At 36.1% G+C, this 72,089-nt stretch overlaps 2 long non-coding RNA genes across 3 annotated transcripts; one reads left to right on the top strand and one right to left on the bottom strand.

Moving 5' to 3' along the window:
* Positions 1-17,184: 17,184 nt before the first annotated feature.
* On the top strand, positions 17,185-55,906 carry LOC145524557 (uncharacterized). 2 transcript variants are annotated; one of them, XR_014067668.1, is made up of 5 exons: positions 17,185-17,362; positions 19,846-19,978; positions 41,839-41,976; positions 43,851-45,431; positions 55,745-55,906. It is a non-coding gene; the product is annotated as an uncharacterized LOC145524557 (long non-coding RNA). The 2 variants fall into 2 exon arrangements; XR_014067667.1 differs by lacking the exons at positions 17,185-17,362; positions 41,839-41,976; positions 43,851-45,431; positions 55,745-55,906 and adding exons at positions 17,872-18,011; positions 20,828-23,089.
* LOC145523805 (uncharacterized) lies at positions 29,409-35,255 on the bottom strand. The gene is made up of 2 exons (XR_014066894.1): positions 34,034-35,255; positions 29,409-30,624 (listed from the first exon to the last, which is right to left on the bottom strand). It is a non-coding gene; the product is annotated as an uncharacterized LOC145523805 (long non-coding RNA).
* Positions 55,907-72,089: the final 16,183 nt, after the last annotated feature.

Genomic DNA, 72,089 nt, shown 5'->3' with positions numbered 1-72,089 from the left:
ATTTTCTTTTTGACCCAATAGCTATACAGTTGTATGTTGTTTAATTTCCACTTATTTGTGAGTTTTCCCATTGTCCTTTTGTTTTGATTTCTACAGGATTTTACAACACATTTGTCAGTGTATTATAGGTGGGAAAGAGACAGAAGAATTAAACATTTATTTGTGATTTTTGCTTTAGGCATTAGAATGATACTAAGTAAAATGCAGAAATCAATTTGGGAATACGAAGTGATGGGTTGAATGGAAGATTTATAGTCAAATTAATTTTAGGGTGAATGAAGTTTGCTAGAGGGATACAATATTCAAATGGATATGACAATTTGAATGGAAATAACACATAAAGACATAACTGCTTCTGGAGAAAGTGTTTATGAAAATTGTATTTAGGTAAAAGATATTGCATCTCTCAATGTAAGGAAGTCTATGAATCTGGATTGATTCTAGAGAGGATCATGAAGAGTTTTGGTGTGTGTTTTTGTCCTCACTGAAATATTTTGTCCTCATTGAAATATAAAGATGGTACATTCTACATTGTAAGTAGTAGCTAAAATAGTATTAGTGTCTGAATTATTTCTCAACTCAAGAATCTAGTCATCAATTTTATTCATAAACACTGCATCCACCCTACTCTCAACTTTGAAAGTAATATCACAGAATGAGAAGATTATGTCAGGATTATACCTTGTATTATGAGCTGATTATGGATTTCTATCTTAACCTAGCAGGAGTAACTAAAATGTACTAAAACTTTATTTTGTTGATGTTGTTGTTTTCATTTAGTCACTAAGTTGTGTCTGACTATTCAAGACCCCACAGGCTGTAGCCCACCAAGGTGTTCTGTCCATGGGATTTTTCAGCAAAAATACTGGAGTGGGTTGCCATTTCCTTCTCCAAGGGATCTTTCTGACCCATGGATTAAAACCACATCTCCTGCTTGGCAGGCAGATTCTTTACCACTGAACCACCTGGGAAGCCCACACTTTATTTTAGCCACCTCCAAAATATCCAAATTGTATTAAATTAAGCCATCTGGCTGTTGTTTACCACTTTTGATTTAGTAGGTAAACAAGATATTAGTTATCTATAGCTTAGAAAAAATAGATCTAAATGTATTTATGGATCCTGAATTTTCACTGATATCATGAATTTAGTTTGTACTATTTTAGATTTTAGACATAACAAATAAAAATATGTTAGGTGGTGACTCTTTACAGTCAAAGGACTGAGGCTGCAAAGAAAAACGAAGAGAATGTTACCCAGGAAGACAAATGGAACTGCATTATAGCTCCTTAATTCCAAAGAAAATGATTCATTATTCATAATAAATTTGTGTGGAAAATATTAAAATTATTTTGTTTCAGAAGCCTGTTCTGTCTTACACTTTAAAATTTTGTTTTCTTCCAGGGCATATCTTATCATTTAAATATAAAAAAATGTGATGAACATAATATTGGATATAATAGAACTCGAGATTTATCTTAAATGAGATTAGACTATATTGTTGTTCCTAAGGAGTATGTCATTTTTAAGCAACAATGGGAAAAGAATTTATCATATCAATATGAATTTTAAAACAATCACTGTATATCTTTTGAGATTAATTGACTATTCAATATTTCTCATCTACATATTAAAAAAGAAAAAAAAGAAAAGAGATGCTGGAGGTCTGTATCTGAGACAGTTAATTCAACTACAAAAACACATGTTCATGGGTGCCTAAGGGGTATGTAATAATCTCTCTATCCTTTTTAATGAAATCTTTGTTGGGTTTTCAGGAGAGGTGATGGGGAAGCCTTGACTAAATACAGAAAGTATCTCGCTTATTTTACCCGTAGATTTATAAATAAAACATCCACAGGGAAAATTCTGTGTGAGACACATTTAGAACATTACACATTTAGTAAATTAATATACTGAATGAGTTACACATTTAGTATATTAATATTCAAAGTGTCCCCACTTTAAGATAACTTCAAATTTCTTAATTAGCTTCTGATTTGCTAACAGAATATTTTACAAGAGGCAGATGGAATTTAATGATTTCAAGACAAAAAAGTATATATACGTATATATCTGGAAAAGGAATTTTATCCCCAGGGATTTACAGTCTCAGGACAGAAAACAGAATTTAACCTTTATCCTATGATTTATTTCCTATGTAAAATGATTCATTGAAAAATATTTTATAGGGTTGTATTTACATTGAATAAGAGAATTCAGTTCTCTTACTGACTCTCAGTTCTCTTGTAACTATCGGTAAGTTGTATGACAAAACCTTAAGATGTTACAGAGGTAATGATGTGACTCATATTGGTATTTCATTGCATGGGAAATAATATTGAATCCCAGACAATACTTCACTTGAATATATACAAGAAAACATGCAACGAAAAATAGTCCCTTCTATCCTTGGTCAATTTTCTCTAGTTTCAATGTTTCAGTATTACTATTTTGGCCTATAAGTTTCCTTTCTGCAAAGCATAGTTGTCAGTGAAATTTTAAGTTGTTCTTTGGAGACCATACTTTGGCTCTGCAATTATAAGTAAAGGAAAATCTCATTATAATTACAGCACATGATACCTAAAGCAGAAAGAGCAAAAACTGCAGGTGATGAGAAGTGTTAGTGACAAGAAGCGATGAAACCGGGTCAAAGCCTAATGTTAACTGCTTCATGAGCTTCCTTACTGCTGTCACTACTCAAAAGATACTAGTTTCCCTGTTCCTATATTAAAAGCAGAGGCAATTTCTCCATATCATCAGGGGCAAGTACTTTCCAATTATTACTTTATTCTCACTTTGAAAAGCCAAATAAATATCCAACTAAAAGTTATAGATATTACAAAAATGTTCTATCTTTAAAATTTTTGCAATAGACTGTTCCAGGCTTAAAAATATTTTAGCTTCCTGTTCATTGTATATAACCTATTTACTTTGAAGCAATATTAAACAGAAACAAGTTAAATATTAAAGGTTGTTCATAAAGTAAGATAACAAAAATATATAAATGTCATCATACATTATTAATGGCATTTCATTTTTGTAATAACTTTCACCAATGGACAATATTCTCTTGTCTATTTTTTGCCTAGTCAATAAAATAAAATAAAATCCATGTACAACGCTCGGTTATTTTTTTAGGTGTAAGTTGAATTTACTCAGGTGTCTTATATTCTGTCATGCCTAGACTATAATATTTAAAATATATTAAAAATAAATTTAAGGGTAAGAGATATTTTTCTCAAAGTCATTACTTTGAAAAGTGTCATATTCTGTCGGTTAAAGTATATTTTGAGACAGAGCATGCTCTTATTTATTGTATTTATGTTCTGATTCTTTGTAGGAACCAATATATTTTAAAGAAATATAGTTAAAAAAAAAAAAGAATGTTTCCAGGAAAGACAAAGGGGGCTAGATTTACTCTACTGCCTGAAGTAAACCAAAAGATGAACCAAATTAATAGCACAGTAGTTCTAAAGATACGAAATAGCAGGCCAAAAAGGATTGCAGTCCATGAGACTAAGTAAATTAAACGAGCCCTAAGCTTACCCAAACGTACTAACTTGAATGAATTTTCAGGTTCTAACAAACAGAGAGAAAGAACCCAGGCAAGCTCAGTTGTGTTCTTAAGTTGAAGAAATGAAGCTGAGACCAAAGTACACAGGATACACTGCTGGAATGGAGAGAGAATTATAGACAGTACTTTGCAAGTATGCAGAATACAGATTAATACATGAATATAAAGAAACTACTTGAGATTAAAAATATTAGAGATATTAGAAGTTCTTAGTGTGCCTGAAATTCACAGGGGGCCAGAAACATAGTCAATACCCAATAGCCAGAATACAAAGCCTCAAGATTAAAAGAGAATTAGGTAGAATACACAGAAATTTCCTGGCTGATAAATGCAGAATAAATAAACTTATGCTAAGCACTGCTCTGATATTACCTAATAAACTTACAAAACAAGATTCCAAGGATTGAACTGTTTCTAATTAACCTAAAGGAATCACAGATAAAACTCAATTATATTTATAGAAGTCCAGAAATATCCAGCACCAAAGAAAAGAAAATTAGTGATTGTTAAAATATAAATTACTAACCATGCAAGAAGAAAAACACTTACAATGAAAAGACAAATAATAGAGACAGACTCAGAACTGAAATATATTTTAGTATTAACAGATAAAAACATTGAAAGGATTATTATGACTGTATTTAATATATTAAAAAATTTAAATAGAGACAAATGGAAGGGCAAACAAAGACTCAAATAAAGCCTACAATATATGAGATGAAAATTTGATTGTATGGTATATTAATGGCAGATGAGCCATTTCAGAAGAAAGCATTAGTGAACCTGAAGACATAGTAACAGAATATGTCTAAACATATGAAAGATAATTAAAAAAAATAATAAGATCAGGACAAATACCTATCACTTAATACATGCAAGTGGAGTCTACACAGAAGAAAAACTCAGAAAGGAAATATGCAGAAATAATGGTCAGACATATGCTCAATTTGATGAAACGCATAACTGACAGATGCAAGACCCTCAATTAAACTGAAGGAAAATAAATCTGAAAAACCTGCATCATGGTGCATCAAAATCAAATTTTTCAAAATCAGAGATATGAAAAAAATATTAAAAATCAACCAGAAAAGTATATTTATTCTATACATACATGTATACATTCTATACATATATGTATTCTATACATACATATATATATGGATATAAATATAAGGATATAAGCATAAATATAAGGATATCAACAGACTTCTTGCTGGTAAGAATGTAAGTGAGAAGTGAGAATATAACAATATTCAATGTATTCAACAATATTCAATGAACAATGTAAGTGAGAAGCAAATGTAACTTCTTTACAGTGCTGAAAGAAAAACAAAATGCTGTCAATGTGGAAGGCTATACTCAGCAAAAAAATCTTTTGAAAACAAATGTTAAAGACTATTTTATACAAGTTGAAAGAAGCATCACGATGAACAAAGCTAATGGAGGTGATGGAATTCCAGTTGAGCTATTTCAAATCCTGAAAGATGATGCTGTGAAAGTGCTTCACTCAATATGCCAGCAAATATGGAAAACTCAGCAGTGGCCACAGGACTGGAAAAGATCAGTTTTCATTCTGATCCCAAAGAAAGGCAATGCCAAAGAATGCTCAAACTACCGCACAATTGCACTCATCTCACTCGCTAGTAAAGTAATGCTGAAAATTCTCCAAGCTAGGCTTCAGCAGTACATGAACCGTGAACTTCCAGATGTTCAAGCTGGATTTAGAAAAGGCAGAGGAACCAGAGATCAAATTGCCAACATCCGCTGGATCATCGAAAAAGCAAGAGAGTTCCAGAAAAAAACATCTATTTCTGCTTTATTGACAATGCCAAAGCCTTTGACAGTGTGGATCACAATAAACTGTGGAAAATTCTGAAAGAGATAAAATACCAGACCACCTGACCTGCCTCTTGAGAAACCTGTATGCAGGTCAGGAAGCAACAGTTAGAACTGGACATGGAACAACAGACTGGTTCCAAATAGGAAAAGGAGTACGTCAAGGCTATATATTGTCACCCTGCTTATTTAACTTATATGTAGAGTACATCGTGAGAAATGCTGGGCTGGAGGAAGCACAAGCTGGGATCAAGATTGCCGGGAGAAATATCAATAACCTCAGATATGCAGATGACACCATCCTTACAGCAGAAAGTGAAGAAGAACTAAAGAGCCTCTTGATGAAAGTGAAAGAGGAGAGTGAAAAAGTTGGCTTAAAGCTCAACATTCAGAAAACTAAGATCATGGCATCTGGTCCCATCACTTCATGGCAGATAAAATGGGAAACAGTGGAACAGTGGCTGACTTTATTTTCTGGGCTCCAAAATAACTGCAGATAGTGATTTCAGCAATGAAATTAAACGATACTTACCCCTTTGAAGGAAAGTTACAACCAATCTAGACAGCATATTAAAAAGCAGAGATATTATTTTGCCAACAAAGGTCCATCTAGTCAAGGCTATGGTTTTTCCAGTGGTCATGTATGCATGTGAGAGTTGGACTACAAAGAAAGCTGAGCACAAAAGAATTGATGCTTTTGAACTCTGGTGTTGGAGAAGACTCTTGAGAGTCCCTTGGACTGCAAGGAGATCCAACCAGTCCACCCTAAAGGAGATCAGTCCTAGATGTTCATTGGAAGGACTGATGTTGAAGCTGAAGCTCCAATACTTTGGCCACCTGATGCGAAGAGCTGACTCATTTGAAAAGACCCTGATGCTGGGAAAGATTGAGGGCAGGAGGAGAAGGGGACGACAGAGGATGAGATGGTTAGATGGCATCACCGACTCGATGGACATGGGTTTGGGTGGACTCTGGGAGTTGGTGATGGACAGGGAGGCCTGGTGTGCTGCGTTTCATGGGGTCACAAAGAGTCTGACATGACTGAGCAACTGAACTGAACTGACAAACCTGGAGTATATCACCTAAAATCAGGTAAAGTTGATTTCAGCACAAAAAATATAGCCAGGCATAGTCGTTCCCAAATTATAAAGAGGTTAATTAGTCAAGAGTGCATGGCAGTCCTAAACCTTATGTACTTAGAAAGTGAAAGTGAGGTCGTTCAGTCGTGTCCAACTCTTTGCGACCCCTTGGACTGAGGCCACCAGACTCCTCCATCCGTGGGATTCTCCAGGCAAGAGTACTGGAGTGGGTTGCCATTTCCTTCTCCAGGGGATCTTTCTGACTCAGAAATTGAACCCGGGTCTTCTGCACTGTAGGCAGATGTTTTACCATCCGAGATACCAGGGAAGTCTCCACTATTATATGTACTTAATAGTACTTCAAAAACATGACAGGAAAACTTATAAGACCAAAAGGAAAAATGGACAAATTAACATTTATCATCATAGATTTCAATACTTTCTTAATGGTTGATAGAGCAAGTATACAATAAAGATGTTAAAATTTTGAGCAACACTATCAATCAACCTGACCTAAGTGACATTAATAAAACTTTCCATCACAAAACAACAGAATATCCATTTTTTCAAGTGCATCCAAAACCATGATGGAGTGGGTTGCCATTTCCTTCTCCAAGGGATTTCCCGACCCAGGGATAGAACCCGGGTCTCCCGCACTGCTGCCAGAAGCTTTACCTCTGAGCTACCAGGAAAGCCCCTTGATAGAACATACTCTGGACATAAATCTCATTAAACTTAAAAGCACTAAATTTACAAAGAAAATATGTTCTCTGTCCTGAATGGATTTACATTAGTATTCAGTATCAGAAACTTTTTGGCTTTTTCCACATCCCCACAAGCTTTGAAAATGAATGATGCACTTCTAAAAAAGTCACAAGTCAAATGTACATCAAAAGTGAAATTACAATATATTTTAAACTGAATGAAAATGAGAAATTATATGTAAAAATGTGTGTTGATACCCTGTAAGCAATATTTAGGGGGAAATGTACCACTAAATTGCTGTATTAGAAGAGGTGAAAATCTTAACTTTATCACCTCAGATTCTACAATAAGCATATAGAAAAAGAAAAGCAAATAAGTACAGATTAAAAAGGTAAATTGTGATTTCTTTCTCAGAAAACTGAGCATGTCAGCTTAGCCATGGATAAACAAATACGTTTCCCTTCCTTCACATCAAGGTGTTCTCCACTCTAGGGATATTTTTATAGAATTTCATTTATTTTTACGTCGGGGTAACTTCCTTTTATAAAATCCTGATACTCGACCAAAATAATCAGATTTTAAATTTAATATTGCTACCTGTCAAGAAAAGAAAGATTGACAATTTTTTTCATTTAAAGGTTTAATAAAGGGCAGGTTAGTGATTTAGTCGTTATTTCCAACATAAAATGGCTAAACTTTATTTTTTAAAATATATCAACATACCATTTGGATTAAACACTTAACTTTAAAATGTGTAAATAAGCCAAAGTGTCCCACCTCTTTTAGTAGTATATGAGCATAATTTCTTGTCAAGTACAGTCACTCAGTGGTGTCTGACTCTTTGCAACCCTATGGATTGCAGCACACCAGGCTTCCCTGTCTATCACCAACTCCCAGAGCTTGCTCAAACTCATGCCCATTGAGTTGATGATTCTATCCAACCATCTCATCCTCTGCCGTCCCCTTCTCCTCCTGCCTTCAATCTTTTCTAGCATCAGGGACTTTTCCAATGAGCCAGTTCTTCACATCAGGTGGCCAAAGTATTGGAGCTTCAGCTTCACCATCAGTCCTTCCAAAGAATATTCAGGACTGATTTCATTTAGGAAGGACTGGTTGGATCTCCTTGCAGTCCAAGGGACTCTCAAGAGTCTTCTCCAACACTACAGTTCAAAAGCATCAATTCTTCAACGCTCAGCTTACTTTATAGTCCAACTCTCACATCCATACATGACCACTGGAAAAACCATAGCCTTGACTAGACGGATCTTTGTTGGCAAAGTAATGTCTCTGCTTTTTAATATGCTGTCTAGGTTGGTCATAGCTTTTCTTCCAAGGAGCAAGCGTCTTTTAATTTCATGGATGCAGTCACCATCTGCAGTGACTTCAGAGCCCCGAAGAATAAAGTCTCTCACTGTTTTCAAGTTTTTCCATCCGTTTGTCATGAAGTGATGTGACTGGATGCCACAATCTTAGTTTTCTGGATACTGAATTTTAAGCCTACTTTTTCACTCTCCTCTTTCACTTTCATCAAGAGGCTCTTTGGTTCTTCTTCTTTTTCTGCCATAAGTGTGGTGCCATCTGCATATCTGAAGTTATTGATGTTTCTCCCAGCAATCTTGATTCCAGCTTGTGCTTGATCCAACCCAGCATTTCGCATGATGTACACTACATATAAATTAAATAAGCAGAGTGACAGTATACAGCCTTGACTTACTCCTTTTTGGATTTGGAAAAGGTCAGTTGTTCCATGTCCTGTTCTAACTGTTGCTTCTTGACCTGCATACAGATTTCTCAGGAGCCAGGTCAGTTGGTCTGGTATTCCCATCTCTTTAAGAATTTTCCACAGTCTTGTGATCCACACAGTCAAAGGCTTTGTAATAGTCAATAAAGCAGAGGTAGATGTTTTTCTGGAAATCTCTTGCCTTTTTGATGATCCAGTGGATGTTAGCAATTTGATCTCTGGTTCCTCTGCCTTTTCTTAATCCATCTTGAACATCTGGAAGTTCATGGTTCACGTACTGTTGAAGCCTGGCTTGTAGAATTTTGAGTGTTACTTTACTAGCATGTGAGATGAGTACAATTGTGCAGTAATTTGAACATACTTTGGTATTACCTTCCTTTGGGATCAGAATGAAAACTGACCTTTTCCAGTCCTGTGGTCACTGCTGAGTTGTTCAAATTTGCTGGCATATTGAGTGAAGCACTTTCACAGCATCATCTTTTAGGATGTGAAATAGCTCAACTGGAATTCCATCACCTCCACTAGCTTTGTTTGTAGTGATGCTTCCTAAGGCTCACTTGACTTCACATTCCTGGATGTCTGGCTCTAGGTGAGTGATCACACCATCGTGGTTATCTCGGTCATGACGATCTTTTTTTTTTATTTAGTTCTTCTGTATATTCTTTCCACCTCTCCATAATATCTTCTGCCTCTTTTAGGTCCATACCAATTCTGTCGTTTATTGTGCCCATCTTTGCATGAAATGTTCCCTTGGTATCTCTCATTTTTGTGAAGAGATCTCTAGTCTTTCCCATTCTATTGTTTTTCCTCTGTTTCTTGGCATTGATCACTGAGGAAGGCTTTCTTATCTCTCGTTGCTATTCTTTGGAACTCTGCATTCAAATGGGTATACCTTTTCTTTTCTCTTTTGCGTTTAGCTTCTCTTCTTTTTTCAGCTATTTGTAAGGCTGCCTCAGATAACCATTTTGCCTTCTCTCATTTCTTTTTGTTGGGGATGGTCTTGATCCCTGCCTCCTGTACCATGTGATGAACCTCCATTCATAGTTCTTCAGGCACTCTGTCATCAGATCTAATCCCTTGAATCTGCTTGTCATTACCACCATATAATCATAAGGGATTTGATTTAGGTCATACCTGAACTGTCTCGTGGTTTTCCCTACTTTCTTCAATTTAATCTGAATTTGGCAATAAGGAGCTCATGATCTGAGCCACAGTCAGCTCCCAGTCTTGTTTTTGCTGACTGTATAGAGCTTCTCCATCTTTGGCTACAAAGAATATAATCAGTCTGATTTTGGTATTGACCATCTGGTGATGTCCATGTGTAGAGTCTCCTCTTGTGTTGTTGGAAGAGGGTGTTTGCTATGACCAGGGCGTTCTCTTGGCAATTCTTTGTTAGACTTTGACCTGCTTCGATTTTTACTGCAAGGCTAAATTTGACTATTCCTCTAGGTATCTCTTAACTTCCTATTTTTTCATTCCAGTCCCCTATAATGAAAAGGACATCTTTTCTGGGTGTTAGTTATAGAAGGTCCTGTAGGTCTTCATAGAATGGTTCAACTTCAGCTTCTTTAACATTAGTGGTTGGGGAATAAATTTGGATTACTATGATATTGAATGGTTGATGAGCTCCTGTCCTTCTACTCTGCCATCTTGATCTTACTTCACTTCACTTCCATGCAACATATACCAAAATACGTAATTGATATATAGACTGTTACACAAAATGTTTTCATAAACTTCTTTCATATACCTCCAGAACATTATCTTTTGAATAAGATGTTACATGTTTTCTTTTTCATAAATAGAATGTTAACTGTAAAGGACTGGGTTCTTGCCTTTGTCTTTATGATTTTATTATTTCATCACCTCTGTTTGATTTAAGCTGCAGTGTCTTGATAAAAAAATATACACAATTTTCACTTGATATCTGTAATTTTTCAAAAACTTGTTTTATAAAATTAGATATATTAGTTATGAAATCCTCTCCTTGAGATATCTAAAATATATACAAATCTACACTCAAAATATAATTTATAGTACTGGTAAATTAGAAAGATTTTTTTGTTACTTGCTGACTTTAAATTTTCTGACATTCAAGCATTTCATAAATCAAATTGATGTATGCAAATAAACATTATTGAATTAACATAAACTGTTGGATGTCACACAAAATATAATACAGTGCTAGAATTGGAACAGGGAAATGATTTTGCTCATCATTTAAATTCAGAAAACAGTTAACTTAGAAGAAACTACTTTAAAATTTATTATACTGTTTTCAGTGTTATTATCCTAGTATTTCAAGTTGAAGTCCTTTCTGAATGGCTCTAAGATGTTCCAAGAATAAATTAACTTTTTAAATAACTAGGTTAAATGATGAAATTGATTCTGTAAGTATTTAATACTCTAATTTAAAATCAAATCAAAATAAATGCTAATCAAATGAGTATATATAATTATTATATCTAAATGGTAAAGTATGTGAATTTATTTGGGATTTTCTATGTTTTTATTGTTTAAAGGTCTAGACATATTGTATCAGAAATGTTCCATATGTTTACTTTATAAGAAGTTGCTTATATGAATTCAACATATGTTTACTAATTGACTATTCTATTTGCAAAATTTTCTAGTCTATTTAACAAGCTATAAAGTTGAACAGAGTATATTTGTTTGCCCTCAATGAGATCATATATCATGAAGGAAACAAGATATATGAATAAATAAACATAAAACAAGTTATAAGTACCATAATTTTAATAAATCAGTAAAGATAAAATAATGTGGCAATTCATAGATGATGGAACAATTTTAGGCTAACATTTTATGCTATCACATTATTTGTTATCTAAATAAAAAATATGGAAAAGTCAATTAAATTTTAAAGAATAAGAAAAATCTCCGATATCACCTATTAACATAGGTGCCTGTGTTAATTCATGCAATACTTTTCAGTACCTCCCACTGGTTTGGTTTTTACCAGAAGATTGTAGAGGACATTTCGCTTGATTTTTACCACTGCTCTGTTAGCAAAAGCATAGTCAAAACACCGATATCTTTTTTTTTTTTTTAATGTATATCCATGTCCTTGTTCTGTTCGAAAAAATTGAGTTGCTTGATTATTGGTATTGAATTGTATTGACACCTTAGATACTTTGGATAACCTCTAATCAGATATATGGGCTTCCCTGGTGGCTCAGATGGTAAAGAATCTCCCTGCAATTCAGGAGACTGGGGTTCAACCCCTGAGTCGGGAAGATCCCCTGGAGGAGGAAATGGCAACCCACTTCAGTATTCTTGCCTGGGAAATCCCATGAACATTTGAGCCGAGCAGGCTATAGTCCATGGTGTCAAAAATAGTTGGACATGACTGAGTGAAATATAATTAGATACATGGTTTGAAAATATTTCCTCCCACTCCTTAAGTTGCCTTTAAAATTTTTAATTTACTTTTCATGGATGTATAGTTGATTTTTAATGTTGTATCAACTCTTTTTAGATTCTTTTCCCATACAGGTCATTACAAAGTATTGAGCAGAGTTCCCTGTGCTATACACTAAGTTCTTATTAGTTATCTATTTTATATGTAGTAGTGTGTATATATCAATTTCAAGCTCACAATTAATTTATCCTTCCTGCCCACCCTTTTACCCTTGGTAACCATAAGTTTGTTTTCAACATCTGTGACTGTATTTCTGTTTTGTAAATAGGCTCATTTGTACCATTTTCATTAAATTCCACATATAAGTAATAATGGCTTATAGGCTTCCCTGGTGGTTCAGATGGTAAAGAATATGCATGCAATGTGGGAGACCTGGGTTCGACCCCTGGGGTTGGGAAGATCCCCTGGAGAGGGGAGCAGCAAACCACTCCAGTATTCTTGCCTGGGAAAACCCATGGACAGAGGAGGCTGGTGGGGTCAATGGAGTCAAAATAAGTCAGATATGACTGAGCGACTAACACTATCACTTTTCATAAGTAATGTATATTTGTCTTTCTCTGTCTGACTTACTTGACTCAATATGATGATTTCTACATCCACTCATGTCACTGCAAGTGGCATTATTGTATTCTCTCCTATGGAGAAGAGTACAAAGTTTCTTTAAAAAGCTAAAATTAGAAGAAAAAAAAAAATGGAGCTACCATATGATCCAGCCCATTCCTGGGCATGCTTGTGGAGAAAACCATAATTTGAATAGACACATGTATGTAAATGTTCATTGTAGCACTATTTACAATAGCCAGCATATGGAGGCAGCCTCAATGTCCATCAACAGACAAATAAATAAAGATGGGGTGCTTCATCTCAGTGAGTTCAGTTGTGTCCAACTCTTTGTGACCCCATGGACCATAGCCCTCCAGGCTCCTCTGTCCATAGAATTTTCTGTGACTTAGTGACTAAACAGCAACATTTATTTTCGCTTTTGTTGCCTGTGCTTTTGATGTCATATCCAAAAATTTGTTGCCAAAATCAGTGTCAAGAATATTTCTTTATGCTCTCTTCTAGGAATTTTATAGTTTTAGATCTTACTTTTAAATCTTTAATGTATTTTGAATTGATTTTGTATATAATATAAAATAAGGGTCCTGTTTTACTTTTTTGTATATGGATATCCAGTTTTTCCTGTACCATTTATTGAAGAGTCTGTCCTTTTCCAGGCAATGTAAATATAACAGCTCTAGCCTATTGTCCATCTAAATATTTTCCTTGAAATACTCTCCCATGGGATATAATGACAAAATCCATTTCTAATGCCAAATAAATTTAGGAATCTCTGCACTACCTTCAGAGATTTTAATTGCATATTTACACATTGAAATCCTTCTGAACCCCTGTGGTAAGGACACACATGTTGTTAGTTTTTTTGTTTAATCTCAGTCTCTTAAAGTTATTTGCTCATGGAGTTTAAAAAAATCTTGTTAGAATATATTTGCATCCTACAGAGTAATGTTCTATGGGACATATTTTTGGGGAACCATTGACATAAGCTGAGAATATACCAACTGAGTAGGTTTTTTGTTTGGTTTGTCTGAGTTGTAATGGGTCCATTTCTGGAAAATCTTTCCTGAATATTTTTCTATCTTTTATCTTTTCATTGTACATTATCTCAATTACTGTAGCTTTTTAGAAAATCTTAGCATAAAATAGTGTTGATCTTAAATCTTTGTTGCTCTTTTAAAATACTGTTTTTTCTACTTGAGATCCTTTGAATTTTTATGTAAATTTTAGAAACAGGCTGACAATTTTTTCAAAAAGGTGCTGAAATTTTGATTTGGATGGCATTGGCTTCATATATCCATTTAGGAAAAATGAATATCTTGACAACATTGTGTCTAGTCTTGAAAAATTTATAGATGGTATATAACTTCACTTTTATGGGTCTTCTAAACGGAGTTCAACAATGTTTTGTTAGTTTCAGGTATAGTTCTTCTACATCTTTTTTTGAATTTATTTGGAGGTAATTTATATTTTTGATGCCAATGAGACCCCATGGACTCTAGCCTGCTAGGCTCCTCTGTCCATGGGGCTCTCCAGGCAAAAACACTGGAGTGGGGTTGCTGTTCTCTTCTCCATGGAATAGTCCCGACCCCGAGCTTGATCCCAGGTCTCCTGCATTGAAGAAAGACTCTTTATCGTGTGAGCCACTTTAACTTTTATTTTCCAATTATTTGTTGTTGGCCTATAGGAATACATATAAATCGTTTATATTGACTTTGTTTTCTACAAACGAAATTTGTTTGTTTGTTATAGGAGTTATGTTTGTATTAGTTTGCTAAGACTGTTATAATAAAGTACCATAAACTGAATGGCTTCGACAGCAAAAATGCATTGTTTCCCAGTTCTAGAGAGTAGGTGACCAAGAGTAAGCTGTTGGCAGGGCCATGGTCCCTCTAAAGGCATTAGGGGAAGACCTGTTACAGGCCTTTCCCCTAGCTTCTGGAAGATCCTTGTCTTGAGGGCAATAAAATACCAATTTCATGTAGTATTCTTTCTAAATGAATGAATGTGTCCAAATTTCCCTTTTTATAATGACCTCAGCCTAGTTATGATCTCATCAGGAATAGTTACATCTGCACTGACCCTATTTCTAAATCAGTCACATTCTGAGGTACTTGGGGTTAAGACTTCAACATATGACTTTTAAGGGACACAATTCAACCAATAAAAATGCTTCTATATAGATGTCATAGATTTTTGTCTACATACACAATCACGTCATCCTCCAACAACAAGAGTGTGCCATTTTCCTCTACAATTTAACCTTTCATGTTTCTTTCTTATTGTCCTCAAGGTTTTCAGTACAATACGGAATAAAAGTGGTGAAAGGGGGTATAGTAGTCTCCTTCCTGTTTTAGGACAAAAAATTCAATATTTATCATTAAGTTTGATGTTCAGTTCAGTCACTCAGTCATGTCTGACTCTTTGTGACCCCATGAATTGTAGCATGCCAGGCTTCCCTGTCCATCATCAACTCTCGGAGTCTACCCAAACCCATATCCATCGAGTCGGTGATGCCATTCAGCCATCTCATCTTCTGCCATCCCCTTCTCCTGCCCCCAATCTTTCCCAGCATTAGGGTCTTTTCCAATGAGTCAACTCTTCATATGAGTTGGACAAAGAATTGGAGTTTCAGCTTCAACATCAGTCCTTCCAATGAACACCTAGGACTGATCTCCTTTAGGATGGACTGGTTGGATCTCCTTGCAGTCCAAGGGACTCTCAAGAGTCTTCTCCAACACCACAGTTCAAAAGCATCAATTCTTCCGCACTCAGCTTTCTTCACCGTCCAACTCTCACATCCATACATGACCACTGGAAAAACCATACCCTTGACTAGACAGACTTTTGTTGGCAAAGTAATGTCTCTGCTTTTAAATATGCTATCTAGGTTTGTCATAACTTTCCTTCCAAGGAGTAAGTGTCTTTAATTTCATGGCTGCAATCACCATGGCAGTGATTGTGGAGCCCCCCCCCCCAAAATAAAGTTGACACTGTTTCCACTGTTTCCCCATCTATTTCCCATGAAGTGATGGGACCAGATGCCATGATCTTAGTTTTTTGAATGTTGAGCTTTAAGCCAACATTTTCACTCTCCTCTTTCCCTTTCATCAAGAGGCTCTTTAGTTCTTCTTCACTTTCTGCCACAAGGGTGGTGTCATTTGCATATCTGAGGTTATTGATATTTCTCCCGGCAAACTTGATTCCAGCTTGTGCTTCCTCCAGCCCAGCGTTTCTCATGATTTATTCTGCATATAAATTAAATAAGCAGGGTGACAATATAAAGCCTTGACGTACTCCTTTTCCTATTTGGAACTAGTCTGTTGCTCCACGTCCAGTTCTAACTGTTGCTTCCTGACCTGCATACAGGTTTCTCAAGAGACAAGTCAGATGGTCTGGTATTCCCATCTCTTTAAGAATTTTCCATAGTTTATTGTGATTCACACAGTCAAAGGCTTTGGCATAGTCAATAAAGCAGAAATAGTTGTTTTTCTGGAACTCTCTTGCTTTTTCGATGATCCAGCAGATGTCGGCAATTTGATCTCTGGTTCCTCTGCCTTGTTAAAACCAGCTTGAACATCTGGAAGTTCATGGTTCACGTATTGTTGAAGCCTGGCTTGGAGAATTTTGAGCATTACTTTAAGATTTTTCATAGATATAACAGATGCTGGTAATAGAATTCTATTCCTAATTCAATAAGATGATAAATTTATGATTTTATTAAACTTTTCAAATGTTTATTCTTCATGAATTTCAATGATCATAACTATTTCTACTTTTTGTGTAGCACTGTTAATTTTCAACAACTGAACCAGCTTTTCTTTCCAGGGATATGTACACTGAGTTTTATATATAGAATTTATAGAATTTACTGAAATTGATTTGCTAATTTGTAAAAGATTTTTGTGCATATGTTCACAAAGATAATCAGTTTCTAATTTGACTTTCTTGTAATGTTGTTAAATGTTGTTACAGGACTTCCCTGGTAGCTAAGTTGTAAAGAATCTGCCTGCAGTTCAGGAGACATGTGTTCTATCCCTAGGTCAGGAATATCCCCTAGAGAAGGATATGGCTAACCACGCCAGTATTCTTACCTGTGAAATCCCATGGACAGAGGAGCCTGGGGGGTTACAGTCCATGGGGTCACAAAGAGTCACAGATGATTTAGCCAGTAAACAACAACTAGGTATTGTTACTAGGCTTGGTATAGGGTAATAATGGGATTCCTTTCATGGATCACAGGCTTTTCATGGCAAAGCGGCTTGCATAACTCAATAAATTTATGAGCTATGCCCTGCAGGGCCACCCAAGATGGACATGTCACAATAAAGATTTCTGAGAAAACATGATTCACTGAGAGAGGAAAGAGCAAACCATTCCAATATTCTTGCTTCGAGAAACCCATGAACAGTGTGAAAGGCAAAAAGGTATGACAGTGGAAGATGAACCCCCCAGATTGGAAGATGTCCAATATGCTACTGGGGAAGAAGGAGGGCTGTTACTAATAGCTTTAGAAAGAATGAAGTGGCTGGGCCAGAACAGAAAAGATTTTCTGTTGTGGACGTGTCTGGTGGTGAAAATAAAGTCCAATGCTATAGAGAACAATAGTGAATAGGAACCTGGAATGCCTCATCTATGAGTCAAGGTAAATTGCACATGGTCAAGCAGGAGATGGGAAGAGTGAATGTCAACGTTTTAGGAATCAATGAATTAAAATGGAGGGGAATGGGTGGATTTAATTCATATGACCATTATATTTACTACTGAGGGCAAGAATCCCTTAAAGGAAACAGAGTAGCCCTCATACTCAAGAAAACCATCTGAAATGCAATACTCTTCTGAGATTGGGTGCAATCTCAAAAATGACAGAATGATCTCATTTGTTTCCAAGGTAAACCTTTCGCATCATGATAATCCAAGTCTATGCCCCAACCACTAATGGTGAAGAAGCTGAAGTTGACTGGTACTATGAAGACCTACAAGGCCTTCTAGAACTAACACCAAACAAAGATGTTCTTTTTATCACAGAGGATTGGAACGCAAAATTAGGAAGTCAAGAGATACCTGTAATAACAGGCAAGTTTGATCCTGGAGTATAAAATAAAGGAGGGAAAAGGCTAACAGAGTTTTGCCAAGAGAATACACTGATCATGAAAAACACCCTTTTCCAACAACACAGGAGATGACCTTACACATGGACATCACCAAATGGTCAATACCAAAATCAGGATGATTATGTTCTTTGTAGCCAAAGATGGAGAAGTTCTATACGGTAAGCAAAAACAAGACCTGGAGCTGACTGTGGCTCAGATCATGAATTCCTTATTGCATAATTCAGTCTTAAATTGAAGAAAGTAGGGAAAACCACTAGACCATTCAGATATGACCTAAATCAAATCTCTTACGATTATACGGTGGAAGTTACAAATAGATTAAAGGGATTAGATCTGATAGAGTGCCTGAAGAACTATGGATAGAGGTTTGTAACATTGTACAGGAGGCAGTGACCAAAACTATCCCCAAGGGAAAAAAATACAAGAAGGCAAAGTGGTTGTCTGAGTAAGATTTACAGATAGTTGAGGAAAGAAGAGAAGCAAAAGAAAAGGGAGAAAGGGAAAGATATATCCAACTGAATGCAGAGTTTCAGAGAAAACAAGGAGAGATAAGAAGGTCTTCTTCAATGAATGATGAAAAGAAGTGGAGAAAAAAAACAACAGAATAGGAAAGACAAGAGATCACGTCAAAAAAATTGGGGATATCAAGGGAACATTTCATGGAAGGATGGACACAATAAAGGACAGAAATGGTAAGGACCTCACAGAAGCAGGAAAGATTAAGAAGAGGTGGCAAGAATACACAGAGAACTATATAAAAAAGGTCTTAATGACTGGGATAACCATGATGGTTAGGTGATCACAAACCTAGAGCCAGGCATCCTAATGTGTGAAGTCAAACAGGCCTTAGGAAAAATGCCTACGAACAAAGCTAGTGGAGGTGATGGAAGTCCAGTTGAGCTATACCTAATATTATGTCTTGTATTAGGTGATAAGCTATTATATATAAAAGGGATTAGAAAGAGAACTGGAGCTCAGGAAACCCAGCAATATTCAGAAGCAAAGAGAAGCATTGAGAACATAAATCAATTGGTCTGTGACATTGTACTGCGCTGATGTGAACTGATTTTTAAATTCTACTCAAGAATAGAAGTTCTACTTAGAGGTTGTTAATCATTCCCACTTTTAGTATAATTACTGAGATGTAATATCTGTATGAAGAACCCCTCCGTATAGGGAACATCTCTTTATTGTACTTTAGACTTTTACTTGTATAGTTTAGTACCTGATATTCTTCCTAGGATGAACCAAAGGTAGAGAATTATATGAGGGACATATTCTTCAGAGTAATCTCTTACTAGTTCTCTCTGATAATATGACATGTGAATGCATTTATCATAAATATGTTACAGCAAATTTAAGGAATTTCCCTGTAAATATATCCCCAAAGTGTTTTTTTAATAAAAGTGTATGTCTAAGTGTGTCTTGTCCAAACATTTTGCATCCCTCAGGCCAATGTAAATATACAGGTAAATATTGGACTTTTTTAACCTTCTATTAATGGGAGTGTTGAAAGACTGTAAAACAATATCTGGTGTTGGTTTGATACTTCCTGAACTGGATTGTTATGTCTAATATGTATTATTATACAATTTAATGCTAGTTAACTCAGGTTTTCAGAAATGTACTTCAATACTATTGGAAATTAATTCTATGGAACATATTGGCAGAAGGGGTATTCTTTGGGAAAGAAGTGGTACATTCATAAGGAAAAAAATCCCAATATTAACTGTGAAGGATCAGAGAATAAACTGAGTTTTGAAATGAGACAGTAACATTTTGCATGCATATTTTAGGGTCTGGTCATTATTACATCTGAAATAGAAATTGTGAAGATACCTGGAGAAGGCTAATGGTGGGGACTAAAGTTGACCATATAGTAAGAAGCTAAGAACTCTGACATCATGTTTGGACCTATGGACTCTAAAAGTAAGTAATTCTAACGGCAGTTTTACATTGCTCTACATCTGAATTTTTCTCAATCTCAAAGCATAAGGAAAGCTTTCTAAAAGTCACAGCCTGAACTCGAGCTATCCTATGTATAATTATGTAAAAGAATATACCCTCCCTGAGTCAGAATGAGGGCATCAGAAGAGATCACCACCAACAGGAATAAAAGTATGTCTAGTAAAGCATCAATATGCTGAAGGTACTCACCATCAAGGCCAGCTACTGGAAGGACAGATAGAAGGTTAGGACCTGGAGACTTGTCCAGGGCACATGGACAGGAGTTTGTGTTCACTAGTCTCGTCTGATCCAAACGAGAATTTCTCACAGGTTGCTAGTGAGCTTCTATGTCATGATAACTTGTTTATACAAAAGAAATGTAATTTCATTTCAGCAAGGCCAGTGGCATATTAGGTAAATAAAAGAAATGATAGAGATAAAATAATAGATGCAGAGCAAAGCAATGTGTTTGAAGTGCTTTTAAATCATTAGAAAAGGTAAGTAATGTAACCAAGGTTAGTATAGCTAGTGACAGGGGGAGCTGGGATTTGAACTCTCTAACCTGTGCTCCTATTGACTGTTTACTACTGCCTACTGGCAGTAGCTGGGTAAGACTCATTCTTTCTTTTGGGAACTGGCATTTTTATATTCTACAGCACCATACATTTCAGGTTCCTGGGTCTCACTTCATTCCATTTTTTTGTCTTTTATGTAGTTTCAATGTAGAGACTCTGAAATTCCCAACAATAAATCCTATGCTTATTTCATCTTTAACACCCTACTACTTAGCAGAATGGCCAATACATTGTAAACATAAAATATATGTTTCAGGTGTCTGAATCTGGAATGAAACCTTTAATTGCAGTGAAAATTCAGTGAGAAGTTCAGGTTCAAGATGACACCTTAGGAGGATCCTAAAACTCACCTCTTCCCATGGATGTAACCAAATCTATAACTACATATGGAACAACTTATTCTGGAAAAAAACCTGCCGAGTAACTCCTACACATTGGTTGAACAAGAAAAACTCACATTGAAGTTAGTAGGACAGGCTGAGTCACGATGTCACCGTACACTCTACAGCTGGCACGCATGTTCCAGTGTGTGTTTCATTGTGTCCAGCTTTTTCTGTGACCTCATGGACTATATATAGCCCACTAGACTTTTCTGTCCATCCTTTCCTAGGAAAGAATGCTGGAGTTGGTTGCCATTTCCTACTCCAGGGTTATCTTCCCAGCCCAGAGATTGAACCCACATCTCCTGAGTCCCCTGTATTAGCAGGCAGATTCTTTAACACTGAGTCACCTGGAAACCCACAACTGTGAGGGAACTCAAATCCCTAAGTTTCTCACTGAGGAGCAGGGTTTGAATTCCTCACCTGACAGTCCAACTTTTAAGACCTGCACCTGAGAGATGAACTTCTAAAGCATCAAGCTTTGAAATCCAACAGGTCTTGCATCCATGAGACCCACAACACCATAGCTAACTGAGCTGAAGTGTTCAAACTTTAGAAGCCAGAACCTCAGGAAGCAGCTTTTAATCAACCTAATCTAGGTGCTCAGATCTTCCCCTTGGGAACAGCAACAGTTGTTGGCACACCCCAAACACTTTGAGTCACACAATAAAACAGGCTGCTTGGACAATCACGAAGATTTGAGAGACAACCTTAAAGAGTTAGGGCAAGAATAAGATATGTCTCTTGGATGAGACCACTCCAAGTCTCAGAGAGCTGGATGTTTAATGTGCAGGAACTAATACAGAAAGTAAAGGGAAATGAGGAAACAAAAGATGTTCTAAATGAAAGGGTAAAATAACACCTCAGTAAAATACCTTAGTAAAGAGGAGAAAAGAAATTTACCTGATAAAGAGTTCAAAATAGTGGTTGTTTAACAGTGCTCACTATGCATAGGAGAAGAATATATAAACGAAGTGAGAATTTCAAGGAAGAGAAAGAAAATATAAGAAAGTGCCAATAAGAGTCACAGAGATGAATAATGCAATGGAGAAGTACAACGGCAGACTAGAAAAGCAGAAGAATGGATCTGTTAACTTGAAGACATGTCAGAGAAGAAAAATAAAGAACTAAAAATGTTGACAATAACTTAAGGGACTTATGGAGCAACATCAAGTGCACTAATATTCCTATCACAGAAGGAAACAAAATAGAGAGCAGGGCAGAAAACTTATCAGTAGAAAGAAAAGCTGAAAATGTCCCCACCTTGGTAAAGATAATACATCCAGATTCAGAAAGCTTAGTGCGTCTCTAATGATGAACAAAGATTCCTACTCTTGACACTTGTATTCAACATTGTATTGGAAGTCTTAGCCAGAGCAATTCAGCAAGAAAGATAAATTAAATGTCTTCCAAATCAGAAAGAAATTAAATTATCATTATTTGCAGGTGACATGATTTCATGCATAGAAAACCCTGAAGACTCCATCAGAAAAGCTACTAGAAATAATAAAAAAAAATTGTAACAGTACAGGACACAAAATAAATATACAAAAATCTGATGTGTTTCTACATACTATCAAGGAAGGAAAAGTAAGAATTTAAGAAAACAGTCCCATTTAAAATTGCATTAAAAAAAGAATAAAATACCTAGGAACAAATTTAACCAAGGAGGTGAAAGTCCTGTACACTGAATACTATAGGACATTAGTGAAATAAATTGAGGACACATACATATGGGAAGGCATACTTATGAATTGGAAGAGTTAATACTGTTAAAATATCCACTATGCAAAGCAATCTACAGATTCAGTGGAAACTCTAAATTCCAACAGCATTTTTCACAAAAATAGAACAATCCTAAGATTTGTATGGGACACGAAAATTGCAAATAGCCAAAGCAACCTTTAGAAATAAGAATAAATCAATGTATAAACTGGTCAGTTAATTTACAACAGAAGAGCCAAGAAAATACAATGGAAAAATGACAGCCTCTTCAATGAATGATGCTGAGAAAACTGGACAAATACAAGTAAAAGAATAAAGTTGGACCACTAACTTATAGCCTACACAAAAATTAATCTAAAATGGATTAAAACTATGTAAAACCAGAAATCATTAAACTTATAAAAGAAAACAAAGTAAGTTCTGTGACATCAGTGTTTGGGGTGATTTTTTGCTTATGACACTAAAAGCAAAAATAGACAATGGGACCACATCAAACTAGAAAAAACAAACAAACAGACAAAACAACTTCTGGACAGCAAAGGGAATGTCAACAAAATGAAAAGGCTACCCATTAAACGGGTGAAAATCATTGCAAATTGTATCTGACAAGGGGTTAACATTTAAAATATATAAAAAACTCATATAACTCAATGCACGGCAAAGTGAATTTGGATTTCCAAGGTGGTACAGAGGTAAAGCAGAGAAGGCAATGGCATCCCACTCCAGTACTCTTGCCTGGAAAATCCCGTGGATGGAGGAGCCTGGTGTAGGCTACAGTCCATGGTGTCGCTGCGAGTCGGACACGACTGAGCGACTTCACTTTTACTTTTCCCTTTCATGCACTGGAGAAGGAAATGGCAACCCACTCCAGTATTCTTGCCTGGAGAATCCTAGGGACGGCAGAGCCTGGTGGGCTGCCGTCTATAGCGTCGCAAAGAGTCGGACATGACTGAAGTGACTTAGCAGCAGCAGCAGCAACAGAGGTAAAGAATCCACCCTTCAATGCAGGAGACACTAGTTTGATCCCTGGGTCAGGAAGATCCCCTGAAGTAGGAAATGGCAACCCACTCTAGTATCCTTGCCTGGAAAATTCCATGCACAGAGGAGCCTGGGTGGCTATAGTCCAGAGGGTTGCAAAGATTGGACACCACTGAGCATGCACACTATACTGTATAACTCATTTCATTAAACATAAACTCAATTATCTTTTGTCACTACATTTGGAATTTAAAAATAGCATAGCTATAAGTAATACACTTTGAATATAAGGAATCACATAAAATAAAAGTAAAGGGAAGGAGAAAAATATACCCTGATAACAATTATAAACAGAAACCCCAAGTAGCTAAATTATTTCCCAACAAAAATTTAGATGAAGCTAATCATTAGAATTCCATCACCTCCACTAGCTTTGTTCGTAGTGATGCTTTCTAAGGCCCACTTGACTTCACATTCCAAGATGTCTGGCTCTAGGTGAGTGATCACACCATCGTGATTATCTGGGTCGTGAAGATCTTTTTTGTACAGTTCTTCTGTGTATTCTTGCCACCTCTTCTTAATATCTTCTGCTTCTGTTAGGTCCATATAATTTCTGTCCTTTATCGAGCCTATCTTTGCGTGAAATGTTCCCTTGGTATCTCTAATTTTCTTGAAGAGGTCTCTAGTCTTTCCCATTCTGTTGTTTTCCTCTATTTGTTTGCACTGATCGCTGAGGAAGGCTTTCTTATCTCTCCTTGCTATTCTTTGGAACTCTGCATTCAGATGAGAATATCTTTCCTTTTCTCCTTTGCTTTTCACTTCTCTTCTCTTCCCAGCTATCTGTAAGGCCTCCTCAGACAGCCATTTTGCTTTTTTGCATTTCTTTTCCATGGGGATTTTCTTGATCCCTGTCTCCTGTACAATGTCACGAACCTCTGTCCATAGTTCATCAGGCATTCTGTCTATCAGGTCTAGTCCCTTAAATCTATTTTTCACTTCCACTGTATACTCATAAGGGATTTGATCTAGGTCATACCTGAATGGTCTAGTGGTTTTCCCTACTTTCTTCAATTTAAGTCTGAATTTGGCAATAAGGAGTTCATGATCTGAGCCACAGTCTGCTCCCGGTCTTGTTTTTGCTGACTGTATAGAGCTTCTCCATCTTTGGCTGCAAAGAATATAATCAATCTGATTTCGGTGTTGACCATCTGGTGATGTCCACGTGTAGAGTCTTCTCTTGTGTTGTTGGAATGACTTGATGAACATGGGTTTGGGTAGACTCCGGGAGTTGGTGATGGACAGGGAGGCCTGGCGTGGTGTGGTTCATGGGGTGGCAAAGAGTCGGACACGACTGAGCGACTGAACTGAACTGAACTGAACTGAATCATTAGAAATAATGAAGAATGTAAAAAAAAAAAAAAGAAAGAAAGAAATAAGGAAGAATGTAAAATAACAATAAAAAGGTCAATTCTCCAAGAAAAATCCTAAATTACTATGCACCTGACAACAGAATTTCAAAAAAGAAAAAGAAAAACAGAACTGAAAGGAGACAGATAGATTCACCATTATTATCATATATTTTCTTAATTGTGTCTATTTTTTTTCAGTAATTGGTATACCAAATAGGCATAAAAATAATAAGGATAAAATTGACCTAAAAACATTATTAATCGATTGAAGCAACTTACAATGAAAGAATTCTCTATCTTGCAATAGCAAAATATGCACATTTTTAAGGCTCACATGGACTGTTGAATAGGACAGATCACGCTAATTAAAAGACCATAAGTTGTAGAAAGTATGTTTTCAGGACACAATGGAATCAATAGTTAATAATCTTCCAAAATAGAAAGTAGTAGATCCAATTGATTTCATTTGTGAATACTATCAGACAATTAATGAAAAAAGTAATAGCATACCTCCAGAATCTTATCCAAGTGGAAGCAGGGGTAACACATTCTAATTCAATCTATGAAGCCAGCATTATCTTAATAACAAAACCAGATAAAGCTCTTAAAAGAAAAGAAAACTAAAACTAGATTTCAAAAATATATCAGCCAATGAGATCCAACAATAAAATGCTTGTCCAGCAAAGTTGAGACTTACTTCAAGTATGTAGGATTATTTCAACATTCAGAAGTCAATTAAGTCATCTATCACATGAAAATGTTAGGAAATGCAATGCACATGATCAGATCAACCCATTCACAAGAAGCATTTCTTAAAATCCAACATTCATTATGATTCATTATAAAACTCTCAACAAGGCAGAAGTAGGAGAGGACTTTCTTACGTGATAAAGACTATCACTCAACAAAGATAACAAAAAAAAGAAAGAAAGATCGGAGCAGTATGTTAGTCGCTCAGTCCTGTCTGACTCTTTGAAACCCCATGGACTACAGCCAGGTTCCTCTGTCCATGAAATTTTCCAGGCAAGAATACTGGAATGGGTTGCCATCTCCTTCTCCACGGAGCAGTATAGGGCAAGTAAATATATGAGTGAGCATATTTCCCGGTGACGGAGATGGTAAAGAATCTGCCTGCAATGCAAGAGACTTGGGTTTGATCCCTGGGTGGGGAAGATCCGCTGGAGAAGGCAATGGCAACCCACCCCAGTATTGTTGCCTGGAGAATCCTCATGGACAGAGGAGCCTGGTGGGCTACAGCCCATGGGTGGCAAAGAGTCAGATACAACTGAGCGACTAACACACACACATACATACACACATACACATACACACACACACACACACACACACACACACACATATTCCTTATTCATCCTCTGTTGGGTTGTGGAGAGTAGATGTCAAGTTTTCTTATTGGTAGTTGAAATTCTCATTTAGTTTTCTATCCCATCATTTCTAAGTATTATGAAACATTTCCATTTGTAAGTATAGCTCTCTCTGATTGATAATAATAATAGTAATAACAATTGCTGCTAACGTAGTAGCTAATATTTAACATTTATTGAGGTATTATTGCAACTTCAAAACAATTCTATAATTTACTTTGGACCCCATTTATAGCTAAAGATTCTAGAGTACAGAAAACAGTTTGACTCATGCTGTGAAGTTAGCAGAAGATGCAGGAGTCAGGTCTTCATAATCAGGTGCCAAAAGCAGCTCTCCTCTCTCATGTGTAACTTCTTCTCTAACAGGTAAGTATAGTTCGAAAAATAGAACCTCTCAATTAATTCTGCTGAAACCCAAGGCCTTCTCTCCTTTGGGAATTCCTGATCCAGGTCTTAAATCTCTGTATCAGAGCATCAGAGAACCAACTACAGAATTTCAGAAATATTTGCCTTCTCAGATACTCTATTTTCAGAAAATAAAGGCAGAATTTACCATACCTTGAAGCCAGCCCTTTTATTTCTCCATCCAGTTCCATCTCACTTTTTATCATTATTACCTTTTTCCCACATCCTAGCATTAAATTATCTGTGAGTCTCAATATCTGAGGTTGTAAGGTTTTTGTTTTGTCTTTTTTCTTGCTTTATTTCATCATAATGGGAAAACAGAAATATTTCTTTAGGGGAAGTTGGAAATATGACATTATATCCAGATGCTTAAAACTAATTTTTAATTGTTCTAGGTAATAACTTTATCCCAAACCAAGGAGTAGGTCTTTCTGAAGTTTTAATTTCCTTATTTAATATTTCCAATATTTATAAAAGTAACAACAACAACAAAGACACTAGGTATTTTAATTTAAGAAAATGTAAACAATATGCTATATGCAACTGAGTGCTCTTATTTCTTGGTCTTCATCACAAAAATATATTCCATGTAGAGAAGTTAATAAAGATAAATGATTTGTTTATTGAAGAAAAACACAGAGCACTAATCATGGAGTTACTATAATTAAATTACAAAGTAGATAAAAATATTGAAATACCAAATAGAATTCCAAATTATTTGTGCTTTATATAAATAGGTGACTTGCTTAAACAATATAGCTCCATGTTTCATGGCAATTGCATATATTTCTGCAACTTTTATGGAATAGAAGTCCAGAATATAAAAGGGAAAATAAAAGTGATACTAAATAAAAATACATACCCTGTAGGTGAATTTGAAGTTTTCATTTGTTAAAGATTTATTTGTTAATGAAATGAAGTAGAATACACATTAAAATTAGACCAAAAATTCCAAGGTTGAAAATAAGCATATTTTTATAAAGCTTCCAAATTGTGTTCTTTCTTTTAATGGCTTACCTTTAAAAAAATTATGACTTTTTATCTTCCTTAATTAGTCTCCTTTGTCTCCTTCTCAGTAAAATACTTGGGAAAATATCCTTTAGTCACTATATATAAGAAAACCGTACATAAACTATAGAAGAGCTGTAGTAAGTTGAATACGATTTTTAGAGTTCCTTATAATAAACTACCCAGGTAGGCTACAGTCCATGGGGGTCACAAAGAGTCAGACACGACTTAGCAACGAAAGAGCAGCTGCAAAAACTGTACACTACGTTCCTATTTAACAGTAGAGTACAATCTATTACAATAGTGATTCTTGGGATTTTTCTTCTTTCAGTCTTGAAAAACATCTGTATTAAATTCCTCCTCTGCTTATGACCAGGATAAAGTAATAGCATCCAAATTTGCACTCCCAGTTCAACTCCAAATCTATGCAATATATAAATAACACTTCGAAGCATTGGAGTTCTTGCAGTACTTCCTGCAAGATGGTTCACAAACAAAGTGAGCTCTGTAATTGCTACAGTATACTGTCTGGAGAGAATTGCCAGACTGTGTCACAGTAGGGGAAAACACAGGCGAAGGATGATTCCTCAGTGAATTGAGAAGTGGGTGTTAAAAGTCTGAGAAGGACAAGAGGCTAGATTAAAGAAAGGCAGAAACCTGAGGGGAGAAAGCTGCATGGAGCAAGCTACCTAGAGATGTGCAGATGGTCCCCCTTGAGCTGAACACTGATCAGTTTTCATGGTGAAGAAACTACCTGAGACCAAGAGAATAGCCATCTAAAATCAACAGAGAAACAACCCTCAGCACTCACATGATACCAAGCGTGGTTCCTAGTCCCACAGAGTGGGAAAGGTCATAATTCACAGGTCATTGGGTAGACGCCTCAAAAGGAATTTGTCCCTAAATTGGGGGAAATTTAGACCCAAACTAAAATTGTTTTGGTCTTGCCTAACAAAACTTAAAAATCAAGATAGGAAAATATCATATTATTTTCATGTAATTTAACTGTAACAAATAAAGTTCAGCACTATTGTAGCCCACCAGGCTCTTCTGTCCATGGTTGTAGATGCATACAAACACAAGAAGGTATTAGAAAAATTATTAGGTATGCAAACAAGCAGGAAAATATGACCCATGATGAGGAAAACAATCAATCAAAATTAATCCCCCCAAAATTGATTGTAACAATAATTAGTAACAGTACTACTGAAACACTTACTATGACTGTACTCTCTATGTATAAGAAGCTGCAGAAAGAGAGAGCATTTTATAAAACACAGAAATACCAAAGATGCAAATTTAATTCTAGAGATGAAACTTATTAGGATATCTGATACAGAGTGCACTGGAGAAGATTAATGGCAGATCAGACATTTAAGAATAAAAGGTCAATGGGCTTGAAGATACAGTCATGGAAATAAGAAACAATGTTGTGTCCTGGACTTTGTACAATATATACGACAATAATGACATTGGCCAATAAAGGAAAAATGACAGCACACTGTTGTCAGGTTTTTATTTATTTCAATGTTTTTAATTTAATTTAATTTTTATTTTTATTTTTTTTCCTAGGTTTTTATATTATGTATGAAGTGGCATGACGGCATTTCAAAGTAGATTATCATAAGTTAAAATGCACAATACAAACAAAAATACAAAACAAAAAAAAATTATAGCCAATAATTCAACAAAGGAGACAAAGTAAAATAAAAGACACTAAATTAATTCAGAATAATGCATTACAGTGGAAGTAAGCGGAGCAGGAACAAACAGGACAAATAGAAAACAAATAGCATAGATTTAGATCCAATCATGGTAATGATCCTGTTAAATGATATAAACTATTTAATAGGCAGTGATTGTCAAAGGGGATTAAAGCAAAACCTAACCATGTTTTGATTACAAAAAGCCCACTTTAAATATTAGATGTAATACAACAAATTAAAAGACGAAAACTACAAGTGCTCATTCAAGAAGAAACATGTTGTGAGAATAAATTGTATGTATCCTTCAATCAATAATTTGTATTTACCTTTCCCACAAAGAAAAATACAGACTAACATGTCTCACTTCAGTAATTAAACATAAAAATAGATAAGAGGTATAATAGTCCATGCCTTGAACCACTTATAAAATTTACATAATATGGATCATGAACATAAATATAAACACCAAACTTTTACAAGAAAGCAAAAAAATATTTGTGGCTTAGTGTTAGGCCAAGATTTCTTAGAAACATAATAAATAAATAAAATAATTGATAAATTGTATTTTATCAAAAATAGGAACTGCTGGTATTTGAAAGTCCCTGTTAACAGAATGCAAAGATAAGCCACAACTGGAAGAAATTATATATCTGACAAAAAATCTCATATTCTGAATATCTAAAAATTCAATAATAGGAAAGTCAGCAACTAATTAGAAGATGTGTAAAATATTTAAATAGAAACATTTTTATTCACTAAGGAAGAACTATATGTTGCATAAACATTTGAAATGTTATTCAAAATTATAAAAATGTACAAATTAAAATCATAATGTGATAATGTTCCACATTTTTTAGAGTGTCTAAACTTCAAAAGCCAAGCCAAACAAATTATTGGCAAGACTGTGGAGCATTTTTAAATCCCTACTGATAGGTACATAAAACAGTAAACATAGTATGGAAAATAACTTGGCTTTCCCTGAAAAAATTAAATACACATGTACAATTCAGTCCAGTTCAGTCACTCAGTCATGTCCGACTCTTTGCAACCCCATGAACTGCAGCACGCCAGGCCTCTGTGTCCATCACAAACTCCTGGAGTTTACACAAACTCATGTCCATTGAGTCGGTGATGCCATCCAACCATCTCATTCTCTGTCATCCTCTTCTCCTCCTGCCTTCAATCTTTCTCAGCATCAGGGTCTTTTCAAATGAGTTAGTTCTTCCCATCAGGTGGCCAAAGTATTGGAATTTCAGCTTCAACATCAGTCCTTCCAATGAACACTCAGGACTGATCTCCTTTAGGATGGACTGGTTTGATCTCCTTGCAGGTCCAAGGGACTCTCAAGAGTCTTCTCCAACACCACAGTTCAAAAGCATCAATTCTTCAGTGTTCAGCTTTCTTTATAGTTCAACTCTCACATCCATACATGACTACTGGAAAAACCATAGCCTTGACTAGACGGACCTTTGTTGGCCATGTAATGTCTCTGCTTTTTAATATACTGTCTAGGTTGGTCATAACTTTTCTTCCAAGGAGTAAGCATCTTTTAATTTCATGGCTGTAGTCACCATCTGCAGTGATTTTGGAGCCCCCCCAAAATAAAGTCTGACACTGTTTCCACTGTTTCCCCATCTATTTGCCATGAAGTGATGGGACCAGATGCCATGATCTTAGTTTTCTGAATGTTGAACTTTAAACTAACTTTTTCACTCTCCTCTTTCACTTTCATCAAGAGGATCTTTAGTTCTTTACTCTGCCATCAGGGTGGTGTCATCTGCGTATCTGAGGTTATTGATATTTCTCCGGGAAATCTTGATTCCAGCTTATGCTTCCTCCAGCCCAGCATTTCTCATGATGTACTCTGCATAGTTAAATAAGCAGGGTGACAATATACAGCTTTGACATACTCCTTTTCCTATTTGGTACCAGTCTGTTGTTCCATGTCCAGTTCTAACTATTGCTTCTTGACCTGCATACAGGTTTCTCAAGAGGCAGGTCAGGTGGTCTGATATTCCCATCTCTTTCAGAATTTTCCACAGTTTATTGTGATCCACACAGTCAAAGGTTTTGGTATTGTCAATAAAGCAGAACTCTCTCGCTTTTTCGATCATCTAGCGGATGTTGGCAATTTGATCTCTGGTTCCTCTGACTTTTCTAAAACCAGCTTGAACATCTGGAAGTTCACAGTTCACATGTTGCTGAAGCCTGACTTGGAAAATTTTGAGCATTACTTTACTAGCATGTGAGATGAGTGCAATTGTTTGATAGTATGAGCATTCTTTGGTATTGCCTTTCTTTGGGGTTGGAATGAAAACTGACCTTTTCCAGTCCTGTGGCCACTGCTGAGTTATCCAAATTTGCTGACATATCAAGTGCAGCACTTTCACAGCATCTTTCTATATTCTATATTTTATCGCATTTTGATATTATTTTTATTTACACCCCTCTCACTTTCTATTTCCCTCTACCTACTATATAACTATCGTTAACCTGATGTGGAATCTCAGGTTCATAATATTATTATTGCTATACATATGCACACAAAGTGGATCTTTGCCAGTTTCATGTAACAAGTATGGGACATTATATACACCTTTATGCATCTTGCTCTTCTCACAAAAAGTATGTTAAAAAAATCCCTCTAATTAGAGATATAAATCATTCTTTAATTTTCATATATCTTAATTTAGTAATGAGTACCACTGTTATATTTCCTAATATTTTGCCTATTAAGACATGCTGTAATAACATTTTCCCTTTTATTTGAATGCTTATCTGTATTTTCAGTTTTAGCAGATACTTTGAGATTTCTCTTCCAAACTAATGAAAATCAATCAATATTTTCATGAGTATTCATGATTAAGACACTTCCCTTGCATTTGCCACAGAAGTAGGTGTTATCTTAATAACTGTTATTCAGACCATCTAGTTGTTACTTTATATTTTCTTAGTGCTGACATTGAACATATTTACATATATTTATGGTTCATTTGGGGGCTTCTTGGTAACTCATGGTAAACAATCTTCATGCCGATGCAGAAAATGTGAGTTTAATTCCTGTGTCAGAGAGCCCATAGAGAAGGAAATGGCAACCCACTCCAGTATTCTTGCCTGGGAAATCCCATGGACAGAGGAGCCTGGTGGGCTACAGTTCCTGGGTCACAAAGATTCAGATATGACTTAGCAACTACAACAACAACAACAAATTGTAGATTTTGAGTTAAAAACTTACATTAATATCATCTACTAATTTTCTTTTAGTTGAGTTGTAGTTTCTGAAGAGCTCTAGAGCTTGTTAATATGTATTTTGAAATATCATTCCCTTACATATAACATGCTTATAAATATTCTTCTTCAACCTATTCCATTTGGTATAGTTTATGCATGACTCAATTTATATTATTCAATTTCTCACATTTTCACATATGCTTCACAATTTTTGGAAAGCCTAGAGGTCTCTTCACCCTTGCTGAGATCTGCAGGGGATAAGTAAGGGCTTCACCGCCCGAGGATATTTCGTTTGACTTTTCCACAAACCTTCTATGTGCCTCTGTGTGCAAGTCTGTGCTTGGACATCAGCCTAGGAGTGAAATGGAGGGTCATGGAGTGAAATGGAGGGTCATATTGTATAAACTCTGGCTGGAAGAAGCACAAGCTGGAATCAAGATTGCCGGGCAAAATATCAATAACCTCAGATGACACCACCCTTATGGCAAAAAGTGAAGAACTAAAGAGCCTCTTGATGAAAGTGAAAGAAGAGAGTGAAAAAGTTGGCTTAAAGCTCAACATTCAGAAAACTAAAATCATGGCATCCCTTCCCATCACTTCATGGGAAGTAGATGGGGAAACAGTGGAAACAGTGTCAGGCTTTATTTTGGGGGGCTCCAAAATCACTGCAGATGGTGACTGCAGCCATGAAATAAAAAGACACTTACTCCTTGGAAGAAAAGTGATGACCAATCTAGACAGCATATTGAAAAGCAGAGACATTACATTGCCAACAAAGATCTGTCTAGTCAAGGCTATGGTTTTTCCAGTAGTCATGTATGGATGTGAGAGTTGGACTATAAAGAAAGCTGAACACTGAAGAATTGATGCTTTTGAACTGTGGTGTTGGAGAAGACTCTCGAGAGTCCCTTGGACCTGCAAGGAGATCCAATGAGTCCATCCTAAAGGAGATCAGTCCTGAGTGTTCATTGGAAGGACTGATGTTGAAGCTGAAACTCCAATACTTTGGCCACCTCATGCGAAGAGCTGACTCATTTGAAAAGACCCTGATGCTGAGAAGGATTGAGGGAGGAGGAGAAAGGGAGGACAGAGGATGAGATGGTTGGAGGGCATTACAGACTCAATGGACATGAGTTTGGGTGAATTCCGGGAGTTTATGATGGACAGGGAGGCCTGGCGTGCTGCAGTTCATGGGGTACCAAAGAGTCAGACATGACTAAGCGACTGAACTGAACTGAACTAGAAAAAAAGATATCCTTAGGATAAGACATATATAAAAAATAAGTGTGTGAGTGTTTAGGGTGTATCTAGGAGGGCATATAAAAGAACACTATGCAAAATCATTGCAATCTATAGATTCAATGCAATCCCTATCAAATTACCTATGCCTATTAAATTACCAATGTATTTTTTCACAGAACTAGAACAATTCTTTTTTTCACAGAAAGACAAAAGACCCTGAACAGCTAAAGCAATCCTGAGGGGAGAAAAAAATGGAGCTGGAGGAATGAGTCTCCCTGACTTCAGACTATACTATCGGGTTGGCCAAGAAAAATTTTTTTGTCTGTTGGTTTTTCTGTAACATGGAAAAACAAATTTTTTTGCCAATCTAGTACAAAACTACAGTCATCAAAACAATATGGTTTTGGCACAAAAATGAAATATAGATCAATGGAACAGGAGAGAAAGCACAGAAATAAAGCCACACATCTATGGTCAATTAATCTATGTCAAAGGTGGTAAGAATATACACTGGAGAAAAGAAAGTCGCTTCAATAAGTGGTGATGGGAAAACTGGGCAGCTACCCGTAAAAGAATGAAATTAGAACATTTTCTAACACCACACACAAAAATAAACTCAAAATGGATCAAAGACCTAGATGTAAGGCTGTACATTATAAAACTCTTAGAGGAAAACACAGGCAGAACACTCTTTGACATTGACTGTAGCAATAACTTTTTGGTTCCACCTCCTAGAGTAATGAAAATAAAAACAAAAACAAAAGGAAGCTATTAAACTTAAAAGCTTTTGCACAGGAAAGAAAACCATAAACAAAATGAAAAGACAACCCACAGAATGGGAGAGAGTATTTGCAAATGAAACAACTAACAAGGAATTAATCAGCAATATATACAAACGGCTCATGCAGTTCTATTTCAAAAAAAAATAATCAAAAATGGACAGAAGATCTAAATAGACATATCTCCAAAGAAAACATACAGATGTATAAAAAGCACATGAAAAGATGCTCAACATCACTAATTATCAGAGAAATGCAAATCAAAATTACAACGAAGTGTCACCTCACAACTGTCAGAATAGCCATCATCAAAATGTCTACAAATAATAAATGCTGGAGAGGATGTCCAGAAAAGGGAACCATCCTACACTGTTGGTGGGAATGTAAATTGGTACAACCACTACTGAGAATGGTATGGAGGTTCCTTAATAAACTAAAAATAGAGCCACCATATGATCCAGAAATCTCACTCCTGGCCACATATCTAGAGAAAGCCATACTTCAAAAAGATATATGCACCCTAATGTTCATCGCAGCACTATTTATGGCAGCCAAGACACGGAAGCAACCTCAGTGTCCATCAGTGGTGGAATGGATAAAGAACATGTGGTCTATATACACTATGGAATATTACTCAGCCATAAAGAAGAATGAAATAATGCCATTTGCAGCAACATGAATGAGTCTAGAGATAAGCATAACTAAGCAAAATAAGCCAGACAGAAAGACAAATATGATATCACTCATATGTGAAATCTAGTTTAAAAATAATATGAATGAACTTATTTATAAAAGAAAAACTGACTCATAGATTTCAAAAACAAACAAACTTATAGTTATAAAAGGGGAAATATAGTGAGGAGATAAATTAGTAGTTGGGATTAGCATACACATACTGCTATGTATAAAATAGATAACAAGGTCCTTATGTACAGCACAGGGGACTCTAATCAACAGTCTATAATACCTATATGGGGAAAGAATCTGGAAAAGAATGAATAAATGTATAACTGAATCACTTTGTTGTGTACACATGAAAATAAGACATTAAAAATCAACTATGCTCCAATAAAACTTTTTAAAAAATGAACTATAAAAAATAAAATGCATACTTTGGAAATTCTGAAAAAAGAACATTATAAAAATATTAATGGTGCTTCTTTCATGAAATTGAGGATATTTTTACTTTCTCACATGTTTCTGTGTATTGCTTAATATTTTTGTAATAACTTTGTATTATAATAACTTTGTATTATAAAAATAGGGAGAAAATTATTAAGCATATGAAACTATGGAAGAAAATATAGGGTATTTTTTAGAAATTATATTGGGGTGGAAAATATGTTACAGAGTTCTCCTTTTTAATCCAAGACAGATTAGAAGGTTTTACTTAAACTGACATTTTAAAAATGTAACAACTTAAAAATTTATTCACTTGTATAGCTTAAGGGTCCCAAGTGTAGCCTGAGTTTTTGGCACTATTAACACTGGTATCTAAGCAGTATCATCAGAAATGTGTTTCTCTTCATCTTACTGCATTGCTTTCCTCAGTTTTGGATTTATCTTCAGGCAAAGTCCACTGAAGGTTGACAAGATGGTCATGAAAAATCCTAGGCTTATATTCACAAGGGCTCCGGTGAATGAATAATGACTTCTCTTTATGTGATTTAATAGCATAAGTCCCAGGGCTGACCTTTCCTTGCTGTTTCATAGCCTCGGTCAGGTGCCTCAGCTCTGATCTTGGAATGTAGTTCACTCACTGGCTAAGTCAGCTACTTATAAGAATCCTTGGAGTCTAAGTGGAATTGGTCTCACCTATTGATTGAGTGTCAGGGTGACTTCCTTCAGGAAAATAAAGATGCCAATATCAGATGCACAAAAATGGGGTAATTGTCCAAAGGACAAAAGAAGTTTATTACATTATATTCTTCCTAAATTAGACCAAATTTAAAAGGTACAAAGAAAAAGATAAATAGGATCACCTAAGTTTATATATTTTGAAATTTCTATGTGAAATCATTATAAGCATAGGTAAAAGACAAGAAATGTTTGGAAATACATATATGGCAGTAAAATGTTTAATATTTTTGTATGAAGAGTCTCTAACTCATAAAACAAGAGAAGGTAAGTGATAAAGAACAAAATCAGATATTCTCAGTAAAAAAATGTGAATAGCCAAAAGATTATAAAATATAATTGTTGTGAGTAATAAGTAATGCAAAAAGATATGATCATAAGATTTCAATTTTCATTAATTAGATTCAGTTTCAGTTCAGTTCAGTGGCTCAGTTGTGTCCGACTCTTTGCAACCCCATGAATCGCAGCACGCCAGGCCTCCCTGTCCATCACCAACTCCCAGAGTCTACCCAAACCAACGTCCATCGAGTCAGTGATGCCATCCAACCATTTCATCCTCTGTCGTCCCCTTCTCCTCCTGCCCCCAATCCTTCCCAGCGTTAGGGTCTTTTCCGATGAGTCAACTCTTTGCATGAAGTGGCCAAAGTATTGTTGTTTCAGCTTCAACATCAGTCCTTCCAATGAACATCCAGGACTGATCTCCTTTAGGATGGACTGGTTGGATCTCCTTGCAGTCCAAGGGACTCTCAAGAGTCTTCTCCAACACCACAGTTCAAAAGCATCAATTCTGCAGCGCTCAGCTTTCTTCACTGTCCAACTCTCACATCCATACATGACCACTGGAAAAACCATAGCCTTGACTAGACGGACCTTTGTTGGCAAAGTAATGTCTCTGCTTTTAAATATGCTGTCTAGGTTGGTCATAACCTTCCTTCCAAGGAGTAAGTGTCTTTTAATTTCATGGCTAAAATCACCATCAGCAGTGATTTTGAAGCCCCAAAAAATAAAGTCTGACACTGTTTCCACATCTACTTCTCATGAAGTGATGGGACCAGATGTCATGATCTTAGTTTTCTGAATGTTGAGCTTTAAGCCAACTTTTTCACTCTCCTCTTTCACAGGAAATGAGAATATAATAAATTACAATAGTGAAACAGACTGCTAAAGAGATCCTCATACTCAGTTGATGGAAGTATAAATTGGTAGAGTTTTTGTGTCTGTTACCAATTTTAAGGTTGACAAGTTGACAGTGATCTCTCAAAATTGAAAATATGCATATTTTTGTCAACCCTACAAAAATAATTACAAATACATATTTATAAGAATGGCATTACAGCATTGTAGTAGTAAAAAATAGGAAACTAAATACCCATCAGTAAGATAATGACTAACAAATGATAAGATATATGTATATATATGTATTGAATAATGTGAAAGCTCATAAAAGTATGAAATAGCTCTATACGAACAGAAATGTACAGCTCACTAGATGCTGTATACGTAATTTTATTAAAAGTAATTCTATATTTATGGACAAATACACATTATCCTTAATTATCCCTTATCTGTTTTTATTTGTGTCTATGTATATGTGTGAATCCATAGAGAAAGAGTAGAAAAACAGATGTAAGCTACTGACAGGCTACTTCTGTAGGTGAACAGGAACATGGGGAGAGAAGAAATATATTTTTGTGTTGCTAGATATTTTGTGACTATTTTTTTAAATAATTTTTCAGTTTCTGGTCACTTTGAGGGGAAAGTGCTACAATTGTTGTAATAAAGAAATAATGTGTCATATTTGCAGAATTTATAAAAATATTTTGAAGTGTTTTTTCAAAGAAATAGCTTGTTTTATGATTTACTACTAGTGTTGAATAGTGGTTATATCACATTAGTATAAGTTATATACATGTTATATATATATACATGTATTGTGTATAGTGATAAATATCTTATTGTTTAAATGATACATATATATCATGTCGTTCATGGGTTTCTCACGGCAAGAATACTCAAGTGATTTGCCATTGCCTCCTCCAGTGGGCCACGTTTTGTCAGAACCCTCCACTGTGACTCATCCATCTTGGGTGGCCCTACACAGCATGCCTCATAGCTTCACTTTGCCATGATAAGGCTGTGATCCATGAAGGTGGCAGAGGATGAGATGGTTAGATAGCATCACTGACTCAATGAGCATGAATCTGAGCAAACTCTGGGAGATGGTGAAGGACAGGGAAGCCTGTCGTGCTGCAGTCCATGGGGTAGCAAAGAGTCAGACATGACTTAGCAACTGAATAACAACAATACATATGTAATCTAATGAAAAACAACTATTCACATCTGTGTGTTGTCTCTGCAGCCTCATAGATGCCCACATAAGCCAAACTATTGGGAGTCCCCATGGGCAGTTTTGAAGGTCGAAAAAGAGGTTGGAATGCAATGAAATATACAATATCTGTTAGCTCAGTTTGCTTTGTTTCAGCAACTATATTAACTCACTATGGTAATAGTTTATCTCATCTCAAACAAAACATCTGATTACTCTTTGTGTGCATGATTTAAAAATGAAGAAATTAAATATTATATATTAAAATAGTTCACAATCTAAACTTTTCAAAATATCAGGTATGTAGTTTAAATAAAATACTAAAATGTAGGTTCTTCCTCCAGCTACAATCTCATTTTATGCCACCTTCTCTCACTGTCATAACCACACTGGACAAATTTCAATATCTCTGAAAATGTTAAATTTTCTCTCACCTCAATGGCCCCATTGATACTATTCAATCACTGCTGGATAGCCTTCCAAGCACTTGTTAGAAAAAGAGGTCATGGATTTGAACTTACACTGGTTAATTAAAAAATTATTGATAAAGAGTATTTGAAAATGTTTGCCCTTTAAAAGAAAACAGCACAAGATCTTCCTACAGGCCCATCATTTGGCAGATTAGAGAAGGCAATGGCACCCCACTCCAGTACTCTTGCCTGGAAAATCCCATGGACAGAGGAGCCTGGTAGGCTACAGTCCATGGGGTCGTTAAGAGTCGGACACGACTGAGCGACTTCACTTTCAATTTTCCCATTCATGCACTGGAGAAGGAAATGGCAACCCACTCCAGTATTCTTGCCTGGAGAATCCCAGGGATGGCAGAGCCTGGTGGACTGCCGTCTATGGGGTCGCACAGAGTTAGACACGACTGAAGCGACTTAGCAGCAGCAGCAGCAGCAATTATGACTTAGAGGAAGGCTTTAGCTCTCATTGTGACTCACCTAATTATATCCCCCAAAATTTATGTCGAAGCTCTGACCTCTAAAATGACTATTTGTGGGTATAAGACCTAAAAGGAGATTATTATAGTTAACCAAGTTCTTAAGAGTAGAGCCCTAAGCTGATAGAATTAGTGTCCCTAAAAAGAGACACCTGAGAGTTCCTTTTCTCCACTCACCACCCCATGAATGTGGCCCATCGCAGGTCTGAGAGAGAATTCTCACCAGAAACTCACTGCGATGGCAGCCTGATCAGACTTCCAGCCCCCAGAACTGTTAGAAAATAAAGTTCTGTTTTTGAAGCAACTCAGTCTGTCAGCAAACCCCAGGAAATGGTGAAAGAAAGAGAAGCCTGGTGCTCTGCAGGCCATGGGGTCACAAACAGTGGACACGACTGTGCGACTGAACAAGTCTGTGGTATTTTGGTAACTCAAGTTGACTTGGATGCTGAAGTATTCTAACTACCTTTGCTTGAGACCACTATCTCTTTCTACTTTAGCTTCCCCTGCATCATATTTTCTGTTGTCTGAGGATGTTGAGTTGGTTATATCCAAAGGAGTATTACTTAAGGTCAATTGAGTGGGAGATGGATTCCGTTTGATTTGACTTCAGTGCAATGTATTAGTTTGTTATGAGTTTGTTTATTATTGTCATATTCTCTCTATAGAAAACAGTAGTATTAAAATCACTGTCATAAGGAGAGGCAATCAAAGACTAGACACCCAGATTTTGGAGAAAGTATTCTGAAAGCATGTCAGACTCTAATATAAATATATTCTTTGATTTCAGGGCATTTGTGTAATTTAACATTTATAAATTATAATTTGTGATTATTACCGATTTTAAATATATATTAACTTTCACAGCTGTTTTTATATTTATAACTTTGTATCATTTTCCTTAAAGAGTTCCCAATATTGCATAAGCATCAGAGTCCACAAAACATCAAGCCATCTCTAAGTATAAGTCCTTTTCAATTGTACACATGAACAGTTTAGAAAGTATGAAAGCATGAACCAGTGGATAAGAGGTCCTAAACTCGCATGGCCAGTTCTGGTAGGAACTATGAAGAACTATGAAAAACAGGAGAGCACAATTCAAGCTAAAGGGCTCAGTTCAGTTCAGTTGCTCAGTCATGTCCGACTCTTTGTGACCCCATGAATTGCAGCACGCCAGGCCTCTCTGTCCATCACCAACTCCCGGAGTCTACCCAAACCCATGTCCATCGAGTCGGTGATGCCATCCAACCATCTCATCCTCTGTCGTCCCCTTCTCCTCCTGCCCCCAATCCTACCCAGCATTAGGGTCTTTTCCAATGAGTCAACTCTTCGCATGAGGTGGCCAAAGTATTGGAGTTTCAGCTTCAACATCAGACCTTCCAATGAACACCCAGGATTGATCTCTTTTAGGATGGATTGATTGGATCTCCTTGCAGTCCAAGGGACTCTCAAGAGTCTTCTCCAACACCACATTTCAAAAGCATCAATTCTGCGGCACTCAGCTTTCTTCACCATCCAACTCTCACATCCATACGTGACCACTGGAAAAACCATAGCCTTGACTAGACGGACTTTTGTTGACAAAGTAATGTCTCTGCTTTTAAATATGCTGTCTAGGTTGGCCATAACCTTCCTTCCAAGGAGTAAGCGTCTTTTAATTTCATGGCTGCAATCACCATCAGCAGTGATATTGGAGCCCAAAAAAATAAAGTCTGAAAAGGGCTAGTGCCTACTAAATACTAACACAGAGCTGTCAATCAAATGAGGATACAGGTCCACTGAAACTGAATGTGGGAAAATTTATGTGAGATTTCTGAAATTTTAAAGAAGGTATTATAATTCAACGTTTTAGTAAAATGTGGAATTTGACCATTTGTCATTTTATGATTTGTCTAGGTAAATTACCCTCTGGATAATTTATATACCAGAAGATTTCCTCTAATATTGCCTCCAAATGGCAGGCTCAAGTCTTACATAAGTAAGGATAACTCAAAGCACAGTTTCTTACTGGGACTCAGAAGGTCCTAGTTGGAGGTAAATGTATTTGTATAACATTGTGGTGAAGCACAGTGAAGATGTTTCGCTGCCCGAGTTTGAATCCCACCCAATTTAATTACCTATTTTTTTTTTTTCATGATCTTGGGTAAATTTTTCAATCTTGCTGTGTTCAGGTTCTTCATTTGTTATGAGGAGAAACTGACAACACCCAACTTCATACATTGAAGATGAAGTAAATTGTTAAACTCTAGGTGTTTAGACAAAAGTGTGGTCCAACATAAATACTATAAAAGGGTTAGCTTTTTTCCTCCCTTTTGGCCACCTGGAAGTTTAGCCATTTTGAAACAATGAATCAGATTAATTCCATGCTAATCCCGGTACACAGGTTGAATTTAGTGGGTATCAAACCTGTGGATGAGGATAGTCTCTCTCTCAAAAGACAGTGTCCATGCCAAGGATCTTCTTACCATATGTTTTTGAAAGTCTGTAAGAGAACTGGAGTCAGCTTGCCTTCCTGGAGGTTCTTACTCACCATTACCTAGTGTGCTAAAGGAAGGAGTTCTCTGATAGTCCATCTTATTTTCTAGAATCACAGAATAATTAAAATGCTTTCTAGTCTTTTTTCTTATATCACAAACATTGCTAGCACAGCAGAATGCCTTGTTGAAACAACTCTCACAGCAGGAGCAGGAAGCTCACATATTCAGGAGATAGATCCAGGGACTTTCAATCTGTCCTTACAATAGAGTCTGTGAGTTTATGTCCCATTCCATTCCCCCTAAAGCAAGTTAATTAAAGGTCTGTGAAAAAAATAAAGTGTTGCCAGAAAGAAACACTGTCTCCTGAGACTTCAGGCTTGGTCACAGGAGAAGAACTCCAATCAAAGAATTTTGAGCAAGTCTCAAAATTAAATCTCGGGAAAATTCTACCTCAATTCTTTCAGTGAATGTCAGGCAGGTGGCAAATGCTGAGTCTCTCCAGAAACTACAAGAAACCTCTCAGTCAAGACACCAGGCTTTCCCAGATGCTGAGAAGATTCTGCACTTCAGAATACAATCCATGTCTTTGCCCCTGAAAAGCGGGGGCTATAACGTGATGGAAAATGTCATTCATTCCAGTGCACACAGCACTACACGTTGAAGGGAATTAGAGATGGCATACACAGTCCTTCCCTTCAAGTTGCTCATAGTTTAGTATCACAAAGATATGTTTTAAATAATGGGCACATGAATGAATGAAAAAATAAGTTACATGTGATCAAAGTATTACATCTAAGTGTCCAATTTTATTTTAAAATATGCTGATAGTAAAATGTATGTTGGAGGACTTAAGGGAAAACCATTAAGATAACGCATGGAAAGGGTTTTTGTGCAGTGGCCTGTATCCAGTAACCACTAAGTAATTTTTTTTTTTATTTTTTATTATGGATGTAATGTTCTAATATTAGTATTGTGTATATTTCTCCTTTAGCCATAAGTGTTGAACTCTGTGCTATAGTATTTAAATGTGAATAATTAAAATGTTTTATCTTTTTTCTTATACCAGTAACATTTCTAGCACAGCAAAAATCTCTATGCTAAAATTTTCACTGTAAGTTTTGCTCAAGACTTAATAAGTTAGATGAATTTTGCTTGATTCAATTTTCTCTGTTATCTTTTCAGTACTGATGTCTAAAATAAAGGTAGCTCTATTTTAATATAAAATTTTGCTTGGAATAAAATAAACAGTTAAAAGTAAGAAATATAAACACTAAGTAAAATGTTAACTGAAAAAAAAAGTAGAATTTAAAATGATTTTGATGTGTGTAAATTTGTAATATTCTATTGCAAAAATTAGAAGGTCCAGTGTAAGAACTGTTTTCATCTGTGTAGGATAAATGTGCAGAGAATACCTTTTCTCTGTCTCTGCAGAACCTCTCGTCTTCCATCTCTACTTTACTGGACTCCTTCTGCAGACTATTTTGTCTCCTGGCTTCAGTTTGTGTTCAGCCAATAAGAAGTTTGAATGGGAAGTCAGGATGGTTAATCAATCCCTGACTACTTCTTTGTAAGGTTGCTTCAAGATGGTTGGATCTCTGGATTGCAGGTCATGTATCCTCTCAAGCTGACCCTGTATCTATCAATATCTCCTACTGAGTTTAATATACACAACTCCCTCTCCCTATCATGGCAGGTCAGAGAGGCAACAATAGCTGCTGTAGTTCACTCTGTGATGTACTGTCTCCTTAGGTTTCCTTACGTTCTGCCCACAATTTAGAAATAGTTCCCTTTCTAAGCTCTCTGTGAATTATCCTAATTTAAGTGTACCATATGTTTCATGCTAAAATCCTAATAAAAACAGGCAGTACAAAAATAAGAAAAATGATTGATTTTTTTACATTCAGAAATTTGTCTTTGAAAAAGGAGAAAAGCTGTACTTTTAAGTTTTAGGAGGAGACAGCATAGAGTTGAGGACCATCTTTTATATTCATAGCTGAATTCTGATTTGGTCATCTATTAGTTGTTTTTTTTTTTAACTTTATTTTCCTAAAACAATGTTCTTACTTATAAAATGGGAATGGTCATTAATGGTGAATGGTCATTTTCATTTATCTCATATTACTGAGGTTAGGATTGTATGAAAACTTATGTAAAGAGTTTAGCACAGAGCCTTGCACTTGGTAATCTTCCAATGGGGGTAGTACCTACTTTTATTATCTATATCTAATAATATTACAAACAAGTTAATATTTTAGGGCTTAAATTACTTTCTTTTCTATTGCCATAAAAAATTTAAACAGAAAAATCTGCATGAATATTTTGAAATATTTTTACATTGTAACTCTATTATAAAATAGAATGTACTTTGAGTCATTGTACCAGAAACATTTGGCTTTTGACTGTCTAAATGCAACCCATAATTTATAGCTTTCTACTATCTTCAAACAATGTTATCAGGCAGAGTCAGAAAAGTTCAAACTAGTAGAGCTAGATCATAAATAAATGAAACATTTACCAAACTTCTCTCTACAAAAAATGCTATTCTAAACTAGCATTATTTGTTGTATACTCATGGATAGTAAATTTTCCTGGGAGGTTCCTCAGAAACTGCATGAAACAAGTAATAGGGAACACAGTGGGTAAGATTCAAGGTTCATAACAAGAAAGACATCAATTTTTAAATGTTAAAAAAATACTATACTAGCATAGGTGAATTGTTTTGAAAGGAAGCTTTCATAATTAAGGTTAACAAAACCAAAATAATAGCTTTTATAGAAATAAAAATCCGTAAGTATTATTAAAATATATCTGCTCATCTCTCAGTTGCATATTTGTTCAGCTCTATGGTCTTTATAAAAGATGTTAGGTAATATCAGCCTCGCGGCAGCATTAAACCCTCCCATTGTTTTTTCCTGTTAATCTACAACCAGTAAAACACCCACGACTCAATGAAGGATCCTCTACCCAACACACCAGGAAGCCAGAGAGTTCCACACATCTGTATATCTAAAGGTAGGTGGACTGGAACACACAGGGGAGATAAAGCCTGGAGAACAGCTGAGGCAGTGGCTGCAGTCCTGGTCCCCAAACCACAGAAGTAGCACTTGCAGCCACAGAGAACCAACTAGCAGAGGTGGCAGGGCTTATGAATCCAACCCGAGATGTGACAGAGGCACTCACCATCCTGGTGCCCCAGCAGAGATGCCAACAACAGCAGTGATATTGGCAGCAGAAAGGCATCAGCAACCTCAAAGGCACAAGCAGTGATGAAAAAGGCAATGGGCAACTCCTCTGGCAGAGGCCATGGAGGGTTAGAAATTGCCAGTCCTCAGATATAGCTGGAGGCAGGACAGGTAAGAACAACCAAAAACTAATGCTACACACCACAAACTGAAAAACATAATAAAGGCCTCTAATTACTGATCTGTTGAATTAATAATAATTTTAAAAAACTCCATCCTAATAAGGAAAGTGTTGTCTATTTTAAGACAGAGGATGAGATGGTTGGATGGCATCACCGACTCGATGGACATGGGTTTGGGTAGACTCCGGGAGTTGGTGATGGACAGGGAAGCCTGGCATGCTACGTTCATGGGGTCGCAAAGAGTCGGACACAACAGAGCAACTGAACTGAACTGAACTGTCTATTTTAAATGCCCTGGCAGAGGAACAACTCACAAATCACCACAAAAAAACACGGTGACATGGCATCACTAAAGGAATATGACAAATCTCCAGAAACCAAAATTAAAGTCATGGAATATTTCAATATAACTCAAACAGCTGCTATGAAGAAACCGAGAGGTGTAAGAAAACTCAGACGGGAAGTTCAATGAGCTCAGTAATAAAATTAATGAAAAGAGAGAAATCTTTATCAAAGTTTTACTGAAAGTCTGATAAAGAGCCACTCAGAAATTCTGGAGCTGAAGAACTCAATGAATGAGATGAAGAATGCATTAGAAAGTGTTAGAGTAGGTAATATGGAAGAAAGAATTTGTGAGATCAAAGATGAAAATCTAGAAATGAAAGAGGTAGAAGAAGAGAGAGGACTAAAATTTTAAAAGCTGAGGGAATTCTATAAGAACTGTTGATTTCATTAGGAAGGGCAACATGAAGATAATTGTTGTCTCGGAAGAAGAGAGGGGAAGGGAACAAAGAGTTTATGTAAATAAGTAGCAGCTGAGAGCGTCCCAAGCCTGGGAGGCAACTGGAATGTAAGACACTGAAGCTAAAAGGACAGCTAATTACCTCAACACAAAAAGACCTTCTCCAAAGCACATTGTATTAAAACTATTAGAAGTCAGTGGCAAAAAAAAAAAAAAAAAAGAACTTTAAAGGCACCTAAAGAAAATATGATAAACTAGAAAGGAACCCTCATTAAACTGTCACCAGATTTATCAGCAGAAATCCTACTGCTCAGGAGATAATAGAATGACATACTCAAAATATTGAAAAATGAAAGTTTCATCCAAGAATACTCTATCCAGAAAAGTTAGATTTAAGATATGAAGAAGAAACAAAGGCTTTCCCATACAAACAAAAGCTGAAGGAGTTCATCACCACTAGATTTGCCTTATATGAAATGTTGAAACGAACTCTTCTACTTGAAATGAAAAGGCAAAAATACACAAATTTTGAGTAGGATGTTAAATATACAGAATCAGAAAATCACAACTCTATATCAGAATAGGTTAAATATAGCATAAAGGAGAAAGACAGGGAATATAACTATAGCTATATGAATTTGGTAGCCAAATTCACAACATAAAATGGGATAATTTGAGATGACAAAAACATGAAAGGAGAAGAAGAAAAAGATGGAATCCATATGGCTAAATGAAGATAAGATGCTAGCATTAGAAAAAAGAGCATGTTATTTATGAGACATTTTATACAAAACTCATAGTAACCACAAAACATAACTCTAGAGCAGAGCCATAAAATATTAAAAAAGAGAAAACTGAGAAAAACATCATAAAAAAAAAAAAGAATCAAACTAGGACTTCCCTGGTGGCTCAATGGTAAGGAATTTTTCTGTCAATGCAGGAGACACAGGTTTGATCCCTGATCCAGGAAAATCCCACATGCTGCAGAGCTACTAAGCCCATGTGCCATAATTACTGAGCCTGTGTCTAGAGCCCATGTGCACCCTAGAGCCCATGCTGCAAGAAAAGCCACCGCAATGAGAAACCTGTGCACTGTAATGAAGAGTAACCCCACTCACTGCAACTAGAGAAAGCCTGCATACAGCAGTGAAGATCCAGCATAACCATAAATCCATAAATAAATAGATAAACGAATAAAATTAACAACAACAACCAAACTAAAATTGCAGATAGAAATGTGAATAAGAAACAGTGGGTATATGAAGAAACCAGAAGACAAAACACAAAGTTGTAATATAAGTCCTCATTTATCAATAATTACCCTAACTAAATGAATTTAGTTCACCCATCACAAGATAGTAAGTGGCTGGATAGATTAGAAAACAAGGCCCAACTGTGTGCTACATCCAGGAGTCTTAGTCCTAGAAACGCTGGCTGAAAATGAAGAGAGAAAAGATGAGAGTCAAAGAAAATGACAGCCAAAAGAAAGAGTGCATAGTTATATCAGACAAAATATTGATATACTCCAAACCAAAAAAGGGTAACAAGAGACAAATATAGATGTTATATAAAGGGGACAATTCATCAAGAACACACAACAGTTAACATATATGCACCTAATATAGGAACACCAAAATATAAAAGTATAAAATATGAACAGATTTATAAGGAGAAATTGACACCACACATAGTAAAAGGGGATTTTAATAACCCACTAACATCAATGGATACACTACCTAGACAGAAAATTAACAAGGAAACAATAGCCATAGATAAAACAGACCAAGTGAATTTAATAGATTGTTATAGACCATTTTATTCCAAAAGCAGCAGAGGACACATACTTCTTAAGAGCACATGAAACATTCTCAAGGATAAAACATATGCTGGGACACAAAACAATTAAATTTAACAATTAAATTTAAAAACATTAAAAGCATATCAAGTATTTTTCTGAGTACAAAGGTACGAAACCAGAAATCAACTATAAGATAAGAGCAGGAAAAGTCAGAAGTATATGGAGACTAAAAAACATGCCACTGAACAACTATCAGGTAAATGACAAAATTTTAAAAATACCTGAAGAGAAATGAAAATATGGCATATCATAATCAATGGAAACATCAAAAGCAGTATTAAAAATTTATAGCAATACAAGACCATCTCAAGAAATAAGAAAAACATAAAATAATCTAAACTTATACCTAAAAGAACTAGGAAAAGAAGAAATGAAACCCACAGCAGAAGGAAGGTCATGATAATGATCAGAGTGAAAATAAATAAAATAGAGACCTAAAGACAATTTAAGAGATTGAATAAAACTAAGAGCTGATTGTTTGAAAAGTTAAAATTAACAAATCTTAAGCTAGATTTGCTAAGAGAATTGAGACAAAGTTCAGAAAAATAAAAACAGAAGCAAAAGAGGAAAAAGTACAGTGGATACCACAGAATACAAATAATTAGAATACTATGGACAGCTACTCACAGCAAATTGGACAACCAAAAGAAATGAATATATTTTCAGAATCATACCTCCTTTCAAGACTGAATCATAAAGAAATAGAAAATCTGAACAGAATCATTACTACTAAGGAGATTAAGAAAAGTAATCTAAAACCGCCTCAAAAGCAAAAAGGTTCAGGATCTGATAACTTCACAAGTGAATTCTACCAAACATTCAGAGAATATTTAATACGTATCTTTTATAAACTTTTCTAAAAAATGAGAGAGGAGGGAATGCTTCCTAACTTGTTTTATGAGACCAAAATTACCCTGATATCAAAATCAGAGATACATTGAAAATTACAGGTCAATATCTCTGATGAACATAGATGAAAAAAATCCTCAACAAAATGTTACCAAAACAAATATAACCATACACTGAAATGATCACACACTATGAACAAATGGAATTTATTCCAGAGATGCAAGCATGGCTCAACATCGACAAACCAGTCAGTATGATACATTATATTAACACAATGAAGGATAAAAACCATATGATCATCTCAATAGATGCAGAAAAAGAATTTATTAAGTTTTAGTTCCCACTTATGATCTCAAGAATATATATATAGAAGGAATGTACTTCAACATAATAAAATCCACATATAAACCCAAAGCTAACATCAAAATTAAGAGTGAAAAAAAAAGAAAGAAGATCAGAAACAAGAGAGAGATGACCATTTTTGCACCCTTATTCAACACAGTATTTGAAGTCCTAGCTAGAAAAATTAGCCAAGAAAAAGAAATAAAATACATTCAAACTAAAATGGGAGAAGTAAAGTTGTAGTTGTTCACAGATGACATGATTTTATATATGAAAAACTTAAAGAAATCATCATAAAGCTATTAAAAATAAGAAACAATAAAGCTGCAGAATACAGAATCAATATACAACATAGTGTTTCTATACACTAGTAATGAGCTACTAGAGATATTAAGAAAACAGTTCCATTCACAGCTGCATCAAAACAAGGAAATATCTATAAATAAAATTAACTAAAGAACTTCAGATGTACAAACTGGATTTAGAAAAGACAGAGGAACCAGAGATCAAATTGCCAACATCCGATGGATCATCGAAAAAGCAAGGGAATTAAAAAAAAACAACTCTATATCTGCTTCATTGAATATTCTAAAGCCTTTGACTGTGTGGATCAAAAACTGTGGAATACTCTTAAAGAGATAGCAATACCAGCTCACATTACCTGCCTCCTGAGAAACCTGTACGTGGGTCAAGAAGCAACAGTTAGAACTGAACACGGAATAACTGGTCCAAAATTGGGAAAGGAGTATGTCAAGGCTATGTATTGTCACCCTGTTTATTTAACTTACATGCAGAGTACATCATATGAAATGCTGGGCTAGAGGACTCACAAGCTGGAATCAAGATTGCCAGGAGAAATATCAATAACCTCAGATATGCAGATGATACCACTCTTATGGCAGAAAGTCAAGAGGAACTAAAGAGCCTCTTGATGTAGTTAAAAGAGTGGAGTGAAAAAGATGGCTTAAAGCTCAACATTCAAAAAACGAAGATCAAGTCATCTGGTCCTATCACTTCATAGCAAGTAGATGAGGAAAAAGTGGAAACAGTCTCAGATTTGATTTTCTTGGGCTCCAAAATCAATGCAGATGGTGACTGCAGCCACAAAATTAAAAGATGCTTGCTCCTTGGAAGAATGACAAACCTAGATAATGTATTAAAAAGCAGAGACATCACTTTGACAACAAAGATCCATAAAGACAAAGCTATGGTTTTTCCAGTAGTCTTGTATGGATGTGAGAGATGGACCATAAAGAAGGCTGAGTGCTGGAGATTTGATTCATTCAAATTGTGGTGCAGAAGACTCTTGAAAGTCCCTTGGATTGCAAGGGGATTAAGCCAGTCAACCCTAAAGGAAATTAACCCTGAGTATTCTTTGGAATGACTGGTGCTGAAGCTGAAGCTCCAATGCTTTGGCCACCTAACGCAAAGATTCAACTCACTGGCAAAGACCCTCATGATGGGAAAGATTGAGGGCAAGGGAATGGGGCAACCGAGGATGAGATGTTTGGATGGCATCACTGACTGAATGGACATGAGTTTGAGGAAACTCAGGGAAATAGTGAAGGACAGGGAAACCTGGTGTGCTGCAGTTCATGAGGTTGCAAAGAGTTAGATATGACTTAGCGACTGAACAACAACAAAAGGAAATGTAAAACTTGTGCACTGAAAACTATAAGATACTGTTCAAGGAAATTAAAGAAGAAACAATAATATGCAAAGATATTCCATGCTCATGGACTTGAAGAATTAACATTTTCAAAATGTCTATATTACCTAAAGTAATCTACAGATTCAGTGCTATCCCTGTCAAAATTCCAGTGAAAATTTTCAGAGAAATACAGCTAAATGCCTTAAAATTCATATGGAACTACAAAAGACTCCAAATAGCCAAAGCAATGCTGAGAGAAAACAAACCAAAAATACCTGGAGGTATCATACTTCATGATTTCAAGATACACTCCAAAGCTATGGTAATCAAAACATCATGGTACGGGCAAAAAATAGACACACAAGTTAACAGAACAGAATCAAGGGCCCAGAAATAAACTCACACATTTATGAACAATTAATTTAAACATGGGCGCGAAGAGCATACAATGAAGAAGTGGTGTCTTCAATGAATGTTGCTGGAAAAGTGAACAGACATATGCAAAAGAATGAAACTAGAACACTGTCTTACACCACACACAAAAATCACCTCAAAATGAGTAAATGACTTGAACGTGACACCTGAATCCACAAAACTCCTAGAGGAAAACATAGGTCATATGCTCTTTGATATCAGTCTTAACATCTTTCTGGATAGGTATCCCAGGCAAAGGAAACCAAAGAAAATAAAATAAAAAGGGACTATATCAAACTGAAAAGCTTCTGCACAGCAAAGGAGACCATTAACAAAAAGAAAAGACAACCTACTGAATGGGAGAAGTTGTTGCACTTCATATAGCTGATAAGAGATTAATACCCAAAATACATAAAAACCTCATAAAACTCAGTAACACCCTAGTAAAAGCAGAAAATAAATTTGATTTAAAAATGAGCAAAGGAGTTGAATAGACATTTTCACGCACCCTCCCCCCCAAAAACAAACATACAGATGGCCAAAATGCACATGAAAAGATATTTAATATCACTAATTATTAGTGAAATGAAAATGAAAACCAAAGTGAGATATCACCTCAGGCCTGTTAGAATGGCTATTATTATTTTTTTTTTATCTATTTTTTTACTTTACAGTATATTTAATATCACTAATTATTAGTGAAATGAAAATGAAAACCAAAGTGAGATATCACCTCAGGCCTTTTAGAACGGCTATTATTATTATCTATTTTTTACTTTACAATATTGTATTGGTTTTGCCATACATTGACACGAATCCACCATGGGTGTACATGTGTTCCCCTTCCAGAACCCCACTCCCACCTCCCTCCCCATCCCATCCCTCTGGGTCACCCTGGTGCACCAGCCCCGAGCACCTTGTATTATGCACCGAACCTGGACTGGCGATTTGTTTCACAAATGATAACTTACATGCTTCCATGCCATTCTCCCAAATCATCCCACCCTCACCCTCTCCCATAGCACCCAAAATACAGTTCTATACATCTGTGTCTCTTTTGCTGTCTCGCATACAGGGTTATCATAACCGACGTACTAAATTTCATATATATGTGTTAGTATACTGTATTGGTGTTTTTCTTTCTGGCTTACTTCACTCTGTATAATAGGCTCCAGTTTCATCCACCTCATTAGAACTGATTTGAATGTATTCTTTTTAATGGCTGAGTAATATTCCATTGTGTATATGTACCACATCTTCCTTATCCATTCGTCTTCTGATGGACAACTAGGTAGAATGGCTATTATTAAAAAGGCAAGAAGTTACAAGTGTTGGAGAGGATGTGGGTATTATCATACACTGTTGGAGGGAAGCAAATTGTAGCCTGTATGGAAAATAGTAAGGAGATTCCTTTAAACATTAAAAAATAGAACTACCCTATGATGAAGATTCCAGCTTGCACTTCATCCAGCCCAGCATTTCTCATGATATACTCTGCATTTGAGCACAAACTGGAATCAAGATTTCTGGGAGAAATATCAATAACCTCAGATATGCAGATAACACCATCCTTATGGCAGAAAGCAAAGAAAAACTAAAGAGCCTCTTGATGAAAGTGAAAGAGGAGAGTGAAAAAGTTGGCTTAAAGCTCAACATTCAGAAAACAAAGATCATGGCATGTGATCCCATCACTTCATGGCAAATAGATAGGGAAACAGTAGAAAGTAGCTGACTTTATTTTGGGGGGGCTCCAAAATCACTACAGATGGTGACTGCAGTCATGAAATAAAAAGACACTCCTTGGAAGAAAAGTTACGATCAAGCTAGACAGCATATTAAAAAGCAGAGACATTACTTTGCCAACAAAGGTCCGTCTAGTCAAGGCTATGGTTTTTCCAGTAGTCGTGTATGGATGTGAGAGTTGGACTATAAAGAAAGCTGAACACTGAAGAACTGATGCTTTTGAACTGTGGTGTTGGAGAAGACTCTTGCGAGTCCCTTGGACTACAAGGAGATCCAACCAGTCCATCCTAAAGGAAGTCAGTCCTGAATATTCATTGGAAGGACTGATGCTGAAGCTGAAACTCCAATACTTTGGCCACCTCATGCAAAGAACTGACTCATTTGAAAAGACCCTGATGCTGGGAAAGTTGAGGGCAGAAGGAGAAGGGGACAACAGAGGATGAGATGGTTAGATAGCATCACCAACTCAATAGACATGAGTTTGAGTAAACTCCAGGAGTTGGTGATGGACAGGGAGACCTGGCGTGCTGCAGTCCATGGGATCACAAAGAGTCAGACATGACTGAGCGACTGAACTAACTGACTGATGAGGCAGATATTCTACTTTAGAGTATTTATTTGAAAAATACGAAAACAGTAATTTGAAAAGATATGCACTCCATGTTCATTGAAGCATTATTTACAATAGCCAAGATATGGAAACAACCTAAGTACCCATCAACAGATGAGTGAAGAAAATATCATAAGTATAATGAAATACTACCCAACCATAGAAAAGATGAAAATTTATCATTTGCCACAACATGGACGGACATTGTGCATATTACACTAAGTGAAATAAATCAGATGTAAAAAGTTAAGTACTGTATGATTTCACTCATATGCGGACTATTTAAACAAACTAAATGAACAAACCAACCAAATCAAACACAGACAAACACATAGGTGCAGAGAATAGAATAGTTAATACCAGAGTGGGTGGGGTGTGGGAAAAAGATGAAATGGTAACAAATGGATGGTGACAGATGGAAACTAAACTTTTGGTGGAGAGCTAGCCATAGTATACATAGAAGTCAAAATATAATGCTGTACATTTAAAACACAGAATGTTATAAACCAACGTTATCTCATTAGAAAAGAATATTTGGTGGTTTAGTTGCTAAGTTGTATCCGTCTCTTGCAACCCCATGGACTGTAGCCTGCCAGGCTCCTCTGTCCATGGGATTCTCCAGACAAGAATACTGAAGTGGGTTGCCATTTCCTTCTCCAGGGTATCCTCCCAATCCAGGAATCGAACCCAGAAACCTCCTGCAGGTTCTTACCGACTGAGCTATGAGGGAGTATTAAACCAAAGTATATGTATTTCACCTTTCATGCATATCTTAAATTATTTATATCAAAATCTTCCAAATCAATTTAACATAATTCCTTACTGTTTTCCACATTTCAGGAACAACATATACTTACTGCAGAAAACTTAAAAAGTAGAGAAGTATAAAGAATAATCCATAGTCTCATGATAAAGAAACAAACAATATATTGGCTTATTTACAGCTCATTATTTTCTATAGCGGAGAAGGCAATGGCACCCCACTCCAGTACTCTTGCCTGGAAAATCCCATGGACGGAGAAGCCTGGTAGGCTACAGTCCATGGGGTCGCTAAGAGTCAGACACGACTGAGCGACTTCACTTTCACTTTTCCCTTTCATGCACTGGAGAAGGAAATGGCAATCCACTCCAGTGTTCTTGCCTGGAGAATCCCAGGGATGGCAGAGCCCGGTGGGCTGCCGTCTATGGGGTCGCACAGAGTCGGACACGACTGAAGCGACTTAGCAGTAGCAGCAGCAGCATTTTCTATAGGCAAGTTAGATTATAGATTTACAAAAATATTGCATTTTATTGCTGAAATTATTATAGGAATAATTAGATAACCTCTTTAAAAATAAACATTGTGCAGCAAACATTTTTCATGACATTACAAATACCTTGAAAACACCAGATTAGTAGTATAATAATCCTTTATAAATGTGCACAATTTATTTAGCACTCTATTTTGTACATTGAGGTTTTTGTCAGTTTTTCTCTATTTTAACCATGTAATTCTTATGAAAATTTTTATACTTATCAAGTTACCTCCCACATATTTTAGAGAGAAAAAGTCAATTAAAGAATGTGAACCCACTTAACCTTTAAAAATATACTACCTTATTATTTCTGTAATGTCTATAGAATCTGACATGTAACAGGAGGAAGCATTCTTTCCTTTTTATTTTGCTAGTTTAATGAAAAGATGATACCTTATTGATTTATTTTCAGTCTTTTTTATATTGAAATTTTTTTTTTATCATTTTCTCACTTCAGTGTGATATTCTCCAGGCTGTGCAGTTATTTCTTTGGAAGTTTTCTGGTTTTTAATACTGATAACACCAACGAAAAAGACAGACAAGTCACAAGTTATATTTTAAAGACATGAGAGATCTGTGGAAGCTAAGAAGACTAGATGAAATAAAATTCCACAGAGGGGATAATCATTCAGAAGTGATTGATGGATAAGCAGCTGCTTTTTAGAAAGAATGCATTTGCCAATTTTGTGCATAGACAGGATAGTGGACTGTTGCTATAGAAAGAAAAACCTGCAAAGTTTTTAACTTATGTGAGGATCCAGAATGAAAAATGTGAGGACTATGACGACTGATATATAATCCTGGTTTCCTCTGCACAGCCCTAGCTAAACTGTTAGACTAAGTGCCAAGTATAAGGAGTTAGAAGGAAAGCTGTGAAAAGGAAAGCAAAATCTTCCTGAGATTTTCACTGCTTAGGAAGACCTACCCCTGTCAAAAGTAAGTTGGATATAAGCAGAAGCAAAACAGGCCAGAGTGTAAGATACTGAAATAGTGGTAAATTCACGCTGCAATCTACAGCCAATAGTTTGTGTAGGAGCTCTGATTCAGGGTGCAGATGGAAGTTCAAGTCCAGTGTCAGAAGGTAACTGGTTTAAGATAGAGAAACCAACAGAGATTTTGGCTTTGGTGTGTTAGTCTAGTATGATAAGGTCAGAGGATGGAGGGAAATTCTCTCAAGACACTCACTCAGTTGTGAAACATTTTTGGGTAAATGCTAAATACAAAAACCCTAAAGAACTGAGTCCTTTCAGTATTTCGGTATAGCAAAAAACCCATGAGATGCTCAATTGAAAGGTTGCAAGGACTACAGGACTGTGGTATAATAGTGGTTAACCACAAGTAGCTAAATCCTCTGAAAATTTTACCCTGATCTGTATGACATTAATCCCAGATTGGAGGGAAGTGAACATCCCCAAACCTACATGAGAAAAGGACACTCCTCTCTGTTCATGAAAATATTACCGATTGTGGCCTCTAGAATTCTTTTTTAAAGGGCTTGCATAACTCAATGCAGCTATGAGCCATACCATGAAGGGCCACTCAAGACAGATGGGTCCTGGTAGAGAGTGCTGACAAAATGTGATCCACTGGGGGAGAGAATGGCAAACCACTCCAGTATTCTGGCCAGGAGAATCCCATGAACAGTGTGGAAAAGATACGACATAGGAAGATGAGCCTCATAGGTTGGAAGGTGTCCAATATGCTACTGGGAATAGCAGAGGACAACTACTTATAGCCCCAGAGAGAATGAAGTGGCGGGGCCAAAGCGGAAATGATGCTCAGTTGTGGATGTGTCTGGCGGTGAAAATAAATTCTGATGCTGTAAAGAACAATAGGAACCTGAACTGTTAGGTCCATGAATCAAAGGTAAATTGAACATGGTCAAGTAGGAGATGGCAAGAGTTAACATCAACATCTTAGGACCGACTCTTTGTGATCTCATGGACTGTAGCCTACCACGCTCCTCCGTCCATGGGATTTTCCAGGCAAGAGTACTGGAGTGGGTTGCCATTTCCTTCTCCAGAGGATCTTCCCAACCCAGGGATCAAACCCGGGTCTCCCACATTGTAGGCAGATGCTTTACCATCTGAGCCACCAGGGAAGTCTTTAAAATGGACAGGAAAGGGCAAATTTAATTCAGATGACAATTATATCTACTACTGAGGAAAAGAATCCTTTAGAAGAGATGGAGTAGCCCTCATAGTCAACAAAACAGTTTGAAATGCAGTATTGGGTGCAATCTCAAAAATGACAGAAAGATCTCAGTTCATTTCCAAGGCAAACCATTCAACATCACAGCAATCCAAGTCTATGTCCCAACCACTGATGCCAAATAAGCTAAAGTTGGTAGGTTCTGTGAAGACCTACAAGATTTTCTAGAATTAACAACAACAACAAAAAATGTTCCCTGGTGATGCAGTGGTAAAGAATCCACCTGCAATGTGGGAGACCCAGGTTCAATCCCTGGGTGGGGAAGATCCCATGGAGAACAGAATGGCAACCCATTCCAGTATTCATGACTGGAGAATTCCATGGACTGAGGAGCCTGGCTGGCTATAGTACATGGGGCTGCAAAGAGTCAGACATGACTAAGTGACTTACACACACGATTTCATCACAGGAGATTAGAATCCAAAAGTAGGAAGTCAAGAGATATCGGGAGTAACAGGCAAGTTTGGCTTTGGAGTATGAAATGAAGCAGGGCGAAGACTAACATGAGTTTTGTCAAGAGAATGCATTGGTCATAGCAAACATTCTCTTCCAACAACACAAGAGACAACTCTACACATGGACATCACCAGATGGTCAATACCAAGATCAAACTGATTATATTCTTTGCAGCTGAGGCTGGGACTCTATACAATCAGCTAAAACAATATTTGGATCTGACTGTGGTTCATATCATGAGCTCCTTATTTCAAAATTCAGGCTTGAATTCAAGAAAGTAGGGAAAACCACTAGGCCATTCAGGAATGACCTAAATCAAATCCCCTATGATTATACACTGGAGGTGATGAGTAGATTCAAGGGATTAGAACTGATAGTGTGCCTGAAGAATTATGGATCATAACATTGTACAGGAGGTGGTGACCAAAACCATCCCAAAGGAAAATAAATGGGTTTGATTACAGAAACTAATAAAGTATTCTCTAAATAATGAAAAAAAAAAAAGAAAATAAATGCAAGAAGGCAAGTGGTTGTCTGAGGAGGCTTTACATACAGCTGAAAGAAGAGAAGCAAAAAACAAAGGAGAAAGGGAAAGATATACACAGTTGAATGCAGAGTTCCAAAGAATAGCCAGGAGATATAAGAAATCCTTCTTCAGTGAACAATAAAGGCCTTTTTCTTTTTCTTCAATGAAAGGAATAGAGGAAAACAATAGAATGGGAAAGACTAGAGAACTCATTAAGAAAATTGGAGATAACAAGGGAACACTTCATGCTTATGGGCATGATAAAGGACAGAAATGTTAAGGAGGTAATAGAAGTAGAAGATATTAACAAGAGGTGGAAAGAATACACAGAAGAACTATACAAAAAAGGTCTTAATGACCTAGATAACCATGATGGTGTGGTCAATCATCTAGAGCCAGACATCCTGGAATGTGAAGTCAAATGGGTCTTGGGAAGCAATACTACAAACAAAGCTAGTGGAGTTGATGGAATCCAGCTGAACTATTTAAAACCCAAAAAGACAATGCTGTTAAAGTGCTGCATTCTATGTCAGCAACCTTGGAAAACTCAGTAGTGGGCCCAAAACTTGAAAATATAAGTTTTCATTCCTATTCCAAAGAATGTCTGTACCAAAGAATGTCCAAACTATGAGACAATTGCCCTCATTTTGCATGCTAGTAAGGTTATACACAAAACCCTTCAAGCTAGACTTCAGCAGCAGATAAACTGAGACCTTTCAGATGTACAAGCTGGGTTTAGACAAAGCGAGGGAACCAGAGATCAAATTTCCAACATTCAAAGGATCATAGAGAAAGCAAAGGAATTCCAGGAAAGCATCTACTTCTGCTCCATTGACTATGCTAAAGCCTTTAACTGTGTGGATCACAACAAACTCTGGAAAATTCTTGAAGACATGGCAATACTAGACCACCTTACCTGTCTCCTGAGAAACCTGTATGCAGGTCAAGAAGCAACAGTTAGAACCTTATATGGAAAAACTGACTGATTCAAAATTGGGAAGGAAGTTTGACAAGGCTGTATATTGTCACCTTAAAATGCTGGGTTGGATGAATCACAAGCTGAAATCAAAATTGCTAGGAGAAATATCAACCACCTCAGATATGCAAATGATACCACTCCAATGGCAGAAAGTGAGGAGGAACTAAAGAGCCTCCAGACGAAGGTGAAAAGGAGAATTAAAGAGTTAGCTTAAAGCTCAGCATTCAAAACAACAAAGATCATAACATCTGGTCCCATCACTTCATGGCAAACAGAAGGGGAAAAAATGGAAGAAGTGACTGATTTTACTTATTTTCTTGGGCTCCACAATCACTGTAGACAGTGACTGCAGCCACAAAATTAAAAGACACTTGCTCCTTGTAAAGAAAGCTATGAAAAATATAGACAGTGTATTAAAAACCAGAGACATCACTTTGCTGACAAAGGTCCATATAGTCAAAGCTATGGTTTTTCGAGTAGCCATGCATGGATGTTAGAGTTGGGCCATAAATAAGGCTGAGTGCCAAAGAATTGTTGCCTTTGAATTGTACTGGAGAAGACTCCTGGGGGTCCCTTGGACTGCAAGGAGATCAAACCAGTCAATCCTAAAGGAAAACAATCCTGAATATTCATTGGAGGATTGATGCTAAAGCTGAGGCTCCAATTCTTGGGCCACCTGAAGTGGAGAACTGACTCATTGGAAAAGACTCTGATGCTGGGAAAGGTGGAAGACAAAAGGAGAAGAGGGCAGCAGAGAATGAGATGATAAGAGAGCATCACCGACTCAGTGGACATGAATTTGAGCAAACTCTGGGAGACAGTGAAAGACAGGGATCCCTGGTGTGCTGCAGTCCATGAGATTACAGAGTCAGACATGACTTAGCGACTGAACAACAACCAATATTTCTTTTGTATATGTGCATTCATGCTAAATCACTTCAGGGGTGTCTGACCCTTTTTGACCTTATGGACCATAGCCCACCAGGATCCTCTGTCCATGGGATTCTCCAAACAATAATACTGGACTATCTTGCCATGTCCTCATCCAAGGGATCTTCCTGACCCAGGAATGACACCCATGTCTCTTACGTCTCCTGCATTGGCAGGTAGGTTCTTTACCTTTAGAAGTCCTCTTTCTATACAGTGCCTATCAAAGTGAAAGTCACTCAGTCGTGTCATATTGTTTGTGACTCCGTGGACTATACAGTCCATGGAATTCTCCAGGCCAGAATACTGAAGTGGGTAGCCATTCCCTTCTCTGGGGGATCTTCCCAATCCAGGGATTGAACCCAGATCTCCAGCATTGTGGGCAGATTCTTTACCAGCTGAGCCCAGGGAAGCCCAGTATCTACCAAACTATATATTAAAAAAAAAATAAGAAAAGGGTGAATTTTATGGTCTGCAAATTCCATATCAGTAAAGTTTAAATAAACACAAATGTATGAAGAGTAATCATTACATGATCAATAATCTAGATAATAAAATAGACAAAAAAATTATAAGGTACTTATAATCAATTATGGTTAATATACTAAATGAAATAACTGAAATTAGCAAATCAGTGGATGATTTTAACAGCAGATTGTCTTTAGCATGACATGGTGCTGATGGAGCAGAAGACGAATCAATAAAAGAGGTCCAAATTGAGGCAGAGAATCCAAAAAGAAGAACAAGTTAGAAAAGACTATAAATGAATAAGACCACTGGCCATGATATTACCATGATAATTTCAATGGTTCCTTATTTGAAGCATTTGACAAAAATCTACTATCTTTTCACGAAAAGAAAAATACAAACCAGAAATTCAAGAGAACTTTAACTCCATAAAGTCTCCTAAGAAAAACCCCAGGTATAAGACTAAACGTTTTCCTCCTTGTATCAGGAACGAGAGGAGGGTGAATATTCTCATCACTCTCGTTCATCTCGGTACAGGGGGTTCTAGCCAAAGCAGGTAGGGAGTTAAGTTAAAGAAAAGGCATTCATTAAATAAATATTAGAAAATGGAATCTACTGAAAAATCACCAGTGGAGTTTATCAGAAACAGAAGGTAGATAGAATCAGTGTATTTCATCTGCTTAACTGATTAAAAATGGAAAAAAATCTTATTATGTTCCCTTTATGATGAAGAAAAATATACCAGATAAAATGACCCATTTATTATTTTTACTGTAGTAAAGTAAATGCAAAGGTAAAATTTCAGTTCTCTGAGGCATACCTTTCTTTGTATAAAATGCAGTGATATAAAATAACAAACACAGAAATGCAAGCACATTTCAAGCCTCTACTTGTGTCATGATTGTTAGTACTTTATTGACTGAAACTTTCTCTAGTATCTTGTCCAGAAAATATTTACTGTCCTTTTATAAAAGCTAAGTGTTCTTCAAAGTAGCTTTAAAACTGGTATGGACAAAGGCACAGAAGACAAATAAATAAACAAAATAACACAAACAACCTGCAAGTCTCCTGGCCTTCTACTATTTCCTTTAACATAGACATTAAAGAATAAGCTTAAAAATAAGAATAATCTGAAAACTTCATTATTCTGTTCTAGCATGATCTGTGGAATACTTCTTCCATTATGCAGTTTCAGAGATGTCTCAGTATTCTGATATAAACACTATTTATTATAGCTTTATAATTCTTTCAATATGTGGTATATTCATTTCTGCCTTAAACTTTTTAAATATATGCTTGACTATTTTTACAAGAAACTTCAGAAAATATTAAGTCATTTTGAAATAAATTAAATAAATACTTTAAATGATTCAAAAATAATTAAAATCTTTGTAATTTTTAGTGTACCATCTAAGAACAGGATGTTGAATCTCTTATTAAATATATATTCATTTTTTGATTTCATAAAGCTATTCCTATATATTTATATTTTGTCACTAATTTTTGTTAATACAGTATTTTTCTTATATTTTCTAAATTGCTGTTGAGGGTATATAGCAAATATATTTATTCTCTATTTTTATTAATACAGGCTAACTTAGACTCTCTTATTGGCTCTAACTCTTCTCAGTTGATTAATTTAGACTATTGTTCATCTCATAAAATAGCCCTCAAATAATTATAACAAATATCATACTTGTTTTATGTTTTAATTAATTTATTATAGCATCAGAAAAAAATAAGAATAATTTTTCAAAAATTTGAAGAAATTTTATGCTATGGTTTACCCTTCAGGGATAATAGATAATTTGGGCAGGAATGTTTTAATATTCATTTTGTATTTGATTAGGATTGTTCAGGGCCAGGAATAGCAATCTTTTAGATGCTTGAAGGCAGAAATCTTACATTTACCTAACAGTTGAAGAATGCTTTAAAGTTACATATCCTCAGGGATATTTTAAATTTGTCCAAGAGAATTCCAAAATGTATAAATAATATTACAAATTTGTATTCTCATAAATATGTCCCTACCATAAGTAATATGTCTCTATTATAAATAAATAAAGATAGATAAAGAAAGCATGGAAATTAATAGACTAAAATGGTCCAACTTACTGAAAAGACTCCATTTTATAGTTACCTTCTGAGGTTTAAGAAAATCATTGGATTTGTTCAAAAGAGCGGTTAATTAGTTCAAACTCAGTATCTGATCCTCCCATTTATGGTCTAGAAGAATGAAATTTAAGCCTATTTATAATTAATTAATAATGTATATAGCAACATCTATTTTGATTCAGATCATATTCAAAATAGTTAAGCAGGTTGCCATTTCCTACTCCAGGGGATCTTCCAGACCCAAGGATTGAACCTGTGTCTCCTATGTCTCCAGCATTGACAGGCAGATTCTTTACCACTAGCACCACTGGGAAGCCCAAAGCATTTATATATTATCAGTAATTACAATTTCAGTTTGTTTATTCTACTTCAGTTCTGTATCATTTTCTGTATAATAAAGTACTGCCAAGCCAGGCTTCAGCAATACATGAACCATGAACTTCCAGATGTTCAGGCTGGTTTTAGAAAAGGCAGAGGAACCAGAGATCAAATTGCCAACATCCACTGGATCATCGAAAAAGCAAGAGAGTTCCAGAAAAACATCTATTTCTGCTTTATTGACTATGCCAAAGCCTTTGACTGTGTGGATCACAATAAACTGTGGAAAATTCTGAAAGAGATGGGAATACCAGACTATCTGACCTGTCTCTTGAGAAACCTGTATGCAGGGCAGGAAGTAAAAGTTAGAACTGGACATGGAACAACAGACTGGTTCCAAATAGGAAAAGGAGTACGTCAAGGCTGTATATTGTCACCCTGCTTATTTAACTTATATGCAGAGTATATCATGAGAAACGCTGGGCTGGAAGAAACACAAGCTGGAATCAAGATTGCCGGGAGAAATATCAGTAACCTCAGATATGCAGATGACACCACCCTTATGGCAGAAAGCAAAGAAGAACTAAGGAGCCTCTTGATGAAAGTGAAAGAGGAGAGTGAAAAAGCTGGCTTAAAGCTCAACGTTCAGAAAACTAAGATCATGGCATCTAGTCCCACCACTTCATGGGAAGTAGATGGGGAAATAGTGGAAACAGTGTCAGACTTTATTTTGGGGGGCTCCAAAACCACTGCTGATGGTGATTGCAGCCATGAAATTAAAAGACACTTACTCCTTGGAAGGAAGGTTATGGCCAACCTAGACAGCATATTTAAAAGCAGAGACATTAGTCTGCCAACAAAGGTCCGTCTAGTCAAGGCTATGGTTTTTCCAGTGGTCATGTATGGATGTGAGAGTTGGACTGTAAAGAAAGCTGAGTGCCGAAGAATTGTTTCTTTTGAACTGTGGTGTTGGAGAAGACTCTTGAGAGTCCCTTGGACTGCAAGGAGATCCAACCAGTCCATCCTAAAGGAGATCAATCCTGGGTGTTCATTGGAAGGACTGATGTTGAAGCTGAAACTCCAATTCTTTGGGCACCTCATGCGAAGGGTTGACTCATTGGAAAAGACCCTAATGCTGGGTAGGATTGGGGGCAGGAGGAGAAAGGGACGACAGAGGATGAGATGGTTGGATGGCATCACCGACTCGATGGACATGGGTTTGGGTAAACTCCGGGTGTTGGTGATGGACAGGGAGGCCTGGTGTGCTGCAATTCATGGGGTCGCAAAGAGTCGGACATGACTGAGCGACTGAACTGAACTGAACTGAAGCTTCACGTTGACTATGTAGCTCAACTGGTAAGGAACAGAATTGATCCATAATCCATACCTGATACTAATGCCAGAGGTAAAGCTTAAATATTTATTCACACTTTATAATGATTGAGGTATACATTATTTTATTAATGAATCCTAGGCTTAAAAATACCAATGATATTACTAAAAGTAATCTTACTGTACTGACTTTAATTCTAAATATTATCTTTGCCTTGGAGAAAAGATATCAGCAGTTTCAATTAGATTGGTAGTCCAAATAGGAAAACACACACACACACACACATATATATATATATTTACAAGTATATGCTTAATTAATAATGATAAGATTTTCTAAGTAAAAAGTATGTATCATGGAGTATTCATAGCTTCATGATGGAGATTGTATAATTTTATTGATTTTGTTAATTTTGCTAAATATGAGATGTCAAATATTGGAACCATATCTTCATATGTTGTCACTGAGTGAACTGAAAATGTTTGATCCCTGAGGATATACTCATATCTTATTCAATTCAATGTGAATCAATAATGATTCATCATCTTTAGTCCACTGGAGACAACATCCAAGTGTCAAATTACAAGCTCATCAGCTTCATCGACATTTAAATTTCCTTTAAGACAGAGATGTGTGGAATTGAATTTGCTTATTGTAAATGGAAAAAAGATTGGATTGCAGCCTGGTTCCCAGGATGATTGAATCTTTTCTGGGTGAAGCAGTATTAAATAAGATGATTAACAAGAGATTGTAGTTTTTTTTCTTTTACAATGAAAATAGATCAATTTTCAGAGTGAATGCCAGAGTACTCATACAGCTACTCAATCAGTTTTAAAAAATGAGTAATGAAAACTTTATGGAAAATTACCAGTTTTTAAAATGTCCAGATTAGCACAGACTGAGCCCACCCTAACTTCCGGTTACATGAAAGCAGACACACACCAAAAGCAATTCTTCAACCTTCAAGTTGAACAGTTGCGGGGGGGCTGGGGGAAATCTGCCTTAGAGACTTCTGAATGTTACTTGTCCTTCCCTGCAAATCCATCAAGGTAACGAGGGATTCATACCTCTATAAGGCATTACTGCCTCAGTGAACACTTCAAGATATGAACTTTCTTTGAATATTGGGAAATAAAAACGTCAAGCACATCCTATTAGGAACCACTGAGTTCTTAAGTATTCTTGACAAGTGTAAAGAGATGAGTAAAAGAGAAAAGATATGATGACAAAGAAGCACTGAATCATTTTTATGAAGTGTCTTTGTATATCATATAGGAAAACAAGTTTGAATCGCTTCTCTGGAGACCATCTCAAAAAGCACAGAACCATTGCTTCCTGGGTCTCAGCTATACAGCTTTGACCTAAATTTGTGAAATAAACATTCTTCATCTGCCATGATTACCTTTCACTATTTCATCTTGAGCTCAATAAATTAATATTCTTTCCCCACATCTACTTTTAGAAAATGTTCTCAGCTACTTCGATCTCATCAGCATTTGTAATTACCAACAGCCTTAAAATACATGGTAAGATTTATTTATACCATGACACTCAATGCCCCATAATTAATCCAATGTTAGAATGCCCAGTGCTGTCAATAATTCTCACTCTACTATGCGAATTCCCAAATCTTCTCTTAAAGTGAAAGACTCAAACCCTCACATCATTTATTATATAATATTCAAATATTTAACAATTTAATTTCTCACCATTTTATCAAAAAATTTTAATATCATACCATAGGTTTTTATTTTATACTTTATAGTATAATCTGATAGTACACTAATCATAGTTAATTTATTTCAATGATAATACTAAGATGAAGAATTTCATTTGGTTCTCTTTTATGGTTCGCAATAGTTCTTTTCAAATTTTTTTCAAAATTATTTTCAAATCTTTTCAAAGTCTATTATCTTATTAAGACTGGTTTTCTTTTTAATATAATTTATAATTATTTGAATATTTAAAATAGACACAATTTGGTAAATCCAACATTTTTGCCATTATTGGTTGGCTTCGTCTGACCATTTTTTTAGGATGGAGCACACCTAAGTTTTCTTTGAGTAACTGGTAATTTGACAAAAATTTATACCGGAAACTGTGCCTTATACATTGTGGAGGTTCTAGGTTCTGTTACTGTCTTCTAAACCGTTGATTTTTATTTTAGTGGTCAGTTCAATTACTGACTGATCATCTTGAACTTGGATAGGTTTGATTTTATGTCTTTTATGCCTGGGGAAAGCCCTGTACATTTTCCAAACTTCCCTAAATTAGCAAGGAACAATCTCTGAAATCAATCGCCTACGCAGATATTATCAAGTCCTAGTTTCTGATTGTGTTAGTGTAGGTCTATGGAAATTTTCTTCTCAAATGAGGATATAACTCCTAAAGCATGGCCTCAGTGGAGTGTCTTATTAGATGCTCAGTGTCCTAGGGGTGGGTTGGAACACCAATGTTGCTAGCACACCTAAACCTCTAGTATCTACGCATCACTCTCAGCCTCATAGCTGCTGGGTTCTCGTAGTACTATACAGTCGCATTCTGTGTATACACAGGCCAGTCTTCGCTGAGAACTTTGGGGGAATTCATTCTTTGCTTCTCTGGACTCCTTTCTTCTATATTGTGCTTATTTATACATTACAGCTTCTTTATCTGACCCAAACCCTGACTTTTGCCTTCTTCACTTAGCAGGACTACATGACTTATTTAGACTCCACTTCATTGCACTGTGACCAGAAATTTGTCCCCAGGAAGAAGACAGCATTGACAGAGGGACTGCCCTTGGATATGTTCATTCTCTCAAGAATAATGTTCTTGCATTAGTTGTTGTCCAATTCTATAAAACAGCTGATATATTTATATGTATATATGAGTTATCACAGACATTTGTTGGTTTAATTCTCATCATTTACAGTGGGAAGGTTAGTCTGGTAGTAGATAGAGGAAAATGTTCTAGAAAGTGAGCTGAATTTTTTTTTTTATATATTTATAAATTGCTTTCACAAATAATTTCAACCTTCAATATTGCCCTTAGGAACTTTGTTGTAAATCAAATCTTATTTTTCCACTGTTCTTCCATGTAAAATGAGAGTATTGTTAGAAAGTGCTGGGGATTACTTATCAATGTATTTTCCCCATTTCTAGACTCCTAAGGTTTTTGAGTACTTCCGATTTGAATTCCAGACAAATGTTCAGAAATGTAACAAAGTTGTTGTTTCCAGTGGATTTGCATTTAACTGTGTAACATCATATCTGAACCACAATCAGAATTATTAAAGCATAGTTCAGTTCAGTTCAGTCACTCAGTTGTGTTCAACTCATTGAGACCCCATGGACCACAGCACTCCAGGCTTCCCTGTCCATCACCAACTCCCAGAGCTTACTCAAAATCATGTCCATTGAGTCTGTAATGCCAACCAACAATCTTATCCTCTGTCATCCCCTTCTCCTCCCACCTTCAATCTTTCCCAGCATCTGGGTCTTTTCTAATGAGTCAGTTCTTTGCATCAGGTGGCCAAAGTATTGGAGTTTCAGCTTCAACATCAGTCCTTCCAAAGAATATTCAGGATTGATTTCCTTTTGGATGGACTAGTTGGATCTCCTTGAAGTCCAAGGGGACTCTCAAGAGTCTTCTCCAACACCACAATTCAAAAGCATCAATTCTTTGGCGCTCAGCTTTCTTTACAGTTCAACTCTCACATCCATACATGACTACTGGAAAAACCACAGCTTTGACTAGATGGACCTTTGTTGGCAAAGTAACATCTCTGCTTTTTAATATGCTGTCTAGCTTGGTCATAACTTTTCTTCCAAGGAGTAAGCATCTTTTTATTTCATGGCTATAGTCACCATCTTCAGTGATTTTGGAGCCCCCCAAAATAAAGTCTGTCATTTTTTCCCCATCTATTTGCCATGAAGTGATGGGACCAGATGCCATGATCTTAGTTTTCTGAATGTTGAGTTTTAAGCCAGGTTTCTCACTCTCCTCTTTCACTTTCATCAAAGGCTCTTTAGTTCTTCTTCACTTTCTGCCATAAGGGTGGTGTCATCTGCATGTCTGAGGTTATTGATATTTCTCCCAGAAATCTTGATTCCAGCTAGTGCGCCATCTAGCCGAGCATTTCGCATGATGTACTCTGCATATAAGTTAAATAAGCAGGGTGACAATATTCAGCCTTGACATACTCTGTACTAAAGCATAAGTATCAGTTAAAGGAAAATTAACTTGGAACAAACAAATGAAACAAAATTCTTCTCTCACTTCTAAAGACTTTTCACTGAAACATTTCAAGATGAATAGGTCCAGAATCCAAATTACACTGAACTCTTTCTATTGCTATCTTTGTTAACTTCATCTTTAAATATTTTTTTTTTCTGTCCATTGAATTCGCATCTACTAAGCTTATCCACCAAGTGATTTTTAAAACCTAAGAATCACAATTTTAGGTCACTATGAAAAGTAATCATCATTAAATTGATATTTTAAATAATGTGTCTTTAAGTGATTACAATCCACTGGCAGTACACAGCCTTTACTCCTTTGTCCTCTATGAGTCTCTTTAATTAGTAAATTTCTCTTACTTGTGAAATTCCTACAAAGATGTGTATATCGATTCTTAAAGTGTTAATCAAATTATTAATTAAACATCTAGGTACTGATTTTACTTCTCATTTCATCTTTTAAAGATCACAACTAATAAGAAATATTCCCAGAGTTACTGCTTTGTCATCTAACGGAATAGACTTCATTGCAGATGGTTTAGAATCTCTATGGGCAGATATAAACTGCTTGCATTGGCTCTTGAAGCTCAGTGTGAAGGAAATAATTGTTTTTCTCCTTTAATTCTACCTGATTCCCTATAAATTCTTCATTACATGAAACATGACTTTTCTTCTAATTGAGGACTTAAGTAAAATTTGAGAACTGCCCAGACATGTCAGAAATAAAGAATACATGTAAGAGAGTCATGTGAAATGAAGACTAAAATGTAAATAGGTATACCATAAAGAAAATAATACGGAATTTTTATAAAATGAACCTAGAGAGGAAAATTTCACTAAAGAGTTTAATTTTATCTGTTACTCATTTGACATTTTCCAAGAGTCTTTGAAAGATTTTATGCAAGCATGTAATGAGGTCAAATCTTCACTTTTGTGTGCCAAAGACATATCAACCACCAAACACTAGGAGTGACTTTCCCAAGGTGAGATGAACTATAGTTGGCTGTGGTGATTGTGTCCTTTATTCTTTCCCATATTCCTCTCTACTGCTCTTTATTGCCAGGCACATTCATCCCTAGGGCCATACAGTCTGAGTTCTCTTTCTCTCATTGAGGGAGGAGAGTGTCTAGAGGATTGATCTTAGGTTCATATGAGGATAAGAGATTTGATTAACTTAGCACTCATGAGAAGATGGATTTCAAACTCTCTTCTGTGTTAACAATGACATGTCATTTATTACTTGAATCGTTTTAGATAAATGCCTTAATATCTGCTAGTGGGAACTTTTGGTAATGTCTAATGCTATGAAAAGGACAAGGAAAATTTCGCTGGGACTATGAAAATCTTTTGACACCTAGACTGATTCTAGACAAAGAGAAGAGTTTGGAGGATCACATATAAGTTCAATAGCATCGTCTTCTTTAGGAGTATAATGAAGAAAATTTAATAATGGAAAACGTTTATATCCTCAAGCTGTACTTGCTATCTATAGTTAAGTTTTTTGTAGTCCTGGCTTTAATTTTAGTTGCTCACATATTTGGTGAGCACTTGGAATCTTGACATTTTGCCACAAAACTATAGAATTTTATATTTGAAAGATCGTTCAGTCCAACATTTCCCCCCTTTATTCTCCTCATTGAAATATCCTCAATTCTCTCCTCTTTCATAAATGTCAAGGTTTTCTAATTCTTTTCCAGTGTTTACCATTCTTCCTTAGATAAGCTACTTTTAATCCCTTCCCTTTTCAAATCTTTCACTAGGAAATAAAATTATGTTACAAAAAGAGACCATGATACAAAGGGCAAAGCCAGTAACTGAAGAAATTATTATAAAATAATTTATCCTCTTTAAATGTTCCAATCCAGTCATATCAGAGGTAAGGATTCTAATACAAAAGAATGTTTTAAGTTCTCATGTACCCTGGAGAGGATTTAATCTTGTTTTCCTCACATCATATAATCCTTCAAGTCCTCTATTACTCAAAATTGCCACAAGTTAGAGGACTAATTTTTACAATGATCATAGCTTTAAGCAGCAGGATATATTTTAGGCAGAAATTTATTAATTTTTTTATCCAAATCTTTTCTTTTATGAACCACCATTACCTATATTCCATTTCATTATTTATTTTGCTTATCTTACACCCCTAATATAGAAAATATTTAGGAGTTGGATGCTGAGGAGGGAAGGAAAGCTGTCTAACCCTACCTAGTTTAACCATCTTCTATCACCCCTAAAAAATATGTATATTCCTCTCAGTTCCTTAGCATCAACAGATTTTGGAACTTCAAAGACAAGAAGAGACTCTTATTTCTCTGCTATCATTCAATCAGCTCTCCCATCTGAGACAATGAAATGCAATGACTGAGTAACTTAGGCTAAGATGGGTCAAAGGAGAGAGGGATGGGAGCTTTAAAAAAAAGAGAGAGATCCAAATTCATTATCCCGTTAAGTAAATCTTTGCTTTTCTGGTAGTGCCTTTCATATAAAAGTCCTCATTAAACATTTGGTGAGTGAATGAACGACCTGGGATGAACTATGTCTGTATATAAAATCTGAGGTGACCAGGACATCTTCCAATTTCAGAAAGTAATATTGGACAGCTGTGACCCTTGAGATACTAATGCTTCAGCTGGAGCTTATGTAAATTCAGCGCGTTAAAGAATGTTAATCTTTTGTTGTTGAATATTCAAAATATGGCAATTGGTTAGAAATTGCTGGAGATTTATTTCAGTTTCTAACTGTTCTCAGCTTTAAAATGAGCTGCTCCCCAAATCAGTGAAAGAATTTTGGTGAGGTGATTTTCACATGGGCTTAGAGAGAACTGAGATGTGTATGAAAAAATGCCAAAAGGAATGTGTATGGATGGGCAAGTTGTAAGAGTGTCATGGGGCCTGGCATCACAACTTGTGTCTGGCAGTGTTGGAGAGATGGGTGAGGACTTGAAGGAGAACAAAGTCTTGAGGAGTTTCTTGGCAAATCGTGGGGCAACAATAGGGTTCTTCTGATGGTCATAGAAAACTGTCTGGATCTGAATTGAAAGGAAAATTTCTCCATATACCTGCAAGGCACAGCCTTGTTTTGGTGTTTTGGTGCACTGGATTCTCTGGGGGAATCAGTGTCACCCTGACATCTTCCAAGTTTTGTCCTAGATGCCACTAGATAAGCACCAGCAATAATGGTGGTGATGAGGAACTTGAAGGAGTTGAACATGGGTGGTAACCACTAGTAATTTGAAGAGCAGGTGA

This window comes from Giraffa tippelskirchi, chromosome 10, assembly GCF_054371585.1.
Source record: "Giraffa tippelskirchi isolate mGirTip1 chromosome 10, T2T-mGirTip1v1.2.pri, whole genome shotgun sequence".
Classification (NCBI taxonomy): Eukaryota; Metazoa; Chordata; class Mammalia; order Artiodactyla; family Giraffidae; genus Giraffa; species Giraffa tippelskirchi.
The sequence above is the reverse complement of the archived record's forward strand: the minus strand, read 5'-3'. Positions and strand labels throughout refer to the sequence as shown.